Consider the following 72,089-nt stretch of genomic DNA (forward strand, 5'->3'; position numbering starts at 1 on the left):
CCTCGCAGCCTAGATTTTGGAAACTAGATCCAGGGTCTTCATTTCTACTTCCCGAAACAGTACGATTCTATCCATGCGAATGAATGTGTTGGAGTCGAACATGGTAGAAACCACTTGATTACCAGTCAATGATGTAAACTGTTAACAAGTGTGAGAGAAACCACCAGTAATGTCAATGTCTCTCGAAGTACTCAGTACAATCCATGAGATGTGAATAGATGTGTTGATGTCGAACATGTCACGGAGTCCTTTGATCGAAGGTCAATGATGCAACCTATCATCGAAGGAGAGAAACCTACCATTGAGGCATGCAGATCTCAAGGTACTAACGATTTCTAGATCATCTTTCTAGATAATGAGCTGAAGTCGATAAACAATGATCCGTCATAGGCAAGCCCACAACACGAAATCATAGATCAAGTTGAAGAAATTTAGTTGCAAGGATTGACTCAGGGATGGTCAAGATGGATGACAGATATTTTATAGATGAATGGCTTATTGGCACTGACCTCTTGAACACATAACGATACAACAGATGGTTTGGTGACAATTGACCCAAAGTTAATACCTAGAAACTGGCTGAAGACTTTCAATGTGGTTTGATCAACTGTTAGGCAAAGGATTTCCCAACCCAGGTGAATAAAAATGTGGTGTTCAAGAGTGGTTACAAAGTATGACAAACAGGCTCATTTTTCTCTCTTTTCCCCCACCATTTTTGGCAAGTACCTCTTTATTTTTGACAAGCTTGAGGAGAATAACATTTGCTTGATTATAAGCTCATCCTTCGGATGAGTCCAACTTAGTTTAAATTCGAACCCTAAGAAGGAGTGGTCCATTCCTGTTTGTAATTGAACAGGTCCTTTACTGTTAAATTTTAACATGTCCGGTATAGGAGAAACTCGGCGTTTTTCAATTTTAGAGAGTTCGAAAAAACTTAAGAAGACTCCAGGGTTGACCTTTTTCGTAAATTTGTGTCTCCCAAGCCCGAAAAAGTATAAAATAATACTTGAGAGAACCGCTTGATCTTTACGACCAAGGAGTACTTTTCATAATTAGTGCCTCTGATCCGAAAAAGTAAAAAAGTGATCAATGACACGTCGTTTTATAACCAATATCGAATTTGAAACAACAAAAATCCGGCAATCTTTTCATGTTTTTACGGTCAAAAAAAGAGCTGTAAGTGGACCGTCTTTTTATTTCCATTTTAACGAGTTTAAAAAGAAAAACTCGGTGATCTATTCATGTTTTAGGAGTCGGAAAATAGCTTAAAGGTGACTCTAAATGTTTTTTTTCGTCGAAAATGACCGATTTTGCCTGAAAAATCCGTTATCCTGAACAAAAATGCAAACATTACTCATACATGTTTGAGATGGATAAAAATGCTGCAAAAGTTACCTTTCTAAAGTGAAACATAAACAAATTTACAATTCATTTATTCAAAAAACTTATAAAAAGGGCTTTCGTCAATTCATTTTTACCGTTTGAGATTTGGGTGAGAAAATAGTGCTTTTGGTCAGAAACTTCCCGTGAAGATTGCGGAAAATCCATCCGTCGGAATCGAGCGCCGTCTCCTCCAGGTAATCCACATCATCCTACTCTTCAATTTTATCCATTTCAAATCGTTTTTTAGGGTTTTATTTCATTTTTTAGAGGGTTTTTAGGCTAGAAACCCGCGCGCGGGGGCCCGCAGGCATAACACTGGCAGCCCGCGGACCCCGACTTTTTCTCAATGGGGAAAAAGTCAGGGGTCCGCACCTTCCATGAAGGTAAGGTGCAGACCCACGCACTATCTCTAATAGAGAGGGTGTGGTCCCCGCAGCAAGGGTTTTTAACCCTAAATTTCTCAAAATTGACCCAAACAATTCAATTTTTTGCATTCTAATTCGCCTTTTTGTTGGATGTAGAGTATACATCATGCTTGATTGGTGAGAACAGGAGCATGAGGACGTAGATCTTGCCGCGTTAAATCACTAACCTTCGATCGATGCATTGAAGGCATGCAGCTTGTACAAATTCTGGGCCATACCTGGCATGAGGGCCCAGGTGGACTTTTTGCAGTGGTTGGTAGACAGGTGGAGCATACAGGACCAGTGCTTATTCATTGGTGGTCACCAGCTCGAAATTGAGCCGGAAAACATATACTTTTTGACTGGTTTGCCTAAGAGAGGTGAAGACTTGACTCTATTCGGGACTAGGCCAGGTGGCCAGTCTGCCGATAGTCTCCTGCTAGAGTTCTGCAATAACCAGGCTAGAGACAAAGGGATAGACATTAAAACCATATCCCGTCCTGAACTCATGGTGATCGCATTTACTGTTACCAGGCTTTGCGGGAGCGCCGCACTACATATTGCCACTGGATCCCAGATGCGGATGGCAGTTGACTGCTTTCGAGGCACCATCTTCAACTGGTGCGATGTTGTGTTGGCTAATGTAAAAGGCCAACTGACCAGGGCCAAGAACGGACAACTGAAGACCTTTGGATATGGTGCTTTAGTTGTGAGCTTTGGTCTGGAGAGGGTCCCAATGTTGGTCCCACAGTACCTCACTGTTGGAGCTGGACTTCCTCCAGAGCCCAAACTGATGCGATGGGTTGCAGTTATGGCCCGTCATCCTAATGAGGGGACAAAGGTCGTTCGATTCAAACCTGAGTATTTCCATTGGTTGGAAAACGAGGTTTTTGCTATTTAGGACTTCCCTTACGCTGGGGTAGATTTTCGCGGTGACCCAGACATGGCTCTTCCACCAGGAGAGCAATGGGATGACTCAAGTAAAATCATTTTCAACATTTTTCTATTTTAAAATTTTTTGCTTTTATCTCGTCCCAAAACTGATAGTAAAAGTTTCAAATGCAGATGTGGGTCCACAGCGACCAGCCGCTCTCCGGCCTTACAAGAGGAAACAACCAGCTGCAACGGCACCAGCCCCACAGGACGAATCAGCAGAGACCTTGGTCGAGTTGGAGAGTCATCTAGAGTGTTTGACAGGAGACATTCCAGAGACTGGCATAGATGACATTCCTCGTCAACTACAGCGCTATGTGATTGGGGTCCCATGACCTTTTAGGAGGTTCCTTTGTAAGGTGGCCCGTACAGTGGTTTCTTATCGAGATCATCACCAGTGATAGGATGATCGCCTATGTAGACACATATGACATTTTTTCTTTTTGTACTTATCATTTTTGCCGATCATAAGGTGTTTTTCAACCTATGATCGAGGACGATGTATATTTTGACACACTCCTATATTATATTATATCACTATTACCAGCTTATCTTGTAAAACATGTTATGGAATGCTTTTAAATTTACATGTATGATTATTGCAAATGTCTACTTAACATTCGAGAAGCAATTGCATCTGCTAATGTATTTAAATATGCTGATATTCAATATAATCAAATTCATGTTCCAAGTGACACACTCTCAAAAACAATCTCAATAACACTGGATTTCTAATGGCATATACTCTATTAAGCTGTAATACAACAAGTTCAGAATCTAACCTCACTATCAAACTCCGAATCCCAAATGAAATAGATTCAAATAATAACTCAATCACTACACTATACTTTGCAATGTTGTCCGTTGTTTGATCGAGGCTTACCCCATGCATAGATACTAACTCATCAGAGGGCGAATAGATAACCCAAGCTGCGGAAGAAATGTTCCATGTATTACGACAAGCACCATTAGCAAAACCAATGTATGTCTGGAGAGGCATCGACATCTGCAATATCAAGAGTAAAACCAAGATAAGTAGGAATAATGACGAAAAAACACTCTCTAAGCTAAGCACACTTTTTAAACTAAAACACACCAGCTAGAAAGAAAGCTAACCTAACTAAAAATCTCCACACCCATTCTTTAAGCATAATACCTCTTCAGGTAAAGACCATTTCTGGGTTTACCTAAAGAGTCCCCGTCAAAGTCTACCAATTCATAGGCCCCTTTTGCTAGCTTTCGCTTGACAACATAGGGACCATGCCACATAGGAACAAATTTTCCATCGCCTAATTTATCATTCGCTTGATCGTACAATAAGACTAGGTCTCCTTCCGAAAAATTTTGAGGGGTCACATTTCGATCATACTGAGCTTTAATACGTTTTGCATGAGTTTCGATCGCCAATGCAACATCACGTCGATTCTCATCTAGTTGAGCTAAGTATAACAAATGTTTTTCCTCTTCGGAAGTGGCTGGAAGTAACTCGATGGCCATTTGCAATGACGGGATTTCACATACAATGGGTAACACAGCTTCCAGACCATAAACTAGTTGGAAAGGAGTGAATCCTGTTGACGTTTTCACTGAGGTTCGATACGCCCAAAGTGCTGAAAATAGCATGTTATGCCAATTCGACCGATGAATCCCAATGATTCGTCGGATCATGATGACTAAAAGTTTATTGATGGATTCAACCAGACCATTAGCTTGTGGATAATAAGGAGTTGAACTATTGTGACGCAAGCCAAGCTGGCCTGTAAGTTCATTCATCATAATGTTTCGAAAATGACACCCATGATCAGTGATAATCACTTGTGGAACACCAAACCTAGCAATTATATGATTGAACACAAAAATTGCAGCTGTTTTTTCCGTCTGCCTCAAATGTAGGCATCGCCTCGGCCCACTTGGTAAAATAATCTACCACAAGGATGATATACGCACCCCCCCTGGCCGAGTGAGGGTTACATGTAATAAAATCGATACCCCATTTGGCGAAAGGACCAACGACAATTATAGGGTAGAGAGGAGCAGGTGGAGCACGCATCTTTTGATAAAAAATTTGGCAGTTGTGGCATTTTTGGACCGCGTTAATACAATCTTTAAACAAGGACGGCCAGAAGTAGCCAGCGTGCAATATCTTTTGGGTTGTGGCATACGCAGACATATGACCGCCACACGCTTTAGAGTGACAGTAATTTAGAACCCTTTCAGCTTCCTCGTGAGTTAAACAACGTCAAAAAACAGAGTCCGCCCCACGGCGATAAAGAGTATCTCCAATAATTCTGAATTGTTGGGACTGGAATCGTATTTTTCGATGTTCTGACCTTGAAATTTTTGGCCGAAAGGATTGGGTCTGGAGATAAACGATGATATACCCATACCACGGATCTAAAGTGCTGATTAGAAACAAGGATTCGTCCGCAATGGGCTCCTCCGCCACAGTTTCCGTGTCAGCACGCGGGAAGTCACACATTAACTCCGCAAAAACTAAAGATTTCTTAGACTTAGACTTTTCAAATTCCAAGTCGAACTCCTGCAGGATCACAATCCATTTGGAGTACTTGCCCCCTAGAAATTGCTTGGTCAAAATGTAGATCATAGGGTTGCAATCAGAAATTACTGTAGTTTTACGTAGTAAAATGTAGTGACGAAAACGTTGGACAGCTTGAACAACTGCCAATGCCAATTTCTCCACATGTGAGTATTTTAGCTCAGTTGGATTTAAAGTTCGACTAAGGTAATATATCACATGTTTAGTATCGAATTCATCTTCCTGAACTAACACCATTCCAATGGTGGAATGGGAGGTGGCGAGATACAAGTAGTAGTCTTGGTTGTAGTTGGGAGGATGCAATAACGGTGCATGGGTCAACCCGTGTTTTAGTGCATCAAAAGATTTCTGAGCTATATCATCCCAATAGAATGGAGTATTCTGTTTCAACAACCGGGTAAAACCCTTTGTAACTTCGGTGTAGTTAGGAATGAATCGTCGTAAAAAGTTTTCTTTCCCTTGCAAACTTTGGAGTTGGCGAAGACTCAAAGGAGGAGGCAATTTGACAATAGCTTCAACCTTTAAGGGATCGACGCGAATGCCGACTTTCGAAACAACAAACCCCAGCAACCGACCCGTTTCTATACAGAAACAAACTTGTGTGGATTCAACCTAATCCGATAATGCCTACACCTCATAAAGATTTCTCGTAAATGGATGAGATGATCAGCTCGATGTAATGAATGAAAAGGAAAATCATCGAGATAGGGTTGCACAATGTGCTTGATGTCATGAAATGCATAAGACATGGCCCTTTGAAAAGTTGCCCCGGAATTCTTGAGCCGAAAAGGTAATTTGCATTAAGAAAATGTCCCCCATGGACAAATGAAAGCCGTTTTTGGTTGATCGACAGGTAGAATATTGATTTGATTGTATCCCGAAAAACCATCCATGAAGGAGAATATTTCATTGCCGGCACAATCATCAATGATTTGATCGATATAGGGAGTTGGGTAATTGTCCTTTGGACAAGCTCGATTAATATCGCTATAATCGATACATATTCTTATTGTCCCTTGCTTTTTGTTAACCAGAAAAGTATTCGATACCCAATCCATTAATGGAATCAGATAAATGAAACCTGCTTTGAGTAATTTTTCAACTTCTGCTTTAATAGCAGCAGCTTTTCTCAGGTGAATCTGACCAAATGTTGCCGGACGGGTTTAGCATTCGGGTAAGTTTTGATTTCATGAACAACAATTGCGGGGTCGATTCTTGGCATTTCCTCATATGACCAGGCAAACACATCGCGGAATTCTTGAAATAGGGCCTTATATATTTGAATTTCATCTTCCGTACACGAGGCACCTATATGAATGTTTTCAACAATTCCATGCTTAACCAAAATATCAATAGGAATAGTTCGAGAAATGTTTCCCAAATTTAACTCGGAATCAGGATTTTTCATTGGATTCTGAGGTTCCTTGACATATTCAGTCGTAAAAATTGATAATAAATCATTTTCAAAACGATCATTCTTGGGTAAAAACGAAGATTTGTGATGAAGATCTTCCCATGGTAAATCATCGACACATAGGATTTCACGAATTTGCTCATCAGTGTGAACAAGTTCGGAAAACGTTGTTAAATCTGAGTTTGATGTGAAAAGTGATTCCTCATGGACCACATTCATTGGGTCAATTTTGGTTGAAGATGGGCCGGAAAACGATTGCACGGCCTGATACGCAATTTCAGATGGACTCAAAGGCATAACATCACCAAACAAGTCTATCTCAGATTCAGAAGGTACGATCCAAGGATCATCATAAACAATGGTGTCTGACGAAATCATATGAATGGTTGCAAAAGAAGATGATGCGTTGATAGGAGGAAAAGGAAAAGTTCCCAGTAAACCGGCATCTTTAACTAGTCCTACTCCAACATCCTTATACGGGATAGTCGTTTTGCCAACATGCTGAATACTTTCAGAAGAGGTTAGGTTGGACGAAAAGTAAGCCAGCTGCTCTATTGTTACGATCTTTCCATTATGAGGAAACTTTATAACCCGAAAGACCGATGAAACGACATCTATCATAGCGTAATACCAACTACGACCCAAGAGAAGGTTGTAATCTAGAGGGGCATCAACCACCTCCACATCTAGATTAACAATTTTGCCTTCAACCCCTATAGGTAAATCCTGTAGAATGCCAAAAGGATGAAACCCACGGTCATCAAAGGCCTTTAGAATTGTCGGGGATTGATTTATCTAAGGAGAACCAAGTGATCTCCAACACTGTATCGACATAATACACATTGAGGCTCCCTCATCAATCACAGTCCGATGAATGTGTCTGTTTTTGACTATCACTGGGATCTAGAAAGCCATTTGATGAGGTAAGCGCTGTGTACTATTTTCTAGATCGAAAATTATAAGGTTCGAGTCCTGAACGTCAATAGCTCCTATAGCCGAAAAAATTAATTTACGCTGTGCTGGACATGATTGCAACACTTCCAAAGCCAACATTGCTGAAGGTGAAACAACTAAATCTTGAACAATGTTATAGTTCTGAGCCGCTCTCGCATGTGGATTGAAAGCTGACTTTCGAAGTATACCCTTGGCGGGCGGTTTGATTACTAAGTCTGGATTAGGTTTCTCGATCTGTAGCGGATCGAAATCGGGAGCTGAGGTTGATGGGTTAGAATGAGAAGATTCTACTTCTTTACCATCAACAGGACTTTTACTTCCATAATCATGCGATCGAGTCACAATCCTAACATGGGACATCATCAGTATGGGTTCTACGTTGGCATTTGAGGAGGAACCTATCGTCTTACTGTCTTGACTTGGAAAAGGATCCTTCAAAACAACAGGCGTTTGGGAACCTTTGACAATCTTCGCAACCTCTACACGATGAGGGCAGTCTCTTGTAAAATGCTCTTCGTCACAAATGAGACAAGGATAACGAGGTTTGCATTTCTCATCATTTGATTCTGCTTTTTCTGGTTTCTCTTTCGAATTTTTATCTATTTTATTTTTCTTCTTCCCTTTCTTCTTACCACTAGATTTTGATTTGGCTGTAGATGACTCTACAACATGAATATCGGCGGAAGAATCTCTTGTTGGGGAATCTGGCAGGGTTATAATAGGAGAAGAATTCTTAGAAGACTTCTTCTTACTTTTGGTGTTAACCATACCAATCATACCGTCAGCGGCATGAGACCCTGAAGGAGCTGCAGCGATTTGATTTTTCTTAGGAAGATCGGGGATTTTCTTGTGTAACGTACCTAACTGATATAAACTAAGTCAAGGTACTGCTCTTGAGCAATTACTTGCTCCTCAGTAACGACTCTGGCCTTAGCTACATCCTCAGTGATCTTTGGCAATAAAGATTTTACAAACCATTCAGCTAGGATCTGATCTGGAATAAAGACCTTCACTAAACGCCGTCGATGTCTCCATTCATGAATGTGATCTGAAATGTAAGTGGACGTCGACTGCTTTAATGAAGTTAGTAATTCCGTGCCATTGTCATATCTGACTGGCAACTGAAAATGAGTTAAAAACGAAGTAGCTAACTGACTAAAGTTATAAAAAGTGGCTCGCGGTAACTAAATGTACCACTTGGCCGCAAGACCAATTAGAGTGCGCTGGAAAGGCCTTAAACGGATTGAATCATCTGAAATGGAGTTAGACGCACACCAGAGGTGATAAGTCATCACATGGTTCGACGGGTCCTCTCCTGATTTGCCTTCAAACTTAGGAATATCACTAGGCAACTTATTCGGCATTGGCGGCCAAAACGAAAGATAGTTAATGGGATCGTTCGTTAGGCGCGACAAGTCTGGCAAGTCCAAAGTTGTGATAAACTGTAACTGACGATTAGGGTCCCTAAAACTCTGGGTCATGAGACCAGCCCCAGGAGGAGGATATCCAGGATAACTAGGAATTGGAATTGTGTTTGGGATATTGTATCCTCCCAGAAAACAAGGATTAACTGGACCGTACTAGGGTCGTTGAGGTTGTTGATATGTATACCTAGGGTACGGTTGATACTGATAGACTGGCTGCTACACAGCAGGACCGAATTAGTAGTGTCCCTGGTACGGTTGATAAGTAAATTGTGGTTGACTTGTGACAACCGTACTTGAACCAAGTTGTCCTGCAGGCATTTGAACCGAAGTTTGAATTGTGGATCCACACTGAGGTAAAGATGTCTGAGGAGTTGATATAGGAACAGTAGAAACCGGAGCTGTCGATACTCCAGAAGTAGGTGGGGTAGATTGAACAGATGTTGCAGTAGTTGCAGCAGCTATTTGAGGCGAAGTACGAGGCGTACTAGGCCCAGGCTGAGAAACTACCGAAGGTACAAAAGTTTGAATAGTAGACTGGACAGGTTGCTGGGGTGAACCAAAAACTAAGGGTTGTCCAGTTTGAGATGACAACTGTACATTCGGTTGCAAGACCTGTTGAGTTTGCAATGGATCCCACACTAAGTTCATTCCGGGTTACGGAGCCATAACAGGTTGAGAATATTGAGGACCATAACCGGGTTGAGGGTAGGGTTGATAATTTAGAGGTACATTTCCAGTTCCGTGAACATATGATTGACCGGAGGGTGGTTGGAAACCTTGGTTCGAGTACTGACCTTGGGGTTGATAACCTTGAGGCACGTACTGATACTGGGGTTGACCTTGAGGTACATATTGATACTGAGGTTGACCCTGAGGTACATATTGAGTCTGGGGTTGACCTTGAGGAACGTACTATCCCGTAGGTATGTACTGTCCTTGAGGTTGCCCCCCAGCCGAAAATTGGGTACCTTGAGGTTGTCCCCCAGGCGATATTTGAGGATTTTGAGGTTGCCCCCTAGGCAGTAACTGGCCACCTTGAGGTTGAGGATTAGGAATAGTACCTGACATCATGAGAATATCTTCTACACTCAACAGCTTAGTACCGTTATTTCCAGTTAATAACCCTTGTTCAATGGGTTGAGGAGACGCTCCTGCAAAAGTACCAAAAAGTGACTGATACCCAGAGGGAACAGAAGGACCGCCGTACAAAAAGGATTCTGGCGATTGAGAAAACATGGACGACTGTCTTGACATATTTAACGGAGGATAGTAACCTCTAGGTGTTGGGTGATAAGGAATATGAGGTGGTGAAAAACTTAGTCCCGGGTTTTCCAAAAAGTTAGTCAATGAAAGATACCAAGCACTGCTCCTAGGTGGACTGTAAAAAATTGATTCACGCTCCCTAAGTTCAATAACAGGTTGATTTTCAGGGATAGGGATGCCTACTTCTTCTTCCGGAGTAGCAAGTTCTTCAATAGCTATAAGTCCAGAAGGAAGATTTTGGGTAATTATTCTTTCTACCCTAGGTGAACCAAGACCACTAGAAGTTGGAGAGGTAAACCCCGATGTTGGAGTAGCAGCAAATTCACTTTCAGGTTCGGATATTTTAGGTTCCTCACCTATATCACTAGTAGATGAAAAGCTACCAGTAATTTCGGAAACAGACACCGATTGTGGATTATAATCTGCTACTAAAGCTTGAAAATCAGGATGTACCACTAAATAAGACTCTCCTTCTTCAGGTGACCCAACTCTACTGTCTATAGGAGTTACGAGGGCTCTCAACCCTTCAGGTTGGCTTGGTGAAAACTCAGGAGGTTGGCCCCAAAGTCTACGGGACTTCCTCGGTAATTCAGCCACGATTAAAATTTTTTAACTACTTCACACGAAAACAAAGTAAAATATCTATGAAAGCCACCTAAAGCCTCTAAAGAACCAAACAAATTTGAATCACACGCCTAAAGAATCTAGGAGATCAAACCACACACAAACAGTAACTTTCCGTACTGAAAACACTAGTTGGTGATGAAGTCCAACGTCGCAGAGTTCAATACAGAAATGGCGGTTGGAACAGTTACCACGGAAATCTACTTAATGAATAGACTGGCACAAGTTTCTCCACTAAACCGTCTCAAGTGAAGAGAACCCCCTAGAAAATCCAAGTGAGTCTAGCTGACGTCTGCTCCAGGTACAGTGGGATCTTCCCACCACTGTCACCTTAGGAAGAATCCTATAGAATATGGTCACTAAGGTTACCAACGGAAACAAATATACCTGGGGGAACAGTCTACGATCCGATACGCACGCAAGGGCAGAGTAACAAGCTCAGTCCCCTTGAAGGCTCCTTGACATAATCCAAGGTTTACCAACAAGTGACCCCAGGCTCCTTGACAATGGTTAATCCGAGGTTTACCGTTTTTAATACGTGAATATCTGGCATCGTTCCCAATGAGGAAGGATTGATTCCCACACTGGTTCGGACACGATCTCGTGCTTCTCCTTTAAGAGGATCTTTCCCAGAGCATAAATGCAACAATTGGATTTTTCTCCTACCGCAAGATACAACTACTTGTTTGTTTTACTGTCTTGGAGAGTTAATTACTCCCTACTCCAAGACACTAGCCTAAGCTATGTTGGTGTATCAGAGCCCTAGAAACAAAAAGATTACTAGATAGATTTTACTTTAAGCATTATTTTTATTGGTTTTTGTTTAAGTCAAGAGGTGCGGAGATGAAACTCGTGGTGTGAAGACTCGACTCGAAATCACTAAAAAATGCACTTAAGATGATTAAGAAATCTTTTCCCTTCAATGAACTTCTAGCTAGGAAAGAGTTTGAGAATGCAAATACTTGTAAACACAAATCTTTCTTAACCAACAAATTAAAAGAAGAGTTTTTTGTCTTTTCCAATGCACTCAAAACAAGACAACTAGTTATTTTCATAAAAATTTCCCTTTTCTTTCAAAACACTCAAATACTACAAAAACAAACTTTTTCCAAAAGAGTTTTTTTTATTTTTTATAAAACACTCAAAACTATGGAACTAACTAATCTTGAGATCTATAAACTATAAAAAACTATTTGAAGCCAAAGCTTACAAGATTTCTTTTTCAAGGATGTTTTACTTAGCTATAAGCAAACTAAGGACTAATTTGTCCAGAATCACAAATCAGTCAAAAAAACAACCAATTTTTGTTTTCTTTTCTAAAAATGAAATCCAAACTTTTAACACAAGCTTTTTCAAAGTTTCGTAAAGAGAAAACACAAGGTGGATTCCTCAACAAAGGTAGATTTTGCAAATGGTCAGACTCATAAGAAGGCTAGTAAAAACCAAGGTGATCTAAGGCTTCTACAACTTCTAAGCTCAGAGCTACTACAAGATCAAAATGAAAACCAAACCCAACAATCAAAACTTCTAGGAATTTCACCTAAAACCCTAACACTAATGGAATTAACCTAAGAAAAGATTCTGATAGGTTACATGCAGGTTTGGGCAGGGGATTATAACATCTAAACAAAAAATAAGCTGACTAACAGAGAAAATCTTAGGTTTTCCAAAATTTTGACAGGGTCCGTGGGCCCACAGTTCACACAGGTGCGGTACCGCTCTGTGCTAAAAGCAAAAGTGCGGATAGGTCCGCACTGTGTCCCAAGCCGAGGGTGAGGTCCTCTCCCAAAGTTATGAAAAACAAAAAATAATCCTAGATCTACTAAATCTAACCAATTCCACACACAACAAGCCAAAAACAGAAACAAAAACACAGTTTCTCAGGTCAAAGTAAAAACAAGGAAAAAATTAAGTCCCCAGTGGAGTCGCCATTTTGTCACACGGAATGAGTCGATCTTGTAGACAAGATAGACCTTCCTAGAATCTAACGATATCTAGTGACAAGCAAGCCAATCAAAAACTATCTTTCTCTAAATATGCAATTATAAATAAAGGCAAACAAGTGTTTAGGCCTACCTTGGGTCCAATGCAAGTTTGTGGAAGCCTTGCTCCTTTGATCCAAATGAGCTCCCTTGTAGCGAATATGAAAACAAAAAAAAACAAACAAATTAAATAGCACCTGAAAAGCCAATATCATAAAGCATACTTAACATCATGATCAAGGAATTCATGAAACAAATGACATAAGACAATTTGTTGAGAAAAATGAATCTGATTTTATTAATTCAAATCAAAGAAGAACTTTACAACCTATGCCTTGATGCTCTATAAGCTCCTCCCAGGGTCCAACAAGAAGTCTCCTCTACTTTGACAAGTTTCAGTCTCTTCCCAATGAAGCCAAAAAGGTATGTGATCTCTCTTCTCAAGATTAACTAGGAAGTCTCAATTCCACCAGCATTTACCCTAAAAAATGTTCAACTTCTAACCTCCCTAGCAACCAGCCCAATGCATTAATTTATAGTGCAATGGATGGAAGTTACTAGATCCTCCTTCAAAGGGATAAAGCCCTCCTTCAAAGGGATAGCTCCTCTCATCAAGGGATTAGCTCCTTCTCTTTTGGGATGCATGAACCAGCTAAGAGCAACCAATCCACGTCAAAATTCCTTCTAGAATCATCTAGAATTAACCCAAAGTGAGTTTTTTAGAATAAAATTGCGCCTTTTTGACTTTCACAGGGGTCCACATCCACTCCTTTAGGGACAAAGCGGGTAGGTCTGCAGGTATTGTGAACAGGGGGTGCGGGACCGTAGGCAACAGTGAGAGAAAGTGCGGAACCAGAGCTTTGTTGATTTTTAATGTCTTTCTCTCATTTTCAAAGCTTAACTTGAAGAGCTGAGGTCTGAGACTTGCTTAGGAGGACAGTACAAGTGATGATAGACCCATACTGACTGCAAATAGTAATGGTGACGATATTTTTGTGTAACAACTAGTATAACTAAATTTAACTCAGTTAAAATGAATGAAATAATTACAACTCAATAAGAACTCAACCTGGGCCCCTAAAATTTAGGGATCATTCGACATGACTCTAGATAGACTTCCAACTCGAATTTACTAAGCCAACTAAGTCAACTTAACTTAGTTAACTGCCACAAGTTGCTATGAGAATATAATTACAATTTAATTCCCAATTTAATTTAAGGACAAATTAAATTAGGATTTTCTTGTTGCTATTTTTAACACTCAACTTATCTTCCAAGATCCTATTGACACTCTCTGTTTGTCCATTTGTTTACGGATGATAAGATGCACTGAAGGCCAACTCTATACCCAAACCTGCAAATAGCTCCTTCCAAAACTTGGAAGTAAAACTCACATCCTTGCCTGACACAATCTTCTTCAGAACACCATGTAATCTTATGATCTCCTTGATAAAAACATGTCTCACCTCACTAGCTGAATATGTAGTTTTCACTGGAATGAAGTGAGCTACCTTGCTCAATCTGTCAACCATGACCATAATAGAATCATGTTGTCTCTCTATCTTCGGAAGACCTATAGTGAAATCCATGGAAATGACCTCCCATTTGCTTTTTGGAATCAGAATAGGCTATAGTAGACCACTTGGATGCTTACATTCCACCTTTACCTGCTGAAAATCCAAACATCTAGCCATGAACCCTTCCACTTCCTTCTTCAGATTCAACCAATAGTATAATTTCTTTACTACCGTCAACGTCTTCTGATATCCTAGGTGACCCGAATATGGCTTCATGTGAAACTTCATCAAGATAAGCTTCTTGAGCTCACTGCAATTCGACACAGATCCTGTCCCTGAATCTCACCAAACCATCTACTGTGAGACGATAATCTGCATCCTGATCACCTGTACTTGTACTTATACCTATTCCTGTACCTATACCTATACCTGTTCCTATACCTATACTCTATTGTAACTTGTGCGTAATGTCCATATACCTGTCATTGCGCTGTCCTACCTGCAAGGTACTATACTGTAACTCTGTCCCATAAGAGCTCATAACTATTATATGATTCAACTATACCTTCCTGCTACGTGCATCTGCAACCTGGTTCTCCTTTCCCTTAATGTATCTAATCTAAAAGTCAAATTCACTAAGGGTAGCCAATCATCTAGCTTGCATGGCATTTAGATTCGGCTGGTCAAACAAGTATCTCAACCCACTGTGATCACTCTTCAATACAAATATCTTGCCAAGAAGACAATGCCTCCACATCTTCAAGGTGTGAATAATAGGCTATAGCTGCCAACTCAAGATCATGTGTCATGTAGTTCTGCTCGTGCTCATTCAACTTCCTAGACTCATAGCACACCACCTTTCCCTCCTGCATAAGGACTCCACCAAGTCCTCTTTTACATACATATGTACACACTACAAACTCTTTATCCAGATCTGCAATCTTAAGGACTGGAGCATTGGTCAACAACTACTTTAGCTTCTAGAAACTAGCTACAGATTCTTTTTTCCATTTGAACTTATTACCTTTCATCTGTAAGGATGTCATAGGATATGCAATGCTTGAGAAGTTCCCGATGAACCTCCTGTAGTAACCTGCCAATCCCATGAATGATCTCACCTCATCCAAATTCTTAGGATCTTCCCACTCCATGATGGCCCTTATCTTTTCTCGATCTACTACTATGCCTTCCTTGGAAACGACATGTCCTAAGTAATGCACCATTGTCTGAAATAAGTTGCACTTGCTAAGCTTGGAATAAAACTAATGCTCTCTTAGCGATATCAACACTACTGCTAAATGCTTGACAAGCTCTTCTTCATTCTTGGAGTATATCAAGATGTCACTAATGAATACAATTAAAAACTTTTCCAAATAAGGACGCAACACACTATTCATCAAACACATAAATGTAGCTGGGGCATTAATCAAACCGAATGGTACTACAACAAACTCATAATTCCCATACCTGGTCTGAACATAGTCTTGTAGATATCCTCTTCCTTGATGCATACCCGCTGGTATCCTAATCTCAAGTTGATCCTAGAGAAAACTGCAACTCCCTTCAACTGATCAAGCAAATTATCAATCCTTGGCAATGTGTACTTGTTCTTGACCGCTACCTTGTTTAACTGCCTGTAATCAATGCACAATCGGAGAATACCATCTTTCTTATTTACGAACAACACTGGTGCACCCTAAGGTGATACACTTGGCCTAATGTATCCCTTGTTAGGCATATCCTTTAACTATAATTTCAACTCTACTATCTCTAGAGTACTCATCCTAAGAGGTGCCTTTGATGCTGGAGCTACCCCTAGCACCAATTCAGTAGAGAAATCTACTTCCCTATGAGGAGGTAACTCTAGAATCTCTACTGGAAGCACATCTTGATACTGCTGTAATACAAGGTACCTTTTGAAGATTTTTGCATCATCAACATCCTTACCCTTGTCACTAGATATGTGCACTACAAACATCACACAACCTTTCCTGCAACTATGCTTAGCCTGCATAATGGTAACCATCCTCATTGATGTAGGTTTCTTCTTTCCTTGCAAAATTCTCTTTTCCACATTATCATCCACGCACTCAATGGCCTTGTCGAATCAATCCACTTTGGTCTTGTGAAGGTACAACCAGTCCATACCCAAAAGCATGCTATACGATCCCAATGGTAGTACATTCAAATGTGCTACTGTAGGCATACCATTTAACTCAAATTAAAAAGCTCTTACCCAATGGCGAACTCTCTTCTTTGTACTTGTAGCCAACTGTACCAACCAAGATTCTACATGTACTTATTTTCTCAAACCACACTTATCCACCAGGTCAGGATTAATATAATTATAATTAGATCCAGGATCAATCAAAATAGAAACAACTTGATCACAAAGCTTACTGTCCATCTCAATGATAGATACCTGATGATCCTCTCGCGTGTTGTCCAAAACTGCATAACTTTGAGGAAGGCTATTATCAACATCACCAACTGTATGCACCTCCTGAGAACTATAGATTTGGGGTCTACCACCCTGATACTGCAGACAATCCCTCTTACGATGATCCTTACCACATATCCAACACTGCAATGGTGCTCTACCATCGCCTCTAGTCTGTTGCTCTCCATGTCCCTTCTCAACTGTATTGAACTTCTTGTAAGGGACTACATTTTCTTTTCACTTGCATCTTGAGGTCTTCCCTGCTTTGGTGGCCATTTTCCTTTAACTTTCTCATTTTCCTTCAAGTCATGCTAATGCTAACTTTGCGCTTCGGCTGCTCATTACAATGTTTAAGCTTTTAGATGGCCTCCTCCAATGATTTAGGCTCATCGAACTCAATCTGGTCTTTGTATGCTATTGGAAGTCCACTGATGAATCTATGAACCTTGGTCTTCTCCTCCTTGAGGTAAGGCACATATCTCAATAGCTCCAAGAACCTACTAGTATACTCATCATCTTTCATGGAACCCATTTGCAACTCATAAAATTCCTTAGTACCTTTCCGAAAAATACTTCTTCTTGAAGAGCCTCTCAAACTCGTTCCAAGTCAAGTTGTCTTCCCGAATACCTTTAACATTCTTTACATATTCCCACCAAATATCTACTTTACCTTTGAGATTGAAAGTGGCTATCTTTACTTTCATGTTTTCTAAATAATCATGCAATCATAAGAACTTCCTCATACCAAGCAACCACGCCTTTGCATCTTGTTATTTCTTCATCTCTCCATCGAATGTAGGTGAATTTTCTTTCTTAAACTCATCCATAAAATATCCCTTGTCACTCCTCCTATAAGGATGATAATGATGACAATCATAATTCCTATTGACACCAAAACTAGAATAATACTTGTGTCTATCACCCCTCTTATACGGAGTATCCAAGGACCTGCCATCTCTAATCGTGTCCTCTCCATCCAACATATACACACCATGAGACTTGCTATCATATGCCCCATTATTTTTTTCCTCCTTCTCATGGCTAATCTGAAGTGGTTCTTGTCGCTGCAATTATGACAAAATTTGAAGTATCACCGCATTTACCTTTGATTGTTTCTCCTATGCCTGTATGATTCTATCGTGGTCTGCCTTACAACTCCTTATTTCTGCCCTTAAGCTTCTCAGTGTCTCTACCAAATCAGAAGAGTGCCCAACATTACACTACTCATTTGATCCATATGGAGAGTCTTGGGAAATGTAGTCTACCATATTGCTAGTCATCTTTAATATTCTTCCTGCAAGGTATATCATGTCAGCTAAACTAACTCACAATAAACCAACGTACCTTAGCGTAATTCAAAGAGGATACCTTGTCTGTAAGATCAATCAACGTGATACATATATAACATAATCATGACAACTTATAGAAATATAACACATAAGCATAGAATCATATATCCATCATTCGAACTATAGTCCAGTCATCAATGCATGCCCATATCACCTACACATAACGTGACCTCATGCATGATGACCACCACCACATCACTATACACTCGACCACATGTGAACTCTAACGTGCATGAACAACATGTAACCAATCATACACTTGTGACGACACACTTCACAACAACAACATCCTCCTTCACATGATGACATCACTACAACCATGACCAACAACATGCATATGCAACAAGCATATAGACCACAAGGATGATTAACATACATGCAACCAACATGAATGTATGACCAACAAACGACCCATCTAGTCCAAGGGGTGAACCATGCATTGCTACCACTCTATAATGCCCTCCTCCCACATCTACCCAAGTAACTAGCGAACCGGGGTAAACATGTGACAGGAAGTTACTATGATATGATTCGACCTCCTAAGTCACCTTAAGGAAGTGGAACCAACATAAACAAACCATACAGACCTTCCACATCAACAACATGACTCCTAAGAACCATCCCAACCACTCAGGTAACTAACCCTTGGGTCCCACTAAGTTTTTAGACCATTAAACCATCATACACTCCCTTGATATGGACAATCATGTGTCCATAAGGCTCCAGATGCTCCCACAATATGGGCATGCGCACGTATAGGGACTTTTCTGCCTAGTGTTGTGCTTGCGTCTCCGATATTTGAGCCACCTTTTCAGGCCCATAGATCAGGTCACTACCCAAAACTCAATGACACTTTCATAATTCATAAATTACATGACCAAAGAATTACAAATAAAAAACTGACTCCAGGACTAGGAATGACCATCCCCAACCGAGATTGACATTATATCAAACACTTGGCATCAATCCAATCTACAGGAAATGAATACAGGATAGAGCATAAAAGACTGATAACTCATATGAGACTTGACAATAAGGAAAACCACCCTCTTCCCTTAATTATTTTGACATGAATTAGGTCTTGCATCCATTATCCTTTCAGTTACAAGTAAATGTTAAAAATGACAACAAGAAATTCCAATTTAATTTGTCCTTGAATTAAATTTTGAATTAAAATTGTAATTCTATTCTCATATCAACTTGTAATAGTTAATTAAGCTAAATTGACTTAATTTACTTATGAAATTCGAGTTAGAAGTCTATATAGAGTCATGTAGAGTGATCCCTAAATTTTAGGGGCCCAGGTTGAGTTCTTTGGATTTGTAATTAGATAACTCAGTCTAACTGAGTTATAGTTAGTTAAACTAGTTCTAACTGTTGGAGGAACTAGTAGAGGTATATTAGTGGAGTAGTGCACTAGTGCATCCCCTGTACCACACCAACTAACTCAAGATTCACTCATAAATAACTCATGCATGTTAGTTCAGAGGAAGACCCATTTGAGACTAGAGTGCAGGCATAATGTACTATCAGTTGTATAATTTTACGAGTTGTACAGATGGTGCATGCAATCAGTTGAGGACCTATGTTTGGATTGCGTAGTTATGTATGAAGGATTTCCTAATTAAATATGGGCTAATTCTCTCACGAATTGCACAAGGAAGTAGGGGCTTGGCAGGCAACAAAATTGGCTAAGTGTTAGCTTGAGTTGGCTTGTGAGGCAGAGAGTTAGATTATACTTGTGTAGGGATTATTGTAGTGTGAACAAGCATTGTATTTTCTTCCTAGTTCTTCTGGTTAATGCAATATAGGTAGTTGGGGTCTTGCGCAGTGGCTTTCCCCAAATAAATATTGTGTTATGTGCGATTGATATTCTTCCTCTTTCTACTTATTGTTTTCATCAACCATTTTTGGTTTCTGCTAAGAAGAGTAGAGTAGATTCTTGTCTTATGTTTTAGTATATCACATGAGCTGTTGAATCTATAGAAAAATCTACATGGTATTGGAGCTGAAGACAATATAGAAGAGGATATTTTGAGTTTGTTGTGTAGGTGAAAATCGATTTTGCAGTCCATACTTCAAAGTCAATAATATGGGTTTCTACAGTTTGAGACTTGAGTATGCCTTGGAAGGAAACTCGAATTACATATCCTGGAAGGACAGGATGGAAGCAGTGCTGGAAGAGAATGGCCTCAAGGAATTCATTGATCAAGACATTCCTAAGCCTCCAACATCAGATGCTAAATATTTGGTTGAATGGAGAAAGTATGTGGCAAAGGTAAGGTAGATTATCCTTGAGGGAGTTCGAGATCACATTGTCTTGAGTCTCCACGGCAAGGAAACTCCATAATAAATGTGGAAGGCATTGACGAACCTGTTTTAGAATATCAGTGACCATAGGAAATTGGAACTAAAGGACAAACTCAGAAAGATCAATATGGAGAAGAGAGACTCTATTTCAAAATACTTGACCAAGTTTACTCATTGTTGTAATGAGATTGGAAGTGTTGGGATTACTGTTGCTGAGGAATATATGGTGAACCTAGCTCTTTTAGGACTTCCCAAGAATTGGCACTGTTATCAAGACTCTATCAATGGGAGGGAGAAGCTTCCAGATTGGGAGTGACAATGGTCGGATTTGGTGCAAGAAGAGATTCAGAAAAACACCAGTGACAAATCCTCATCAAAGACTGATGATGAGGAAAATTGTGCCTTAGTAGGTAAGGAAAAGAAAGGGAAGGGGGAGGCATCCCATTCCAAATCAGATTCTTGTCATGGAGGCAAGAAGAAAGACATGTCGAAATTCAAGTGCTTTCATTGTCATGAGTTGGGACATTTTGCTACAAATTGTTCGCTCAAGAAGTCCAAGAAGAAGCCCTTAGGAGAAGTGGCAGGCGAGGCTATTGCCTTAGAATTCAAATTGGACTTTACCCTCATTGCATGTATGGTGTCATCGATGATGGGTAGTGTATGGTACCTAGAAAATGGAGTTTCATTCCACATGACTGGTAACAAGGATATCTTTAGTAACTTGAAGGAGAAGGATCTCCAGATGCATATCGATATGGGTGATGATGAGAGGTATAATGCTACCGGGCTTGGTACAGTTACCTTTTAGAGGGAGTCAGGTGCTACCCTCACTTTATGATATGTTATGCATGTTATTGGTTTGAATAACTTGGTATCTGTTGCCATGTTGGAGGATAGAGGCTACAATTTGATATTTAGTAAGGGAAAGGTGTTCCTTCATCACATAACCATAGGATAGGTAAAGAGGATAGGGATTTGGGTGAAGAATCTCTACAAGTTGGAGGTATAATATTGTGCTTCCTTGAGCACAAAAGCAAAGAAGGTGCAAATCCAAGACATTGGTGAGTTGTGGCACATACGGTTGGGTCACTTGCGTCATGGTGCTTTGAAAATCATGCAGCAAATTTCTACCGGTCTTCCTAAAGGTACACTAAAGCAATTTGACTCATGCAAAGGGTGTACTTTGGAAAATTTTCCAAAGATTCCTTTCACAACAAAGACAATCGAGCATAAGAGATCCTCGATCTAGTCCATTCATATGTGTGTGGACCATTCTCGATAACATCCATGACCAAGACCAAGTATTATGTTATATTTGTTCATGATTTCTCAAGTAAATGCTAGATCTTTTTCATGCAGAAGAAAGATCAAACTTTTTCAATGTTTTGTGAATTTAAAGCATTGGTCGAGAAAGATACTAGCAAGAAGGTTAAAGCTATCAAGAGTGATAACAGTGGAGAGTATATGTCAAATGAGTTTAAAAACTTTTGTGTGACAGAAGGTATTCAACGAGAGTTGGAAAAACCTCATAACCCACTATAGAATGGGGTGGCTGAAAGGAAGAATAGAAGAATTGTAGGGGTAGCATGGGCGATGTTGCATGCTTAGAGCTACCACTACACTTGTGGGTCGAGGAATGCAACACAACTGTTTATTTGTGGAACATAATCTCTCATTGAATTATTGGGATGAGTACACCAGAGGAGGATTTCTCAGGGAAGAGACCAGATGTGGGTCACTTCAGGATTTTTGGGTCATCAATATATTTCCATATGACAAAATATGCATGGAAGAATCTTGAGCTGATAATAGAGTTGGGGATATTTGTGGGGTACACTGATACACCTCACAACTATCGGGTGTACCTACCGACCAGTAGGATGATAGTGGTTCGCAAGGATTGAAAATTCGAGGAAGAGAAGGCCATGAGATGTTCCCTTGAGATGGAGCTTCAACTACATGTGGTTGAGGAGCTTTTATATCCTAAGGAGGAACCTAAGATTGATGTGGAGTAGCCACATGTAGAGGATCAAGGAGTGGAGATATCCACTCAGGGATAGTCTTCCAAAGATGCGAGAAAGCACACCAGAGAGGCTAGCATGTTATTGCATTATGCGAGAGAGAATGTGGGAGCACCCACATCACAACACAGGCAGAGGAGGTCACTAGAGAGGTACACTGGATACATGGCTCTTATAAATGGATGTGTTGAGACATAGACATCTTATTTTGAGGAGGCAGTGTAGAAATTGGTTTGGGTTGATGCCATGGTTAAGGAGTATGACTCCATTGTTAGGAAGAGTGTTTGGGATGTGGTCCCAAGACCAACGGAAAAGTCAGTGGTGAGTTCCTAATGGATTGACAAGGTAAAGCAAGTAGTGGATGGTAGCGTGGAGAAACATAAGGCCAGGTTCATGGCCCAAGGATTTTATTAGGTGGAGGGGATTGATTACAATGATAACTTTTCTCTTGTTGCAAGGTACTCATCAATCATATTCATTTTGGCACTGCCAGTGCAGATGTGTTGGAAGATACATCATATGAATGTAAAGACAAACTTCCTTAATGTCATGATTGAGGAAGAGGTGTATATTGAGCAACCTGAAGGTTTTGAGACCTTTGAGCGAGAGTCGCATGTGTGTCGACTCAAGTGAGTGTTGTATGGGTTGAAGCAAGCACCCCATGCTTGGTACACTAGGATAGATATCTACTTCATTGGGTTGGACTTCACCAAAAGTGAAGCAAATGCAAACCTTTACCATATTGTGGTTGAAGGTAAATTGTTGATTATTGTTTTATATAACGACGATTTGATTATGACAGTTGATGATAAGCTGATCAAGTCTTGTAAAGAGGATCTCGAAAGAGAGTTTGAAATGAAGGGCTTAGGGCTCATGCACTACTTTCTGGGAATGGAAGTATGGAAAGGTGTTGGGGAAATTTTTGTCTTTCAGGGCAAGTATGCCAACGAGATACTGAAAAGGTTCCACATCGAGATCGTTAAACCCATGGAGACTCCTCTAGTAGGTAACTAGAGGAAGGAGGATGCAACTTCCGGTGAAGTAGTGGAAGCTACTATTTAAAGGAAGCTTGTGGGTTCACTCATGTATTTGGTGAACACATGAATGGACATGTGCTATGCAGTTAACCAACTTATTCAAGCGATGGTTAGGCCAACCAAGTTGTATTGGAAGGAACTAAGCATGTGTTGAGATACCTCAGAGGCACTACTCAGTATGGTTTATGGTACATACAAACATAGGGAGTGAAGCTTCAAGGCTTCACCGATGTAGATTAGGTAGGGAGTCCATTTGACAGGAATAGCACATTAGGAGGGATCTTTAGTATTGGGTTAGCAGTTGTTCCTTGGTACAACAAGAAATAGAGATCAGTTGCACTTAGTTCAGCAGAGGCAGAGTACATGGCTGCTAGTCAAGTAGCTTGTGAGGCCATATGGATAAGGAAGATTCTGGCTGGCTTATTTGATCAATAGATGGATCCAACTGTGATTTACTATGACAATAAGAGTTGTATCAAACTCTTCAAAAATCAAGTTTTTCATGATTAGTCCAAGCATATTGATATCCAATATCATCATCTTCGAGATTGTGTGCAGAGGAGGATTATGTTGTCGGAGTACATTCCCATAGAGGAGAAGGATGCAAATATCTTGAAAAAGGCATTGTCGAGATGTAAATTCAAGTTTCACAAAGACAGGATCAGGGTAGCTGACAATCCCTTTCTTTTTGAAAGGGAGTGTTAAAAATAGCAACAAAAAATTCCAATTTAATTTGTCCTTGAATTAAATTGTGAATTAAAATTGTAATTCTATTCTCATAGCAACTTGTAATAGTTAATTAAGTTAAATTGACTTAATTGACTTAGGAAATTTGAGTTGGAGGTCTATCTAGAGTCATGTAGAGTGATCTCTAAATTGTAGGGGCCCAGGTTGAGTTCTTTGGAGTTGTAATTAGATAAATCAGTCTAACTGAGTTATAGGCAGTTAAACTGGTTCTAATTGTTGGAGGAACTAGTATAGGTCTAGTAGTGGAGTAATGCACCAGTGCATCCCTAGTACCACACCAACTAATGAAGATTCACTCATAAATAAATCATGCATGTCAGTACAGAGGAAGACCCATTTGAGACTAGAGTGCAGGGACAAGGTACTATCAGTTGTATAATTTTCTGAGTTGAAGAGATGGTGCATGCGATCAATTGAGGACCTATGTTTGGATTGCACAGTTATGGAGTAAGGATTTCCCAATTAAATATGGGATGATTCTCTGATCCAAGTGGCTTTAGACACATGCATAAGTCCAAGAGGACTTAGAAAGGGTCAAAATTCAAAGTGGTTAGATTGCTCCCAAAAAAAAACACCAGATCGAAGTGCTTGTCGCCCTGATTCCAATGGTGTGAACGACACTCAAATCCAAGCACGTATGGAGGAGATAGAGCTAGTCTAAGTTGCGATCAAAGCTAGGTTGTGGGCCAGGTTTAAGTGTCCTACAAATTCATCGTCAATTGGCAAGGAAAATTAGCTATCGAGAGCAGGTGAAATTTTTGCCTCTTTAATTTACCTAATATCCCTTATATTAGACAAAATCGAAAAAAGTGACCTATATTTAATAAAAGTGAAAAAACAAATATTAAAACAGGTGGCCGGCCATGACCCCCGCCACCTCTATCGGACCTCCCACAATACGTTAATTTTTTTTTTAAATTAAATATGGGCCGACAGGGCATGTGCCCCCCAACCACCATACATTATATATATTAACGTTTGAATGGGGTGCGGGCCACCCTCGGTGGACCCGCCACCCACAGTGGAACCACCACCCATATATGAATGCGATGTATTAATGCCACCAAAACAACAACATAAAATACGGAGGTCGGTGAGTATTGAACCCACGCTGGCCATGTGGGCCGGCTCGCCACCATGCGATGGCCCCATTTAATACAACCACAAACGACGCACCGCGTTTAACACAACCATTACCAAAAGCCATATTTAAATGTGACGTTTCCATAACCGTGCACCATTTCACACCAGCGCGCCCAAAATGGTTATAACAATGTGCACATAAAAACAAGTTCGTGGGGATTCGACCTCGAAACCAACTCTGACCGAGTGCCAAATTTTACCATTGGCCCAACAACCTTTTCATTGATATCTCTGCCCAAGAAAACTACATAAAGCCATCCTTTTTCATTTGCACGGGGAGATAAAACGAAACGGGGAACGAAGAGTGGAATGAAGAATGGAGTTCTGAGCAGTGGAACCATGACACAGTCCACAAAGGTGGAACCATGATGGCATGCTTTTTGAGACATAATTTTTGCAGAGAATCTTAAGACGCTGAAAAGATTCCTTGGGAGGTAAAAATTCATTTTGTCAGAATGTAATCAAGTTTACAATCATTTTTCTCCTATTTTCATAGGGAACACAATGGCGAGGTCAAATTCGACTTTTTAGCAGCAGATTTGCAGATTCCCAGTAGAGGAGAATCTTTGAAAATCTTGAGGGAATATTCTAGATTCCTTGGAGGCCAATATTTCTCAGATCTAGAATGCAGCCAACTTTATACTCATTATTCTCAGAATTTCACAAGGATCTCAATGGAAATATCAATTTTCTGATTTGAATTGCAGATCTCCAATCAACCCAGAGGAAGGAACCTTTGGAGAATCGCGAGGGAATCTAAAAGATTCCTACAGGCCCAGATTTTTCCGGTTTCAGAATTCGACAAATGGATAGTCGATTTTACACCTCTTGATGACACAAATTTAGTGGTGTAGTCAGTGCTTCTATCTGAGCCTTTTATTTTTTGGCATTTTTTCCAGATTGGAGTGACGGTGTCGGATTTCAGAGTGTGGACAGTCGATTCTATACCATTCGACACCACAATTTCGATGGTGCATTCAGATCCACCAGTCAAGTATTCTATTCTTAAACCAACATCAGAGTTGAGTTATATGAAGTGTTGTTTTCATGTACTTCTTTGATCATTTTCTATGAGGTGTATTGTGTTGTTTTGATTCCTGCTTGATATACGATATAGAATCTTTGTGTCTATTTCATGTGAGATGTATTTAGCATGGATTGTTATGTATGTTTGATTGAGATCCCTTTGTTTCCATGATGGCGGGATACTCATTGTCATCATGGGTGTTTTATTTGAGATCCCTTTGATGCCATGATGCTAGGATACTCATTGTCACCATGTGTAAGTTTATGTCATGCTGATAGGGGGTCTATTGTGAGTGATCGTTCCTATAGTGGAATGTCTTGTGGAGAGAATTTGCCACTCATGTAGAGGGCACATGTCCTTGTATGATAGGAAACATAGTCCATGTACACATTCACCATTTCGAGCACTGAATGAAGTGACCAACACCATCTTGACACTGGGCTCAGAGACGTAGTCCACACTCGACGAACTCCATTATCAATGTCTCTTGTTTATGATTTGTTGATCGTCACTATGTTTCCATTTGATTAAGCATGCATATATGTTCATTTATGCTTTGTTAAAATGAAATTATAACCACACCGTGGAAGCAAAAGATCTTGGTTAAATTCAGAAGTTGAGTCAACTCGGATAAAGTTTGGTATCAGAGCGGTCTTCGTGTGGATGTGAATTGCGAGCGTGAACAATAGAACGTGCATCGATAGAGGATGACAAAGCGATGTATGAGACCATGCTCAGAGTGTTAAAAAAGATGGACATAATGTATGAAGCTCTACAAGAAGAGATAGAGGAAAAGAAGCGACTGCGACTTTAGTTGTGAACCACGGAAGAGGCCTTGGAAGAACTGAAGCACAAAAACCAGAGTCTTCAAGCAGATAACACTGAATTGAAGATACTTGTACAAGAAGAGAAAGAGGAGAAATAGAGTTTGCTATGATAGCTGCAAGCTAAGGACGAGATCTTGGAAAATATGCAGTTGACCCCTATGAGGTAAAAAGTAATTCGTTGTCTTCATGTATGTTTCCTGATGATGATTTCACTGTTTTTGAAAATCATACCACAGGAATTGGCTCCAAACTGTTGAAGAAAATGGGGTATGAAGGAAAAGGATTGGGCATTAATGGCCAAGGCATTGTCAACCCCATCAAAGTAGAGGAATTACCAGTAAGGTAGGACTTGGGTATGTTGGGAAGGAAGTTGGGGAATGCACCAAGACAGACAATGAAGCACCTACAATAGATGATGAGAATCCCTCATCAGTTATTTCCAGCTCGACAATGGAGGTAAAAGATGTTGATTTCCCTTCAGTTTCATCTTCACATAGTATGATTTATATTCGGAATGTGGAGATACTAATTACAGGGAAAAACATGAGGCTCCTTACTAAGATGAGCTACAAGGAAGGAGAATAATTTTGTGTTAATAACCAAGGCATAACTCAGCCATTGGAGGTCATGCAAAGACATTGATTTGGAGGCTTGGGATACACCGAAGGAGAATGCTCGGAGGTGTCAGATTCTTCCGAGACATTGTTGAAATCATCAAGGAAAGTGAATGATGGGAACACGTCACCATCATCCCATGGAAGTGCCCATTGCAGGGAAAGAGCTGAGGTGAGCTCTCATTGCCATACTTACACTAGAGACAACAATGAAAGGTATACCAAATCTCAATATTCGAATGTTCATTTTGATTACAGTCATGTTGTTAATGATGAACGTAAATCATGGTGCCGAAAAATATGTACCTTTTGTGGTTTACATAACCATGTATTTGATGAGTACTGGAAGAGAATGACAACATGAAAAAGTATGAGGCGTGAAAGATCCTCTCAACAACAGGAAAAGAAGAAGGTAAATCAGATCCGGAGGAAGAAGACTTATTGTAGTCATTGCAACATAGGTGGCCATCAAAGAGCCACATGTTGGAGGCTCCATCTAGAGCAGCACCTTAAAGAAAAAGCATCGGTGCATGAACCAGTTGAAAAAGTCGTTCGACAAGAAAAACCACCATAGGGGGATGACCAATTCACATTGATAAGTGAAAAATGGTTTCTAGATATGTTAGCTTGTCATGGCCGTGTTTTTGTGAATCATTCGTTGCAATTTAAAATGTAAAATTGATGATGTGTTTTCCATCACTTGTTAAGAAACAATGATGTCTGGTCTTATTTTGTGATGCATTGTAAACTGTGAAAGTGATGTTATGTTTCCATCACTTGTTAAAGAAACAATAGTTTCTGGCCTTATCTTTTTAAATCATGTGTTGTAGTGATGATGTGTTTTCCATCACTTGTTAAGTAACAATGATATTTTGGGCCTTGTTTTCATAGTTGGGGTATTTGTTTCCATTTTGACGTAAACTTGACCACCGAGTATGTGTTATAAACTCGTGGTAGGTATGGGATGCTTGGGTCATTAGTTGGTCATGTTGATGAGCATGTAATTTGTAGAACAATGTAATACATGTTTGTAGAGGATGTAGATGTCGGCTCATCGCTTATGGCTCTGAAGGACAAAGGTGAAGGAGAAAGAAGGGTGACTTATCAGACACTTGTAGATGCAGACAATGTACAAAGAAGTTGCAGATTATTTTTCATGCTTTTGGAGGACCAAAAGCTCCTCAGTGGGGAGGATTGATCTAGGTGGCTCTAAGCACATGTAGAAGTCCAAAAGGAATCAGAAAGGATCAAAATTCAAAGTGGTCAGATTGCTCCCAAACTAGCACTAGATCGAAGTACTCTTCGCCCTGATTCAAACGATGCAAACCAAACTCAAATCCAAGCTCGTATGGAGGAGATATAGCCAATCAAAGTTGCGGTCAAAGTTGGGTTGTGGCCAGGTTTAAGTGTGCTACAAATTCACCGTCAACCGGCGAGGAAACTTAGTTCCCGAGAGCAGGTGAAATTGTTGCCTCTTTAATTTGTCTAATATCCTTTATATGAGACAAAATCGAAAAAAGTGACCTATATTTAATAAAAGTAAAAAAATAAATATTAAAATAGGTGGCGGGTCATGACCCCCACCACCTCTACCGGACCTCCCACAATATGTTAAAAACAAATTTTAAATTAAATATGGGCCGACGGTCCATGACCCCCGCCGACCCCCCCAACTACCATACACTATATATATTAACGTTTGAATGGGGTGCGGGACACCCCAGGAAGACCTGCGACCCACGTGGAACCACCACCCATATATGAATGCGATGTATTAATGCCACCAAAAAAACGACATAATATACAGAGGCTGGCTGGTATCGAAACCGCACTGGCCACGTGGGTTGGCCTGCCACCATGTGTGGACCCCATTTAACACAACCACAAACAACGCACTGCATTTAACACAACTGTTACCAAAAGCCATATTTAAATGTGACGGTTCCATAACCGTGCACCATTTCACACCAACACGCCCAAAATGGTTATAACAATGCGTGCATAAATATAGTTCCATGGGGATTCGACCCCGAAACCAACTTTGACTGAGCGTCAAATTTTACCATTGGTCCAACAACCTTTTCATTGATATCTTCGCCTTGGAAAACTACATAAAGCCATCCTTTTTTATTTGCACGGGGAGGTAGAACGGAACGGGGAACAAAGAACGAAGTTCAGAGCAGTGGAACCATGACATAGTCCACAGAGGCAGAACCATGATGGCATGCTTTTCAAGACAAAAATTTTGCAGAGAATCTTAAGATGCTGAAAAGATTCCTTGGGAGGTAAAAAATCATTTTGTCAGAATGTAATCAAGTTTATAGTCATTTTTCTCAGATTTTCACAGGGAATGCAATGGCAAGGTCAGATTTTCCTTTTGAGCAACAAATTTCCAGATTCTCAGCGGAGGAGAATCTTCTAGAATCTTGAGGGAATCTTCCAGATTCCTTGGAGGCCGAAATTTCTTAGTTCTAGAATGCAACCAACTTTATACTCATTCTTCTCAGAATTTTGCAAGGATCTTAATGGCGAGATAAATTTTCTAATTTGAATTGCAGATCTCCAGTCAACCCAAAGGAGGGAATATTTGGAGAATCACGAGGCCTAAAAGATTCCTACAAGCCCAAATTTTACCGGCGTAAGAATTCGACAAATGGATGATTTATTTTACACCTCTTAACGACACAAATTCAGTAGTGCAGTCATTTTTTGCAGCTGAGCCTTTTATTTTCGGCCTTTTTTCCAGATTGGAGTGACAGTGTCAGATTTCAGAGTGTGGATAGTCGATTCTATACCATTTGAGGCCACGATTTCAATGGTGCATTCAGATCCAGCAACTGAGTATTCTATTCTTGAACTAGCATCAAATTTGATGTATATCAAGTGTTGTTTTCATGTACTTATTTGATCATTGGTTGTGAGGTGTATTATGTTGTTTCGATTCCTGCTTGATGTATGATGTAGAATCTTTGTGTCTATTTCAAGTGAAATGTATTTATCATGGATTTTTATGTATGTTTTGATTGAGATCCCTTTGTTTCCATGATGGTGGGATACTCATTGTCACCATGTGTGTTTTGTTGAGATCCCTTTGATGCCATGATGCCAGGATACTCATTGTCACCATGTGTAAGTTTATGTCATGCTAATAGGAGGTCTGTTGTGAGTGATCGTTCCTGTAGTGAAATGTCTCGTGGAGAGACTTTTCCACTCATGTAGAGGGCACATGTCCTTGTATGACATAAAACATAGTCCATGTAAATCTTCACCATTTCCAGTACTAAATGAAGCAACCAACACCATCTTGACACTGGGCTTGTAGACGTAGTCCACACTGGACAAACTCTGTTATCAATGTCTCTTGTTTATGATTTTCTGATCATCACTATGTTTCCATTTGATTAAGCATGCATATTTGTTCATTTAAGGAAGCAAAAGATCTTGGTTAAATCCGGAAGTTGAGTCAACTCGGATCATTCTCTCAGGAATTGCCTAAGGAAGTAGGGGCTTGGTAGGCAACAAAATTGGCTAAGTGTTGGCTTGAGTTGGTTTGTGAGGCAGAGAGTTAGATTATTCTTGTGCAGGGATTATTCTAGTGTGAACAAGAATTGTGTTTTCTTCTCAGATCTTCTGGTTAATGCAATATAGATAGTCAAGGTTTTGAATAATGGCTTTCCCCAGAGAAATATTTTGTTATGTGCGATTCATATTCTTTCTCTTTCTACTTATTGTTTTCATCGATCATTTTTGGTTTCCATTGAGAAGAGTGGATTAGATTCTTGTCTTATGTTTTAGTATATCAGATGAATTGTTGAATCTACAAAAAAATCTATAGTAAATACATGAAATAACCATGACAATAACCAGTCTTATAACCAAGCTTATAACCAACATCAAACCATGAAATTAACAATGTCATAAAAACCATTAAAGCTACATATTAAAAAGTACAAAATCAAGAGAACTTAGCTTTTATTAAACATAAGCAAAACCGACCATGTTCGAGACTTCCACATACCACCCGACCGTAGACATGGCTAAACCAAATCTTTCTTTCAGCTAGTCACCCTCGTGCCATATTCCGAGCATGAGTGTGGGATCTCATGGATAAGCCAATCCAAAAACAAACAAGGGAATCCAGAGTTTAAACCACCTCCACCCTCACCAAACCGTGATATCACCAAAACTGACACCAAGATCACAAAACCAAACCGAGCTAGGAATTCCTCCGGACTCCATCACTATCCTTGAGGAATTTTTTGTCTCCTTATCTCTTAGGATTTACCGCAATCCACACTAGTTCACTAGGTCCTAAACTGAGACACAAGTCTCTAAGGATTTACAACAATCCACACCAGATTACTAGGCCCTAAACCAAGACTCCACCCTCAGGCTTTACTGTGTATCCCGCCAAAACCGATCAAGGGATTCCTAGGCCTTTGGGAATTTTCCTGAGACCACCTCCACCTCGAATTATGAAACCATCCGGAAATTCCAAAGCTCAAAACTGAGAAAACAATCCCATCACACAATGGCTATATGGAAAAAGGCAAGGCTAGGATAAAAACCACTGTCATAACCTGACAAAACCATGCCACCAATAACAAGAGAACCATATACCAACATGCAGAGCCATGCATGTCAAAACCATCTAGGAAATCAAACATGTAATAAGTTACCTTCAAATATTCTTGATAAAGTTGCTTTATCCTGCACTTCCTTACTTAATCTTTGCTTTCCTTCCTTTCCTTTTCTTTTTTTTTCCTTCCTTTCTCCAAAGCTAAAATGATGCAAGAAAATTCCGTGTCCAAGAGTGAGAGAGAGAGAGAGAGAGAGAGAGAGAGAGAGAGAGAGAGAGTAATGAGAGAGCTCCAAAACTAAACTTACAAAAGGTTACAAACTGATCCTTAGAAGCCTTTTATCAACGAGGCCTCTATTTTCTTCAATTTCCATTATTTTCCTTCACTTTGGTCAACATTCAACTTGGAATAAGTGTCCCTTAACCATGGTATTATTTTTCCTTTATTAACTTTTATTACATGAACTTTTAACGAGGGATGTTGCAAAACACATGTTTAATCCCCATCAATTTTAAACCATTGCACTTTTTATTTAGGATCTATTTCCTATGTGCCAAGTTAGAACAATTTTATTTATTTTTTGGAATTAGCAACTAGCACTACATTTAGATTTAGTTTAATGTTTCCTTATGTAGGAGTACGCATTTGGTGACCTAGGTAAGCCCTTTTTTCATCCCATTTAAAAGATTGGCTCTTTCATGCATGCTATGAGAAGGATAGTTTGTTCTTTTGCTTGTTAATACCAACAATCAATATCATACAAAAACAGGTAAAAGTTAGAGTCAAAGTTTGATTTTTGCATTTAGATTAGTTTTATATTAGGTTAGACATTTAGTTTTAGGTTAAGGCAACCTGACTTACAATCAGTCAAAATCACCATCCCAAATGGATAAGGGTCTAATATGGGCCCTGGCATTGTGATTTCCTTAATGTTGATCATGGTCAATTTTGGCCATCAATATTTTTGGTTTTAGAAGGAGGCTCACCGACAAGTTGGCCCCTAGGAGTTTTATATTTTAAAGTTTTTATTTATTTTCAACGGATCCTTCAAAAATGCCTATTTGTAGTTGCATCTCTGGGCGCGCATCTTCCATTACTCCAATGAAAATAGTAAGACCCCTATCGAAGATAAAGTTTGATGTTTTTTTTTTAATAATGATGTTTCTACATTTGATCATATTATTCAATTTATTAAAATTGTAATGATTATGATATTGATGAAGGCGTGTTATGCAGGATCTTTCACAAACCAAGCCAAAGATGGTGTGTTATGCAAGATCTTACTTTCATAGACCAAGCAAAATAATGGTGTAAATCACTTCCCATTGCCTTCGTACATTGCGTTGAGAAATATAAAAGGGAAATGATTAATATGGTTTCTCTTTTTATGATAACTGCTTGTGATGTATTTTTACCTTTTCTTACTTATTAACTTCTTCACTTATTATTATGTTCGGATATCATCAAACAACTACCAAAATAAGAATAACACTAGTATACAAGAACACATAATATAAGCTGCAAGCTAGGGCTAAAATCTCTCCACTTGAGAGGAAAACCTAAAAAATATATTCTCTTCTTATAGATTCTTCAATTGACAAATTCTAAGACCTCTAAACAAAGACCAATACCCTCCAAGACCAAGTCCAACCTTTCTGAATGATGTGCTTCCCTTGTACAAGTAAAACCTAGTCAAATTTATTCCAACAACACAAATTTGACCCCCAACTTTCGAATTTTGACCTCTACTACAGGTCTGAAAGTTTTCCTCCCTGCAACTGCAACATCATCCACACTAGTGAGTGACATAGCTTTCCAAGGCTTCCCAACAACTTCGTTTGTCTTTCTTCCTTATATATGGATAGTACGAGGCCTAGTAGACCCTTCTTCTAGCAGATTTGATCCTCTTCCAGAAGATAGAGAATTTTGACCTTGAAGCTACAAACCCTAGCTTCTCTTCTTTGAACGTATGAGAGAGAATTAACCCAAAAACAATCTTTCTTTGTCGTATTCCTTCTTCGCTTGCCTTCTTGCTTTTCTCCTTCGCTTAAATGAGTGAGTGATGTATGTGTCTCAAGGAGATCGAGTTCCCTCCTTTCTATAGGCTCTTCAAGGTGGATGTAGCTCCTCAAAATAGGCCGACTTCCCAATTGCTAGGCCAACTTGGCCTTGAAGGGTATTTTGAAACTTTTAATGAAAAAAATAATTTTCTTTACAATTTACAATGTGCCCGATGGGGTCTTCAACTTATGACAATGCTCTTTTGACTTCTTGACCTAGGACAAACCCTATGAGCACTCAATGGGTTCTCAATTTATAAAATAAAAGACCTAGAGCATGAAACCCATACTCCAAAAATAATAATAATAATTTCTTTCATTTTACAATATACAAGAATCAAAAGTACATTTTATATTTATGAAGATCGAACCAAGTTACACATTTTTCAACACATTGTTGGGATCAATTTATAAGAATGTTCCTTCATGCTTTTAAGGACTATAATTATGATAAGATAGGTTTTGAACTCAAGAATATACATAGATTTGAAGGTGAAACTTTAGAATATTTTCTCATTCAATTTAAATTAATTTGTTTTAAATTTCAATCCCAATATTTACCTTATGAACTTGAGTTAATAGGATGGTTTATACACATTGTTTCTCTTCCTTGTATTTCAAGTAATTGTAATGAACCAAAAAATATAACTTTTATAAGTGTATTTTCTATTGTTGAAGAGCGTGTTGCTTCTAATGGCATGGCTGATATTTCTCAAATAGACAATGCATAAATTGTTAATGAACAATTTCAGGAAGAAATAAATAGATCCAATAAAATTAATATTGATCCTGAAATTGTTCCAAATCATGTTGTTGTTGATGAATCAATTATTCCAAATCATAATAAATATGATGATTTTATTGAAGAGGAAAATCAACAATTCAAATTGAAAACATCAACAATGAGGATCATTTTAACAAACCGCTTCCTATGATGGATTTTATTGAGTTTTCCAATGACTTTCAGCCACACAATTCAAAGTATTTATATATTCATTCTCAAGAGTATGTATTCATCCAAACTCATATCATTCCTAAAATTATTTCAAATAATGATGAATTCAATTTTTGCGAATATGTATTCATCCAAACTCATGTCATTCCTGAATTTATTTCAAATAATGATGAAGTTGATTTCTGCGCTAAGGAAAATTATGAAGAATAAATTTAGAAACTCAGGAATCAATTTGAAATTTAGATGATCATTCTAAAAGAAGGGAATCATTCTATATCATTTGTTCGAACAACCATTTTGCCTTATATCTCGATCTTTTTATTGATTATAATTCGTTTGACAATAATTTAGAATTTCCTCTACTTAAAAATGTTTATTTTCTTTAGAAAACATGGGAGCTATCATAAATCTAACAAATGATGAATTATCTATCAATTTTCATCAGAATAGAGAATTATTGAATGATCATTCTTTTAATGGTTCTGATAAATGTTTATACATGTTCATATGGTTATGCTTTAGGTTCTAATTTATCATCTGTAATGAAGAGAGTGCTAATAAGAATTTTGAAGTCATTTATGATGATGATTCAGGGATTGATGATATAGCGATATTTCACCCTTTTTTGAATATTGTAGATTCTCATATTCTCAATCCTCAAGTTGAATTTATAATTCAAGATGAAAACTTTCCTCATAATGTTAACATTGCTATAAATCTTCATCTTGAATTTTCGAAAATCATAATGACTCAATTTTCAAGAAGAAGAACCCATTCCTATTTACGATTCTAAGATCATTAATCAAGGGGTTTTGAGTAGTTTCTTTCCCCTAGATAAATATCAGTGTATGTTTTTTAAATATTGATGCATGTTAATGATTTTTGTTCTCAATCGCGAATTTTCTTCCGCAGATCAATAGAGTAGCTTCTAGTCTTGTGATTTAGTAAATTTCATGAGCAGTTTAGAATATAACCATTAATTTCTATAAGGCATCAAAGCTAGATTTGCAATAGAGAAGAGAATTTGAAGTTGTCATTGTAGGAGGTTTAATTTTGAATATCAATGTTACAAGTTTTCTCCAGGATTGAGAAGATGGATTTCAATGGACTCAGGCTCGAGTATGCTTTGGAAGGAACCACAAATTTTGTGGCATGGAAGATCCAAATGGAGGCAATATTGGATGATAATGGGTTGCTAGAATACATCAAGATAGATGTAGCAAAACCTCAACATATTATGCCTAGGATCTTGCTTAGTGGAAGAAGGATGTCGCTAAGCGAGGAGGATCATATTGGAGGGAGTCGAGGATCATGTTGTCTCAAATATCCACAAGAAAGCGACTTCATTTGCGATGTGGAAAACATTGAAAAAGTTGTTTTAGAACAATAGTGACCACAAGAAGTTGACACTCAAGGACAAGCTTCGAAGTATTAAGATGCAAAAGAATGTAACAATTCTGCAGTACCTGAGCAGGTTTACACAATATCATGATGAACCTAGCAAGGTCGGTATTACTATCCCTGAAGAAGATCTGGTAGCTCTATCCCCTCTTGGCCTTCCCAAGAGATGGCATAATTATCAAGATTTGGTAAATGGTGGAGAGAAACTACTAATATGGGAGCGGTTATGGTTCGATCTAGTACAAGAAGAAATAAGGCAGAGCAACAAAGATGAGACTTCATCCAAGGTCAAGGATGAAAAGAACTATGCCTTGGTTGGAAATTCAAAGAAAGGGAAAGGGAATAAATCCCAATCCAAAGCAAAATATGGTCAAGGGGGCAAGAAGAAACACTTTTCCAAAATCAAGTGCTTTCACTGTCATGAACTGGGACACTATGCCACAAAATGTCCACACAAGAAAACAAGCAAGAAGATCGTAGGATGAGTAGCGGGTGAAGCCTTGGATTCATAGTTCGAACTTGATTTTACCCTCATTACATGCATGAAAAGCACATTGATGGGTAGTGTGTGGTATATCGACAATAGTGCCTCATTCCACATGTCTGGAAACAAATAATTTTTCAGTGACTTGGAGGAGAAGGATCTCCAGATGCATATCGAGATGGGATATGATGGAAGGTATATGATGACTGACATTGGTACAATTAATTTTTAGAGGGAGTTAGGTTCCCCTCTCAGGTTCAAGTATGTGATGTATGTACCGGGTTCGAAGAAGAATCTAGTTTCCATCACAGTGTTGGAAGACCATGGCTATGATGTGATATTCAGAAAAAGAATGCTTTTTTGAGACACATCACCACGGGACAAGTGAAGCAAATCAAAGATTGAGTGAAGAACCTTTACAAATTAGATGTGGAATATTGTGCAACATTGAAAACAAAAGAAGAGAATGTGCAGAGCCGACATGTTGACGAATAATGGAATAGAATACTGGGCCATTTGCTTCATGGCGCTTTGAAGATCATGCAATAGATTTCTACAGGCCTCCCCAATGGAGCACTAGAGAAGTGAGATACATTCAAAGGGTGTACATTGGGGAAGTACAAAAAATCCATGTTCAATGATCGGAACAACAATGCACATGCAATCCTTGAAAGGATCCACTTTGATGTATGTGGACCTTTCTCTACAGCCTCCATTGCCAAGCACATGTATTAATAATGTTATATTTGTGGATGATTTCTCACAAAAGTGTTAGATCTACTTCATGCAGAAGAAAGATAAGAAATTCTCCAAATTTGTTGAGTTTAAAGCACTTGTTGGCAAAGAGACTAGCTGGAGAGTGAAGGCTCTCAGGAGTGATAACGATGGTGAGTACGTGTTGAATGAGTTTAAAAAATTTTGTGCAAAAGAAGGAATTCGAAAAGAGTTGAAAACACCTCATAACCCACAACAAAATGGGGTGGATGAGGAAGAAAAGAAGTATTGTGGGAGCAACACATGCGATATTGCATGAACACAACCTACCTCTACACTTGTGGGTTGAAGCATGCAACGCAACAGTCTATTTGTAGAACATGAGTCCTCACACGATTCTTGGCATGAGTGCATAGGAAGAAGCTTTTTCAGGGAAGAAACAAGATGTGTCACACTTCAGGATATTTAGATCATCAGTTTACCATCATGTTTCCAAGGAAGCAAGGAAAACGATAGAGCTGACAACGAAGTTGGGCATATTTGTGGGGTACACTGATACACCTCATAACTATCATGTGTTCTTTCCATCTTGCAAGTTGACAATGGTCAGAAGAGATGTGGAATTCGATGAGGAGAAGGCAATGAGGTGTTCTCTTAAGAGGGAGCTTCAGTTGTATCATGATCATGATATTTTGACTCCAAAGGAAGAACCTCAGAAGTTGTGGAGAAACCACAAGCATAGGAGGAGAGAGTGGAGACATCCAGAGAAGGAAGGAATCAGACCAGGGAAGTTGGCAGATTATTGCAGGATGATAAAGAGAATATATGAGCACCCACATCATAATGCAGGAAAAGGAGGTCACTGGATTGTTACACTGGGTACATGGCTCTAATGAATGAGCTAGTTGAGACAAAACCATCCTCATTCGAGGAAGCTGTAGAGAAACTAGTATGGGTTGATGTTGTTGATTTATGGTAACATCGAATGTGATATAAGCCTCAAAATCCACAGAGAGGCTTGGACACATGTATTCCACAATACCCATAAATCGTTTTTGGAAATTACACCAGGAGACAGTTTTATTAAAATAATTAATTATTTTTAATGGGTGCCTAAGTCTAAACTTAGGAAATTAAAATAATTAAAGGGTATTAAATAAATTGAGGATGAAACTTCTAGAAGAAGACGAGGATCAAGTAAATATGATCTAAGCCATTGATTATAATATAATCTGGGCCATTGATTACTCAACTGAAGTATTATAAGGAGGACCTTGATGGGAATTTGGAAACCACAATGGGCAGATACTCAGTTACCCAAGAAAGATCGATTTCATCACTAGTCGAAGTTTGGCAAGAGGAAATTGAATCAGAGGGAGAGTTGCAGGTGAGAATAAGAGAGGGCATCAACATCAATTGGGAGTGCAGCATCAGAAAGAAGACATAGAGAAGAGGAGGGATAACACTGAGGTTGTGATGCATTGATTAACATTGGGACTGCATAGTCCATATGCAAAAGATGACACAGTGATATGTAGAGGGGGAAACAGGTCCTCTCTAGAGTCATAATCTTGCTGAGAAGAGTGAGAATATTGTTTGTAAAATTTCTCACAAAAATTACTCTTCTATTCTACTGGTTGTATCTTGTACATGAGATTTTTGCTGAAGATCAATAAAGAAACCCTCATCTGTTGCACTAGTTTTCCCACATTGGGTTTTTTGGGGAAATTGTCCAAAAATAACTATGTCATTGTGATTATACCCGTGTTAGTATTTTTCCTTGCATTTACTTTCTGCAGTAGTTTAATTGTGAAGGTTGCAATAGAATTTATTTCAATATTTGTTGTAGAAACACTGTGAATAACTTATTTATGAAATAATAAGTAGAAGAAATAATATCAGTCACTGCAGTTGGATTTCTATTTAGAAATTTTCAAATGGTATCAAAGCTGAGTTAAGCAAGAGTGTAGATCGGAAGAGACAATGTTGAAGAGAAGAAGGGAAGTCGAAGTACTGCGAAGGAAGCAAATCGAATCCCTAGAAGGATTGTGCAGTCCAAGCCAAAAGGAAAAGATTTTCGTGGAATATGTTAGTGCCTAAATCTACCTCAGGCTGAGAAAGGTAGGATCTAGGATAACATCAAACCACGCTTAACCTAGTAGCTAGCCCTACCAAGTCGGGAGAGGGCTCTCTCCTTGTCAATCTCAGCAAAATATAATCAATGAGGGCTTGAGATGACTGAAGTGAATACTGATATTAGGCTAGGTATGTGTGCAAAAGAGTTTGATTGAATTTGATGATGTTTTTTTGGCTCAAATGGAAAGGAAGATTTGGGTCTAGGGAATGAGGCTCAGTTTTGTAGAGATCTCTAGGGGGCAAGGTAGGCAAATGATTTGGTACTTAAAATTGAATGAAATGGAGAGCTTTAGATAGGTGAGAATTTGAAGAGGGCAAGAAAGTCTCAGGGTCCTCTTCAAACAACTGAAAACAAAAATAACTAAACAAACCCTAGGTAGAGCACTGCAATTTCAATGGATTCTACCTTTATCCTTGTTTGATTTAGTTAAGATGAATCAAAGAAGATGATGGCATACATAAAACACATGTAAACTTAAAATTACATAAGGAAACACAATACCAAAGCAAGATGCCACATGAATCCCATAAAGTGTTGCAAACCCTGGTCTATTCCTTAGCCAAACTGCTGAAATGTGTATACAATGAAGCTCCAAGCTTTCCCAAAAGTCCAACCTTTGCTAATGACTGAAAAATTACAAGATATAGGCAACCAAAAACTCATCCTAGCCTCTAGGGGTTGAGCTCATAAGTTTAGGAGCTGTTCCAACAAATTCTAAACTGAGAACTAAAAAATAGGCAGTGGAACAGCTTGCCTCTAAAAACTAGGGAACTGATTCATTCAGTTGCAAACTACCTTTTCATGGATGAATCTACCTCTATGAGTGAAAATTTAGCATAATTACATCAAAATACATCAATTCACATTAAATTACATCATGAGTTTGACAATTAGAAGGATAAAAGTCAAATTGTCAAGAAACTAGGTGAAAAACAGAGTATTTTGGCTAAAATGAGCAAAATTCCTCCAATGCGCCGCGCTGATTTCCTTATGCGTAGTGCCTTTTTTCAGCTGCTTTTGGAGGCCTTCCTGTTGTCCAAATTTATTCCAAGTGTACTTGCTGGAAAGGTTTGTCTATCTACTTTCCAGAACAAGTGGATATTTTGAATTTTGCCTCCATTTGCCCCTCCAAAACTAAGTTCTCCCAACACTATTTCCTGTGCGTCCAAAAAGGGGCAGAAAGGCCATTTTTGAGGTGTTTTTGACCTTTTTGGAAGCTCAAAACCTGTCAAAATTTCTTGGCCATTTGTGAGAATGCATATTTTTCCATGAAAAATCCAAAACTTTTGAGTTTTCCTCAAAAAGAGGTCCCCATCAAAAGCGAGCGCCAGGTGGCGCGACGCATTGGGCAGAAAAACCTATTTTTAAGCCAAAAATTTCAAAATTGCAAAAAGTGTCCCAATTTTTTGAAATTTGGGCTGAGTGTCCTCCATTAAGTGTTGTGTTGGGCCAAGGAAGCCTCAGCCAAGATCTGAAGTCTATATTTCTCTTTTCGCTTCCTTGAGTCTTTCTTCAACTTGGCCTTCAAGTTCCTAATTCTTGCATTGCAAATTTTGTTTCTCGCCAAGTAATGGTAGGCCATGTGCCTCAACATAGTTTTCTCCCTGTTGTCCTTCTCAAGAAACTTTTCCAAGTGGATATTTGCCCTCTTAAGCCAAGACTCACGATCAGCTTGAATTTCCTTTCAAGTGTTGTCAATTTTCTTTTCCTCCTCTTGGTAGCTTGCCGGTTTTCTCGTATGTTTTGTAGCTCCATAATGGTTTGCTGATCCTCTAGTTGTTTGTTTCTTTGTCCCAGATATTTGATTATCCACTTGGTTCTTTCTAGGTTGAGAGACAAATCATTAATGTTCACTTTTTGCTCTTGAATGATCTCCTTGAGCTTTGAGCTCTGTGAGCCCAAATCGGTGTCATCATCCTGAATAAGAATGAAATCCGTCTCCTGCCTGCCTGAAGGCCCCTCATCATGTAATGGATGCTTGCCCTTGTCCTGTACCTGCTCTGCTGATGGAGGAAGTGAGACCCCTTCCACCCCGGGTGGAGATAATACTCGCTTTGCTGTTGCAAACAACCTTCTAGTGCCCTTTCGGTAGGTGACAAACATTGGCACACTAGCGGTTTGTGTCTCATGAATCTCTTGTTGATGTGAAGGTCCACCTGTCTCATGGAAAGTTGCTGGAGGTACTTGAGGACCTGTGAAGACCTCATGTGAATTGAAATCCTCCCATGAAATGTTCTGTAAACCAAGCTGATGCAAGACCAAAATTTTGATTAGTGCAAAATGATATATGCTGTTATACTGCTGTTGAGGAGGCTTCCTTTGCACTAAGGTGGTCATCTTCTTAATGTTCCGGTAAATAAAGTAGGGGAGATTCATCATTCTCACCCTAGTAAAGTGCATCAACAATCTGATGTGATAGGCATACAGGCGAGAAAACCGGCCCTCACAACTGAAATGCTTAATTATAAGTTTCATCAAGGGAGCATATGTGTCCTTCAGATACCGGAAGGGAAAAACTCTGCTGAGATGTCTCTGATAACCAGCCTTGATGTAAGGTTCATAATGTTCTCTGTCAATCTGCTGCCTCTTATTCCACTGCTCACCGACATTTGGAATGCCAGTTGCTAGAGAAATAGACTCCGATGTCAAGGTGAATGTCACACCTGCTAGAGTGACTTGGCCATTATGAAGATGGAGCACAAACAACTTGGCCAACTCATGATGGTACTGGACTCTCTCTACCATCTCACAGAACTGATAACAGGATTGGTGTTGAAAGCATGTGACAGCAAGAGGGCAGGCCTGCAGCTCGGCAAGTGAAGTAGGCTCCTCTCGTATATGTTTACCACCCTTGTGAGGTCTCCTTAGTGCATGCATTTCTCTAGAAGAATCACTATGTGTCTCCTCATCTTAGTCATAGGAAGGATTAGACTCCATGTTTGCCAATGTTTGAGTTTTCTTAGATGAGTATGAAGATATTTATGGTGTCTTTAGGTTTTGCTGCCAAATGTATGAGGGACTGTGGAGAGAATGTATATGAGGGATTTTGGGAATGTTGTTGACAGGATTTTGGGCAATAGAAGGGTTTTAGGGACAGTAATCAGGCTTTGGGACAAAAATTAGGGTTTGGGATAGTGGGAGTTTAGGGATATGGGGATAGTAAATTTAGGGATATGGGGATTGGGGAATGGATTGATGAAACTGGAAAATGAATGAGGGAATCAAAGAGTGAGGGAGTGATGGAGTGGAATTGGCAACAAAAAAAAAATTGTAAACCCTATGCAACTATTTTTTGGCAAAAATTGCAAGGAGGTAGGGTTTCAATTTTTTCTCATTAAATCACCATAAACATCAAGGGAAACTCATTCACTAATCATGGAGGAATGTTTGACTTACTTGGACACCTAAAGATTGAGAAAATTTTGCAAATTTGGGAGAGTTTGTGGGTGAAATTGGCTTGAATCCCTATGCGCTGCGCCACAAACCCAGTGCACTGTGCCCTCTCAATGCGTTGCGCCTGTTCAAAATTTACACTGCAGAGCGCTGCCCAATGCGTCGTGCCCTTTCAATGCGTCGCGCTCCAAACCCAATGCATTGTGATTTTTTAAGGAGAATTTTGGAGGCCTTCCTGGTGTCCAAATTGGGCGCAGGATATCTCGTTGGAAAGCTTATTGAGTCTACTTTCCAACCCAACTATAATTTTTCAATTTGGAGTTCATTTTCCCTGCCAAAAATCAAATCTCCCAAGACTGGTCAAAATGTGCAAAATGAGGCTGCCTAAAGGCAGAGTGCTATTGCAGTCAACTTTTGAAGGTCTTCCTCAACCCCAAATTGATCTCATGATAGCTCATTGGAAATATCTTTGTGTCTAGTTATCATTTGACTCATCAAGAAAGTCATTTTTCCAACCAAGCTAGGAGAAATCTTGATTTTCCCAATGTCACTTCAGAGGTGCATCAATTCTCCTGAGGCAACTGTATTTTTTCATTTCTCTAAAACCATGACACCTGTGTAAAAAGTGAAGGAGGTTTTTCTTCCTTGGCCTATTTTGGACAAAAAAATCTCTCACTTTCTCCAAATTCATCTTATATTTCTCAAAAACATCATTTGATTAAAACCTATCCCGATGTGTGGAATAGGGGATTTGTCGAAATGAAGTGAAATGAAGGGGATAAGGGGCTTCTAAATTCTTGAGAAAATTTTTGGAAGTAGGGAGGGATGTTAGGAAGTAGGCGAAAGTTGAATTTCAAATATTGAGTGAGGGGAAGGGGTCCAAAAGGGTAAAACACAGGCCTAGCCTAGAAAATTGTCAAGTTGTAGCAAGAAACTAGAGTTTGTGCGAAAATGACGAATTTGGAGGATCTCAGTGATGGGAAGTGTTTAATAAGGTACATTAAGGATAGGGGAAGGTGTATGAACATAAGGATACAAGTTTTGATGATGATTTGATCATCAAAGAGAAATTACCCTCAAAACCCTAGGAGAGGGAAATGAACCTTACCTAGGCGCAACTGAAGCATGAACAAGGTGTGAAATGACCCATTGGAACTTGACATGATGATGACAACCCTTTGAATAATGGTACACTCAGCTGAATGGTGACATGGACTAACATTTGGACAAATTTGAAAGGAGTAAAAGAAAACCCTAGACCTAATACCTAGTGACCAAATTTTACTTGAAGACTCACTGAAATGACAAAATTTGACCTTGACACCTTAAAATCACTTTGTAAGAGCATGTTTGATCACTGGAGGAAGGCTGCAAATACTGACACTAACAGAATGTATCTCTCTGAGTGAGTCGAAAAAGAGTAAGATTTCTAGATCGAGATTTGTGAGTGGTAGATGGAGTAGCGCAGCAAAAACCTCAGTGCATAGTAGTCTTCAGGAAAAGACAATTTTTTCTGCAGCAGTTGCTCGGGTAGAAAAGAGTCAGAAATCAATAGGAAAAATTGCACAAAGAAGGATGGAAAATCAAGATGTCTCTGAATTATCTTTGAGATTGGAAGAAGAATTCACATGCTTTTTAAGTTCAGTGTTAGAAAATGTTTGTTATATTGATAGCGGGGCTTCAGCCCATATGACTGGAGTACAAGAATATTTCTCAAGCTGTCTTGGAAAGAAAATGGACTTCTAGATTACTATGGGAAACAAAATGAAGTGTACTCTAGTAGGGAGAGGCACCATAGCATTTTAGACGGAAGAACGAACCAACATCTGAGCCAATAATGTTTTGCATGTGCCCGGGTTAGGAATGAATCTGATTTCAGTGTCCCAGTTACAAGACAAGGTGTTATGAAACCAGCTCAAGAAAAGATAGAAAAGATAGATCAATGCCTTAGAATTCAGCCTCTTCGAGGGGGCAACCTCCTTTACATTACATAAATGAACAATTCTTGGATGCTCAAATGAAAAGACCTCCTTCCTATATATAGGAGTCTAAGGGGTTATAACATAATCAGAGCCGACATAACAATAATAATGTAAGGGCACAATAATAACAATAGTGGGCTTCTATGTGGCACAATAGTAACAATATGGGCACTACATGGGTACATCAATATAATAAGTGGGTTATACTAACAACAATAGGGGGTTACACTAGTAGTATAGGGGCCTAACATGCCCCTCTCCTTCAAAAAGCGTTGTCCTCAACGCTTGAGTAGTTCTTGATGCTTCTGTATAAAATTCTTGTCCTCCCATGTGGAATATTCAGCGGGTAAGTTCTTCCACTTGATGAAATACTCTGAAATTGATCGATTTCGTAGCTGTCGGGTTCTTGTTTCTGTGACTGCTCTAGGTTCCAATATGATTTTTCCTTCCTCTTCAATTTCTGACAATATTGCTTGAATTGGGATCGTTTGCAACTTTTGAATAAGTGGCCATACTTCTTCGTCCTTCTTCCATTCATCCCTTGCTTCGTTTATCCAATTTGGTTGGATAATATAAATAGCAAAAAACAATGCTTCCACATCCTCATCCTTGAAGAGTATTCTCATTCGGTAAGGTCACCATTTTTTAAGTGCATGTAGTATTGCCAACATTTCCTTCTCATAAATAGCTTGCTTGAGATGTAGCAGTAAAAATACCCAATCACCTACATCAAAACATTTTTCACTACGATGTTGATCTACCTGTTGTTTCGTTTGATTTTGCACCGAAGTGGCGTTATCCTTTAAAAGTTGGAGAACTTGCTGTTGATGCTCGATGTGATCTTTCTCTGCTTGAACATTTTTCTTCTTGATATGTCCTTCTATCTTTTGAGGAGTGGTAATTTCTTCCCGTCCTTTACAAGATATGGTCGGATTCATTTCTTGATGCTCAATGTGATGTTTCACTTCTTGAACATTTTTCTTCTTGATGTGTCCTTCTATCTTGATAGTTTGAGGAGTGGTAATTTCGTCCATTGAATTACAAGATATGGTTGGATTCATTTCTTCTTTCTCGATGTGATCTTTCACTACTTGCACCTTTTTCTTCTTGATATGTCCTTCTATATTGAGAGTTTGAGGAGTGGTAATTCTTTCCAATGCTTTACAAGATATGGTCTGATTCATTTCTTCTTTCTCTGGGGTGGTGTCCTGGCGTATATCCTCTTCTTTTGATGTTTCTTGATCCTTTTCTTCCTCCTCTTCATATTCTATATAAAATAATTTCTTCTCAGCACACCTATGACCTTTAGTGCATTTGCTATCACAATTATAACAAAGCCCTTTTTCTCTTTTTTCTTCCAATTGTTGTGGTGTAATCCTTGTAGGTTGTGGAAGGCTGGGAGAGAAAACACTTCCATCTTTATAGTTGTGAGGGGTATGCTTCCTGGTTTCCATAATTTTTCTTTCCATTATGTCACAAAGCCCTTTTACTCTTTCCAATTTTTGTGGTGTTGCTCTAAAGAAGGTGTTGCTCTTTGTATCCTCATAATGTGCTATCATTTCCTCCGTGAAAATTGACCACGTAACAAGTTTTTTACGAGAACAAAACCCTTCATACCATAAAAATTGATTTGGTTCTAAATATGAAGATGCAATACATACCTTTTGTAACAGTTGTACACCATGTATATCAAAATATTGCTCCATTTGAAGTATCCATTTTACCGGATCCTTGCCATCAAACTTCCTCATCTTGCTTTTTCTTGATTTTAGGAGCTCGAACTTGAAACGACTGTAACTCTATACTTTTCAATCACCTAGTTCTGAATTTGTGACCTGAAGTAGCCCTTTGTGTCCTCTTTCCAATGCCGCAAGTCTGACCCAAATTGGATTCTCCAAGGAAGAGTTATGTGAAATCTCCTAAAGTGACTTGATTATAGACTAGTTCAGTAGAGCGAACTTGTACGACGTGCCACGAGTCACTGTTTCGACCTTTGGATCTGAAAAACAACCACAAGAAACTACAGTCCGTCCTCTTTCTGTACCTTCTTACGAAAATTCAATCCGATCCCCAGAGAGAAAGTTATGACGATTTTCCCCAGGTCACCTGTTTTGAGTGTAATTCAGGAGTCTGCAAAAAGGCCAACTTCCTCAGATCATATCTCCGAAAATATCGCGTAAAAAGTTCTGAAATTTGGACCCAAGTTTCAGCACCAATTCGTCTCAAATGGGTTTTTTTTGCGACTTCTGAAACATCACAGAAAAAACGTTATAGCAAAATTCCACGATGACCTGTTTGGAGCAGCGAAACCCTAGAATCAAAGCTCTGATACCAAATGTTATGAAACCAGCTCAAGAAAAGATAGAAAAGATAGATCAACGCCTTAGAATTCAGCCTCTTCGAGGGGGCAACCTCCTTTACATTACATAAATTAACAATTCTTGGATGCTCAAATGAAAAGACCTCCTTTCTATTTATAGGAGTCTAAGGGGTTATAACATAATCAGAGCCGACATAACAATAATAATGTAAGGGCACAATAATAACAATAGTGGGCTTCTATGTGGCACAATAGTAACAATATGGGCACTACATGGGTACATCAATATAATAAGTGGGTTATACTAACAACAATAGGGGGTTACACTAGTAGTATAGGGGCCTAACACAAGGGATACGATGTATACTTCATTAGAAGGAAAGTATACGTCAAACATTCAAGATGGAAGAAGAAAAGACAAATTGGAGCTCAAAGAAACAGACTGTATAGATTGCAGCTTGAATCTCCAATGGCATTGATAGGCAACAATCATAATGGTGAAAAGGAACTGAATGAATTGTGGCACAGGTGAGTGAGGCACTTACACCATTGAGCACTGAGGATGCTCATAGAAACTGTTACAGGAGTTCCAATCCTTTGTATTGAGCATGATGATGTATGCAGAGGCTGCATATAAGGGAAGTACGCTAAAGAAACTTTTTCCAGAAGTAAAAATAGAGCAAAAGGCATATTGGGATTTATACACTCAAATATTTGTGGCCTAATGTCCGCAAGAGCTCTTAGTGGTGGTGAATACTTTGTCACCTTTATTGATGATCACTTTAGAAAATCCTATATCTATTTATTAAAGACCAAGGATGAGGTCTTTAATCGGTTCAGAGAGTTTAAGGCTCTTTTAATGAACATGACAGGGAAGAAGATAAAGGTATTGCATTTAGATAATGGTTGAGAGTATATGGACAAAGACTTCATGGATTTCTACTCAAAGGAGGGCATCAAAAGAGAGTGAATAGCTTCGTATAATCCAGAATAGAATGGAGTAGCAGAGCGAAAGAATAGAACTATTGTTGGGGCGAAAAAGGCTATGTTGTATGACCAGGACCTGCCTAGATTCTTATGGGCAGAGGCTTGAAAAACATTGGTGTATATCCAGAATAGAACTCCTCATGAGCATTGGGGAAGAAAACGCCTGAAGGTGTCTTCACAGGGAAGAAGCCAAAGGTGAGCCATCTTAAGATATTTAGAAGTGTGGCATATTGTCACATTCCAGACAAGAAGTGTGGTAAAATGGATTAGATTGCAGAAAAGGGGTACCTCGTAGGATATAGAGCGACCTCGAAGGCATACAATATCTACATTCCTAGCAATAGGAAGATTGTAGTAAAACATGATGTAAAGTTCATGGAGGATAGATATTTCAGGAAATCTCGAGAGATGCCAGCAGAAGGTCAGTTAGTAGATGTTCCATTAGTCCAACAATAACAGGGGAAATAAGGAGGACAAGTAAGAGGATAAACACCTAGATCCAACACTGTGATCAACACTAGTATTGCCTCAGAAGCAGGGAATCTAGGAAGTTCTCAACAGATGGAACAATAGGAACAGGAGGGAGATTTGATTGAGCCTCCCACCACTACTGGTAGAACTAGTAGGGAAGTATGACAGACATTGAGGGACACAGAGGAGTTTTTTTGAGCTCCTAGAACTGAGAAGAGGTAGCGTAGATAGCCTGACAAGTACCAAGCCTTGTGTTTTAGTGGCTACAACCACCCTCCAAAAATTTTCCTTAGCTTCGTTTTGGAGCCTCCCTACCAACCATCCTTAGCAGTATGCCTTGCACTGCCCAAGTACTTATGCTTTTAGTTGTGTTTCTTTGGCTTAACAACTTGTGTTCACTAACGTGTTTTTCTTTCGCCCGCAAGCTGACCTCCCATGACTTGGTATCAAACCGATTCTTGTGCTAATTTGGAAAACTACGTAGAACTGGAGGGAAACTAGCCTTGCTCTCCAGAATTGTGCAGTGCATCATGGTAGCCAACACTGCTCTCCAGAATTGTGTGGAATAGGTAGGCTGCCTTCCCCAAGAAAATTGTACAAAGCAACCCATCACTGGGCTTGCTCTTAGAATTTGTGTAGTTCTGACTGCAACCATGGATTTATTCTAGAGACTACATAGAAGTCATCCCATGGATTTCTGACCATTGCATGTGCTCACAGGTTAACTGGTTCCCTCCAAGACTGTGCGATCTTGCCTTGCATGTATGGGTAGTTTTGCTTGAAAAAGAAAAAAGAAAAAAGCAAAAAGAATCTCTAGATTTTAGGGATATATTTTTAGTAGCTAATGGTTACATGAAAAATCAGTTTTAGAAACCTCCCACCAAGTGTCACTTTTTCCTAGATTTGGGGCATGCATGTCATAAACCTCGATCTTGTCAAAACTATTTATCCGATGCCTCAGATCTCATTCTTCACTTTTGATCTTGGAGCTCTGGCATTCCCAACACATCTAGGAACTTTCGGCACACTCATCACAACTTTTTCGGGGTAAGTTCGCTTTTCATGTCTTTTGCTGCTTTTCTTTCGCTTTTTACATTTCGGTATGTGTGAATGTTAGTTAATTGTTTTTTTTGAATGATTTCTGTCATTTCAATGCATGTTAGCTTGTAGAAGCGTTGTTTCGAGTTTTTCATTGAATTTCCTTGTTGTTGCATGCATGACACTGTTTCTGCATTAATGGTCATCGTTGCGGCGACTTGCTTCACACACTTCATTGTTTCCCCTTTTTACTGAATTCTACACTGATTTTAATCACATGCATGTCCATTCACTCATGTATGCACCAAATTTTCACATGCTTTCAGTCCTTACTGATTTTTAGTCACCCATCGACAGGTCTGAGATGCCTTGCCCCAGACCATGCCTTTCCTAGCTTGCACTGTGCATTTATTGGATGGAAGGCCTTACCTTGCTCCCAAGAATTTCACAGATCCTACCTCACACTGGCCTCCCAGGTTGTTCTCTGCCCAATTTTGAGAGACAATGCCTCAATTGGCCCCCAGGATTGCGCAATGCAATTTCCTGGGTAGAAGTCATGCTGACTAGAACTATGCATTGTGTAGTTTCAGTCCTTAGCAGGCCAAGATGGACTGTGCTCTGTGCATTTTCATTAGTCAGTCAACTCGCTAGCAGCCTGGACTGTGCTTTGCGCAGCTTCAGTAGTCAATCTCCTAGCCTCTCCCAGAGAAAACTACATAATTTTCCTAGTCAGTCAATCAGGTGTGTTGCATGTCTGTCCTCAAGTTTCTTTTGATTTTCAACTAACATTTTGCTTTCCATGATTGTTTCTCTGTCTCCAGGTATCACAGGTGTTCATCAGTCTCTCAGTAGTACAGGTACAATGGATTCCAAGAGAACATGGTCAAAGGACACCATTGAGAGCACACTGGAGATGTGGTCGAGCAAGTGTTTGTGAGCTTGCCCATCTACAAAGACACTAAAATGTTCATAGACAAGGAGATCAAGATCACATGGCAGGACATTAATGACATATTTTCAATCACCTTTGAGGAGAATATAGAGGACCACAAACTCAATGTCAACATACAAAAGTCTGGCTTATACCGGGTTTCATGTAGGTATCCCACATTTCCATGTGCAGACATGATGCATTGGATTGTCTCGCATACTGATCCAGAGACAATGGTAGTGAGTAGTGTCAGTGGAACATAACTTGCTACCTTTAGGGTAGAGAACTTTCAGGAGATGTATCACTTTCCACAACCAGTGAACAAAATGGATGCACTCTTCACCAACCCTAGCAGCAGTGCGAACTAAAGAGACATCTTGAGGAGCTGGGTGAGAGTTGTCTAAGTTCAGGATGACACCCAATCAGGTATACAAGAAAAATACACTACGGAAGTATTATCAGTTCTTGGTAATCTTCACATTCTGCTTATATGGCCAAGAGAGTACAAAGACCTTCCCGTAGAGTTGGGTGATTGTATTGGATCAATTGTTAAATGAAGGAAGGCCTTTCAATTGGTCCAACATATTGGCTCTCCAGATGAAGGGGAAAGTAACAAATGGCCAACATCCACACAAGGTTCAACAAGCAAAGCTCTTCATTTCCACCTACATTCTTGATGCAGTCTATGCTTGTTAACAATTCCCTGACTTGGGTTTGGCATGGAAACCTTTAGAAACCTATGTGCACATCTATTGCAGGTTGTTCTCCAATTGCAACGTCCGTGGAGTTATACTACAACTATCAGACCACTTTGTCACCTTGGCGTACAGGATGATATTTGAGCTGGATCCGCCTTACATGTCACAAGAAATGATGGAGTTATTGGTTAACACAACAGATTGATATGCCTCACCCCTTGGCACTTCCATCTATATGTACATTGCGGAGAAGGCTACTCATGTGTTACCGAAGTTTTCCATGGACAAGATGGTCATGCAAGAGGTTGCATAGCACATCTCGACAGGGTTGTCAACGAGACTGCACAAAAGAAGAAGGCACCATGGCCCGCTCTTCCTTTGTGGAATGGGTTGTATGAGTTCCAGAGTCTCAAGCATGCCGAGGCCGAGATGGAGGAATTCAAGAGATTCACCTTCGACACCAGAAGATTCAATCCATATGACCTGCATTTCTTAGTGAAGGACCACTGTGTGAGAGTGTATCATCCTTGGATCCATGGGGCATGTCATTAGCTTGAGGAAGACCCATGGAGGTAATGCTATAACTCCTCAAGGCTCAATGAACCCGTTAGAGTGGTTGTAGAATGGTTAGTAGTGCACAAGGCAATAACAATTGACAGGCCAGCAAAATTAGTAGCAACAAAGGGAAACAAACCTGCACATGACAAAGGCAAGAGGAATATTTTTGAAAATGGAGAGGAAGATAAAAGATACAAGTTCAAGGAATTTCCACTTGTAGTAAGAGAAAATTTGGAGGTTGAGGCAAAGAAGTGACAACGCAACAGAAGGATTGTGCAAAGATAGAGGGAGAAGCAGAAGCTGGAGGACGCAGAGAAGAAGTTGTAGGAGATGAAGCAACAACTAAGGTAAGAACAAGATATGTGCAAAAGGGAGAAGGAAGCACAACAAGAACAAGAACAATAGGAAGCACATTGTGCACACATTGATGAAACTACGAAAATACAGGTTATTGAATCATAACAACTGGTAGATAAAAAATCGGGTGAGCAGTTGTAGGAGAAGGACTTTTTTCAGGAGATTGAACAGATGTTGGGGTAAATGGATACAAATGTGGTTCAACTGGAGTAGGATTAGGATACATACCTCATGCCTAAGGACCCAAAGGTCACTCCATAGGTTTCACCCGATCAAGGAGACATTGAAATCCTTGAGGAAAATCTAGAAGCATATGTGCACAACATATCCTTTGACGAGTCACAAGTGATCAAGGAGACACTGGAATCCTTGAGGAAAATCCAAAAGCATATGTGCACAACATATCCTTTGACGAGTCATAACACAGAGTTGTGCAGTCATGCAGATTTCCCACTCCAGATGTCCATGCACCTCCTATGCATTTCAAGAACAAGTGATCGTGTCCAATGTGTGTAGACATCCAGTTGCATTTGACGATGCTACAAAGGCATATGCCAAAGCCACCAGCTCAACTGTGAGATTTGTGATAGCTAAGAACGAGTGTATGGCTAAGGAATTGCAAGTTTCCAAGCAAAGAGAAGAACATGCTACAACATCCACCAGAGCAGAGTGGAGGAAAGCGATACTTGACTAAGTATCATCTCTCGAGACAGTCATGCGGAAGCTATACTTCAGGTTCGTCACCGTGCATAAGTCAATAGTCCATCTTAATGGTTAGCAACAATGCTGTGCTAGGAGAGCACACATGTTGACAGACATACACACTACTATCAATCACATGCAGATATGGACAATGAGGTACAAGGGAGCCCTGTTTTACTTGCCAAAGATGATGAAGCCAAAGGTAGTGGAGTTGAAGCCACACACCCAGAGTCAGATATGAAACTATGAGGAACTCGTCTAGCTTATCAGTAGCTTACAGACTTCACATGCACAAGTGTTCAAGAGCATGGATGTCATTGTGCACACAGATGTGATCCCATCCATTGGCACACTCACAAATGTGAAAGAAAAGAACCAATTTTGACTGGATCTGGACATGTACTTCGAGCAATTGATGCACACAACCACCAACGTAGAATTGCAAATGAGCGCAGATACTAGGCACAAGTATATCACTGGTCCGACTGCACTCAAGACCATGATGCACATGATACATGACGAGTTGGACAAAGGTGCCAAATCAATGTACCTAGATGCAACAGAGGAAAAAGTTCGCTTTCAAAAGGATGTCACCATGAAGCATGCAGACACCATAGCAGACTACCAAGCTTGGCACCAGTTCGCCACCAACGGTCACCAAGAGGATGTAAACGAGTCGGTCTTCCCACAATTATTCGAGTCTCAATGATGCCTTGTATGGATTAATCAAGACCATTTTTGTCTCACATGGGTACATGTGTAGATTGTATTGTAAACATGTTGTAAAGTGAAAGACCAAGTGTCAATAGTAGAATGTAAACGATCATGTGTAAGTTGAAGAGTCATGAGGGTAGGTCAAGAGTCACAAAGGGGAATGTCAAGGGTCACCCCACACTTTTCTATATAGAAAGCCTCATAACTCATTGTATGGGATTTTCAGAGCCAAGCTTCTGATAGGTATAACTTAGAGAAATCTTGGAGTGTATTGTAACAAGCCTTAGCGTCTCCACAATGAAGAGCGAGTACATCTCTTTGGAGGAGCAAGCGGAAGTGACTATAACATTCCACTATTGGGGTAGTGGCTGTCATGGTTGTATGTATGATTAGATCTTTCACTCTTTTAATATAATAGAGCCAACACATTTCATGCATGTATTATTATTGTAGTTTGACTATTTTGGTTACTCTAACAATGTATGTAGTTGTAACTTACGCATGTATGTATGGACTATTCCGTATGTGTTTTTATGAATCTTATCGAAGAGTGTTGTTGGTTTAACTCATCACTTTTGATTTTCAACTATTTTCTTTCCATCTTGTGATGTCTTTCATCTCATGTGTTCCCTTTCAATTTGTGTACTAGTACAGGCTTCTAACGTGTGCACTCCTCTCCCCTTCTGTGTGCTAGAGATTTTCCATGCACCTTCCCTGAATTGCTGCAAGGTCACACCCTTACTTCAAACATGGAAATCTTACTTACCTCTACGTGCAATCGAAGTCAAGGAAATACCATACTACCCACTGCTGGGACTCATACTCTAAACAATATGAGGTCTAGTTGGGACTTCTTACCGGGGAGATCCCCTGACATGTTGGCGGGTCTGACACCATCAACACCTTGGTAGCATAGGTTGAAGAACCCTCTGACTTTTAGGAAGTCATATAACACCAATTTTGGGTGGATGACATGGTAGAAGAGTATAGTTCTTTCATGACGAACGATGTCTGGGAAGTGGTACCTAGACTAGTGGATAGATCAATTGTAGGATCAAGGTAGATTTATAAGATTAAATATGCTACAAATGACAACATAGAGAAGTAAAAGGCTAGGTTCATGGAAAAGGTGTACACAAAAAGAAAGGAATATAATATGAGGAGACCTTCACCCCAGTATCCATATATACCTCTATCAGATCCGTTATATCCATAACAACTCAAATTGGATGGGAGATTCACCAGATGGATGTCAAGACAAAATTCTTGAGCGAGGTGATAGAAGAAGAGGTGTATATAGAACAACCCAAAGGCTTTGAAACTCATGAAAAGAGAACTCATTTTTGTAGGTTAAAGAAAGCCCTGTATGGGATCAAACATGCATCCATAGAATTGTATGGTCAGATTGATAGTTACTTACAACAATTGGGATTCGTCAAGAGTGATGATGATCCCAACCTGTAATATTTAATGGTGGAGAATGGACCACTTATTCTGGTATTATATGCGGATGACCTGTTTCTAATAGGGTCATCTAGGTTCATGAAGGACTGTAAGAAGAATCTTGAAGCAAAATTCGACATGAACGATATAGTGTTGATGCATTATTTTCTAGGATTGGAGGTTTGGTAGAAGAATGGGGAGATCTTCCTTGGGAAAGGAAGATATGATACAAAGATTCTGAAGAGTTTCATAATGTAGGGTTATCAACCCATGGGTACGCCCATGATCACCAGCAGGAAGAAAATAGATGCATTAGGATACAAGGAGTTGGATCCCACCTTGTACAGAAAACTCATTGGGTCACTCATGTATCTAGTCAACACTAAGCCAAACATATGCTTCATTGTCAACACCCTTAGTCAGTTCATGGTGGAATTGAAAAGACCGCATTGTATAAAAACTGGGAACATTCTTAGATATGTGTGTAGAATAGTCGGATATGGGTTGAAATACATCTGAGGAGATGGCGTGAGATTGAATGGATTCATAGATGTAGATTGGGCAGGTAGTTCAGTAGACCGAAAAAGTACCTTTGGGTATTGATTCAACGTTGGATCAGGAATGATCTCTTGGTGCAGCAGGAAGTAGAAATCAATGGATTTGATCTCAACAGAAATCGAATATATGGCAGCCAACATAGCTACGTGCGAAGCTATATGGCTTAGAAAACTGCTTGTGAATTTTTTCATGAAGAGGATGGAAGTGACCAATATTTTTTGTGATAATCTGAGATGTATTAAACTCTTTGAGAATCTAGTATTTTGTGATCGGTTGAAACACATTGATATCAAATGTCACTTTATCAGAGACCGTGTTCAGTGTGGGGCAGTACAGTTGCAATATGTATCCACAGGAAATCAGGTAGCAGGTGTACTCACAAAACCTATAGGAAGAGCTAAGTTCATCCATTTCAGGGAGTAGATGGGTATGATAGAGAATCCGTTTCAGTAGCAGAAATAGGTGGTTTCTCACTTGCAGTAGCGAGAAATGAGAGGGATTTGCAATACAAATGTAGTGTTGGAAGTGGCAGGGTCAACAACAATACATATGCATCATTTGGCCAGTAGTTGGTGGGTAGTGATGTTAGACATCAACAACACAAAGGGAGATGTTACAAAGAAGGGTGATGCTTCAACATGTTACATTACTAGAGCACATTCCTCCCTAAGAGGGAGTGTTTATTTATGGTAGCATCATATGTGATCGATGCCTCAAAATTTGCAGGGAGGCTTGGACACATGTATTCCACAATACCCAGAAATCATTTTGGGAAATTTCACCCGGAGACAGTTTTATTTAAATTATTAATTATTTTTAATGGGTGCCTAAGTCTAAACCTAAGAAATTAAAATAATTAAATGGTATTAATTAAAATGAGGATGAAACTTCTAGAAGAAGATGAGGACCAAGTCAATATGATTTGAGTCATTGATTATAATCTAATCTGGGCTGTTGAATACTCAATTGAAGGATTATAAGAAGGAATTCGATGGGCATTTGGAAAAAACACCAGGCAAATACTCAGTTACCCAAGAAAGAACGATTTTCTCACTGGTCGAAGTTTGGCAAGAGGAAATCGAATCTGAGGGAGAGTTGTAGGTGAGAAGAAGAGAGGGCATCAACATCAGTCGGGAGTGTAGGAGCAGAAAGAAGATGTAAATCAAAGGAGGGAAAATGTTGAGGTTGTGATGATAGGATTAATGTTAGGATGACACAGTCCCTACGCAGAAGTTGACACATTGAGAGGGGGCTGCAGATCCTTTCTAGAGTTAGAATCTTGCTGAGAAGCGTGAGAATATCTTTTGTAAAATTTCAAACATAAATTCCTCTTCTATTCTGCTGGTTGTATCTTATACATGATATTTTTGTTGAAGATAAATAAAGAAACCCTCATCTACTGCACCGGTTTTCCCACATTGGGTTTTTCCGGGGATAATTGTCTAAAAATAATTGTATCATTGTGATTATACTTATGTTAGTATTTTTCCTTGCGTTTACTTTCCACATTATTTTAATTGGGAAGGTTGCAGTAGAATTTATTTCAATATTTGTTGTAGAAACACTGTGAATAACTTATTTATGAAATAATAAGTAGAAGAAATAATATGAGTCACTACAGTTGGATTTCTGTTTAGAAATTTTCACAGATGCTATGGTAGAGGAATATGATTCCATTGTCAGAAACAATGTTTAGGAAGTGGTCCCAAAACCAATAGACAAATCAGTGGTTGGTTCAATATGGATTTACAAGGTAAATCATGTAGCAGATAGGAGCATAGAGAAACACAAGGCTAGATTTGTGGCCAAGGGGTTCTCTCAGGTGGAGGGAATTGAACATGAGGAGAGATTTCCTCTAGTAGCAAGGTACTCATCCATTAGGTCAATTCTAGCATTGTCAGTGCAGATGGGGTGGAAGTTCCACTAGATGGATGTGAAGACATCATTCTTCAATGTAATTATTAAGGAAGAGGTGTATATTAATCAACCAGAGGGGTTTGAGAGTTTTGAAAGAGAGTCGCATGTGTGTAGATTCAAGCGAGCATTGTATGGACTCAAGCAAGCACCCCGTGCTTGGTATACAGGATCAAAATCTATCTCACTGGTTTTGGCTTCACGAAAAGTGAAGCAGATGAAAACCTTTATCACTTTGTGGTAGAAGGTAAATTATTAACTATTGTGTTATATTTCGGTGACTTGATCCATATTGGTGATGCACAGTTAATCAAATCTTACAAGGAGGAGCTTGCAAGAGAGTTCGAGATGCCAATCAGATATTGAATAAGTTCCACATGGAGAGTAGCAAACCCATGGACACTCCTCTAGCAGGTAACTGGAGGAAAGAGTATGCCACTTCAGGGGAGGAAGTGGAGGTTGCCATTTACACGAAGCTTGTGGGTTCACTCATGTATTTGGTGTACACACGACTAGACATGTGTTATGTAGTTAACCAACTTAGTCAAGCCATGGTTAAGCCAACCAAACTACATTGAAAGGAAACAAATAATTTGTTGAGATACCTTAGAGGCACTACTCAGTTTGGTCTTTGGTACAAACAGATAGAGGGAGTGAAGCTATAAGGATTCACAGATGCAGATTGGGCAGGGAGTGCATTAGACAAGAAGAGAAATTCAGGAGGAATTTTCAATTTTGGGTCAACAACAATTTCTTGGTACAATAATAAGCAAATATATGTGGAACTCAGTTCAACATAAGAAAAGTACATTGATGCAAGTCAAGCAACATGTGAGGCTATCTGAATGAGAAATATTATTTTTGGATTATTTTGTCAGAAGATGGATCCTACAATGATTTACTGTGACAATTAGAGTTGTATCAAACTCTATGAGAATCCAGTACTTCATGATCAATCCAAGCATATTGACCTCCGGTATCACCATCTATGAGATTGTGTGCAAAGGCAAATTATGTTGTTGCAATACATTTTGAAAGAAGAACAAGATGCAAATATTTTGTCAAAGGAATTTTCAAGAGGCAATTTTGAGTTCCATAGAAGCAGGATTGGGGTATCTGATAATCCATTTCTTGCTGAGAGGGAGTGTTGAAAATGCATCAAGAAATTCCTAATTTAATTTTCCTTTGATTAATTTAGGAGAAATTCGATCTTCAATTTTAGCAGAATACTTGTAGGTAGTTAGCTGAGGTTACATGGCTCTTGTCACTCAGTTAACTTAGTAAATTCAAGTTGGAGACACTTGAGTTCAGTTATACATGATTGATTGCTAATTTGTAGCAATCTATTTCAGTTAATTTGAGTTATTGTCAATGTAACTAGTTCTCACTGTTAGTAGAACTAGTGGAGGTTCAATTAAGGGCATGTAACTTTTTTCACACTAAGTGATCATCCAGTTAATTGATCAATCAACCTAAATTAAATCATTCATGTAGATAATTTGAGTTACCCAGTTAATATTGGAGTTCAAGGGCAGTGTACTATCAGTTGTAAACTATTCCAAGTTGTATAGGTCATGCATGCAGTCAGAGAAGGACCTATAGGAATTGCACAATCCAAATTGAGGAATTTCATAAATAATAGGTGGATAATTTATTAAGGAACAACACAATGAAATAGGGGCTTGAAGGCTCAAAATTTTGGCTAATTATTGGCCAAGGTCAATCAGTCAGGTAGAGGGTAGAAGATACATGTGCAGGTTGAGCTTAAGCTTGAGTAGAGCATATTATATTCATCTAGATTCTTTGATTAATGCAATATAGATAGTACGAGGTTTTGAGTAGTTTCTTTCCCCTAGATAAATATATGTGTATGTGTGTTAAATATTGATGCATATTAATGATTTGTGTTCTCGATCATGAATTTTCTTCCTCAGATTAATAGAGTAACTTCTAGTCTTGTTATTTAGTAAATTTCATGAGCAGTTTAGAATCTACACATTAATTTCTACAAATTCCACAAGCTTCAAAACTTGAGAGTGCAACATTTCAATTTTTCCAGATATTTTATCTATCTTAAAATTTCCTGAGATATTAATTATATTTCCATTCAAACTTTGAAGATGCATTTGATTTTTTTTGGAAAAATCAATTAGAAAGAAGATTTCTGATAATGCTATTCATTTTGTACATAATACTAACATTTTTCTATAGGCTACAACATTTAAAGATACTTCATTTGAGTCTAGCCTATTATCCTCTCCTTTGGATCTTCTCCAATCTTTAATTGATGTTCATACTATTTTTTATGATCCAACTGAAATGTGGTTGGAGAAAATGTTTTAAGCTAGGATTCCTATGAATAAATTTATTTTACAATATTTATAAGAAATAGATGTACATAATATTCTAAAGTTTTCTTTGAATAATTTAGTAATAATTATATTTCTACTATTAATTTCAGATGCAAGAATAAAAGAACATGAATGGCTCCGCTGGAAATATGATTTCACTTAGTTTTAATCTACTAGATTAGAATAGAGTAGGAGTATGAGTAGTTTAGTTTAATTAGCTTTATTCTCTTTTACTGTTTAGAATAATGCATGTATGAAATAAGCACGTGATGAGCCCATAACATTTCTTGATATTCACTCTGATTCATGGCAAAATCATATAAACTAAATCAATCAATCAGTCCATTCATCGAACATGTTTAGGGAAGTTTTCATTCACTCATCATAATTTTGATTTTAACAAGTTGTGCTTTGGTTAATGACGAACAAATAATCTATACATGCTTTACTCTCATTTGTTTTGCTTTGAAAATTTATGAGATTTTTTATAATGGTTTAATGATTTTTCTGTTCATGATTTAATATTCTCTGATATCCATCATATGAGGAAAATAACTTTAATTAGGATTTGCAAAGAGGATATTCATAGCTTTGAATAATTGTAACCCAAATAAATGCACATTCATTGTTGGTTGGGAATATTGTTATGTTGTCACTTCATTGGAAACATCCTTATCAAAGCACAAACATGTAATTTAATCTTATATTTTGATGATGATTCAAATTTCGACATTCATTTCAAGATTATAACAATATTCATTATTTATACTTGAAAGGATGTTTGTTATGGTTATAATCCTTGTAGAACCATACCTTTTCTAGGTTTTATTCTTCCTTAGCTCGACACTTGCCTTAGTTTAGATTGAATAAATCAGATGAACTTCAATGTATGTAAATTTTGAGGAAATGGACTTGTTCTTTTTTATTTTGTACTTTGCAATTTTCGCATGAGAAGAAGTTATTTCTTTAAAGCATTAACTTTGGACACTGTCGGCTTGAGGGGGCTTGACCCAGGTTCAACGTTAATTAGCTAAACAAATCCCTACACTACTATCCCTTTCGGCATCAGCCCACGGAGAGCAGATCGAAGTCTCACCCGAAGCAGTATGGGGGATTTTGGAACCAAGTTTCCACACCTTGAGATGGTTGTGATGTCATTTGATTCCCTCTATCCTTGCCTTCACGTAGGTAGTTTCACTCTAGGGCTTGCAAGACGAGCTCTTTATTCTGTCCTTCAATACCTCCGCGAAAGGGTATGACCAACCTTCGCGCATCCCTAGCCTGTTGCTCAGGTACTTTTGCACTGCTATGGCAGCGTGCCGTGCAGATTCCCCAATTAATCTAAGTGACTTTCTTATCTTATCAAAAAATTGTAGTTAACGCTGTGTAAACAAATATTCGTAAATGCGTTCAATTATTCAATGTAATTGCATTCATTTGCGCATCACATAAGCATAATAAAGGAAATTCATACATAAAATATCAAGATGCATCAACAGAACAAAGACATAGGAATTTCTGAATATTTCTCTTTATTAATATCTTCCAAGTGATTACAAACTCTATCCATCCTATGCACATAGCTGCAGGGGTCCGCACACTCAGCTGCAGACTTCTACCCTAGGCCTCTGTGCACTCAGCTACAGAGCCTCTACCTATGCTACAACCCAAGACTTAGACTTCTTACTTCAGAGCTATGACTCTCTTACATTGTGTGTCTCTAACTACTTAGAGATTAGCTCTTTTTACACAATCCCATGGTTCGTGGACCATGGGTAGATCTCTTACAACCGAATTTACAAAAGTAAGGGCGGACTACCCTTTATGACACATGACACCTTCGTGCTCTGCGACCATAAAATGAAGAGAATTTACAATTTTAGTACAAAATTTGACTCAAACATGGGCTTTTAGCCCCAAAAATGCCCTTGGGGGATCCTGCTCCCAACAAGCCCCCAACACAAACATCATGACTCGTCCTCGAGTCACTCGGTAGGTGCGGAGATCTTTACACGAAGCCCATCCAACTCGACCCGTATGACCGCAACCTCAGTTGTGCACTGAGCTGCCACCTGTTTTGCGTCTTCCACTGTCTACTCGGTCACTTCTCCTATGTTTTCAATCTGAAGCTTTTGTTGCATCACTTGTAGAGTCGCAAGCTTGCCTTCAATATTTCCTGTGACTGCATAAGCTTCCTCCAGCCAGGGCTTTAGTCTTTCCTTCAACGCTGCTTCCTTGTGCAGTCTAGATGTTCCTTCAGCTGCTTGGCATCCTATAGCTTGGCTAGCCTTTGTGTCAGTGCAACAGTTTGTGCTGTTCCCTTAATCGCATCATAGTGCTACTGTAGCTCGCACACTTCCATTTCTAGCCTTTGTATATTGGGGTCCTCTTGCAAGCTTTTCGGGACCTCAAATGATTATTCAAACAACTACGTGCAGTCTGCTACTGCACTATCCATCGCCACTACTGCTTCTATGATAGTGGTTGCCCGTTGTTCCTTTACTTCTGGCAGTGTTGAAGGTTGGGCCCTCAAATGTAGCTTGGTAATTTAAAGGTTCAACTCCAACTGAACTTGTACCATCTCAGTTCGAGTGTCATGCACCCCTATGGCCAACTTTCGGATGCATACCTCAACTAGCTCCTCCGCTGGAATGGCCAATTCTGGGGCCATTCGACACGCCTCCTCAACGACCTGCATAATCCTCTTACTTTGATTGGTTGCCTTGGTCTCAGTGGCGATGGCAACATTTCTCTGTAGGGTCATCTGCTCATTGTTGATCCGTTGTTCGCTGGTTATCTGGAGGGCACGGTGGTCACGGGCCCTCAGCACTGCAATTACTCCATCCTGTAAGAGGTGGAGTGCTTCACACGGAAGCATTTCCAGGTTCAGCCCAACTCCCTTTAGGTCGTTGACAGTGGGCCTGTCAACCTCATTTCCAATGGTTAGTGCTCCATCCAACAGCATTGTCACACTAGAAGCCTTTGTGTGCAACATATCGACAGCCTCTGAAGTGCTGATAGCCAAGCTAGTAGACACCATGTTAGCCTGCGACGCGCGGGTCTGCAACTCCTACAACTTGGTCTGGATAGCCCCTAGGATGATATACTGCTGTTGTTCAAAATCTGCAGGGCCTTCGCGGTGACATCCTTGACTATGTCATTGATCTCATGTAAGTCGCCCTCTGTCAATGTGATAGGGTCTAGCGAGGCTTTGGTCGCCTTTGATTTCTTCCTGGACCCTCCCTTCCTCCAGCTCTCTTGGGTGCTTAATGCGGGTGGATCTCTCTTGAGGGTCTACGTCGTGCTATTTTGTTTCTTCCGCTTCAGTCTCAGGCGAAGGTGACCTCGCGCCTTTGTTAGAGCCACTCTCTATTCCACCTGTTTGCTTTCCTGCCTGCTCCACCTAGGCCTTATCGGTGGCCTCCTTTTTCCTTTTCTCGACCATCTGTGCCATCTTCAGCTTGGCCTCCTCCTTCTTCTTCTGCGCGGTGGACTTGCTCTCGCCAACCGCCAAGTTCATGGTAGGGTGCCACTTCGCCGGCCATTGGTCAAGCACTGCATCAATGGCGTCATCCGTGGCCAGATACAGTAAGTCGTACCACTTCTGCACAAGGTCCTTTCGTACCCTAATGGATATTCAATGAAAATTGGATTTAAACTTGGCATAACCCTGTAGGTTGGCATACACCATGGGCGACAATCGCGGCTTGTGATTGATGGCCATCCTGTTGTTCATCTCCATCAAGATCCAGAAGATCTCGCTGTTCCGGACTCGTTGCACGTCCTTGGTCGCCCGCAGCGAAGCATAGTTCGCTGCTTCAGGGAGGTCTAGTGCTACCGAAGGGAACTGGCTATCCTCTGGTAGCTCCCATTCTACCAGCACAATCAATAGCAAGAGCCACGTGTAGTGGAACGTCTTGCTGAGCTCTTGTGCTTTGCGGAAGTTCGTCAGGAACTATCCACGAAGGTAGTTCGACCAGTTAAATTGGAATCCTTCAACGCACTACTATGCGAGCGCAACAACAGGCGCCGACACCTCATTGGCGTGACACTTCCTCATTACCTTCTCTTCAAGGATCTGCGTGGCTACCTTCACAGCGGGGTCACAGATGCTGGAGATATCGTACCCGTGCAGATTCTTGACCAGCTTGAATTTTTCCTTCATTGACTCTACGAGAGCCTGCTCACCACCCTTTTCGCTAAAGATCATGGCTGGATTCTCACTTGTATACGACAGGCATGTTATTTGGTGAATCAACCTATCTGTCATGGGTATCGACTCCTCCAGCCACAAACACCCATCATGCACCAAGCACAACAGTTTCTTAATGACCAAAAATGTCACTCGGGTGTGGTTATAGTGTGACACCCAGAGCAGGTTGAGCAACCCTGCCTTTTCTACTCCCTTGATCCACGTCCATGGCTCTAATGCGGTCATTCCCATATTCATCTATGATGCGGTGCATCATCTGCTCGGTCGCTAGGTGTGGGAACTTCTTGTGGTTTGCCATGTCCCAGTCTTCAAGCTTTAGTAAGGGCACTCATGCCAAGCGCAGATCATCGAAAACAATTTCATCCGGCAGTAGAGGGGTTTGCAGGGGAGTCTTACTCTCATCAATGTCCTTTGGGACCTTGGACTTAGGCTTGCATGGAGGGACATACTCCAGCAACTGCGTAATAGGGTCCACACCCTGGGCTTCAACCTCTTCCACTTCTGTTCCACATCCTGATTGTCCATTGGGATGTCTTCGATATCTTCCTCCTCTGGTTCTAGGTTGATAGCCTTTCCTTTCTCCTTTGCAGTGGGCTTTGGTGGGTTTCTCCTTGGCGATGCGCACACCAGTATGGTAGGCTGCTTCCCCTTCTTGTCCTTCATAGTATCCTTAGTTGGGGTTGGATTTGGCCTTAGCATTCTCTGTGATTTAGCGACCTCTACCAATACTTCGGCCACTTCCAGAGCAACTACTTCTGCCTCTCTTTCCATTCACTGTGCTAGATCCTCTACTACTTGTCAGGCGGAAAGAGTCAATTTTGCGGAAAAAACCAACCTCCCTAGAAGCTTAAGGCTTTCTAGTGACAAACAAGACAATTAAGAGCAATCCTTATCTAAATATGCATTTACCATATAAGAAATCAAGTGTTTATATCCTACCTGTAGTCCAACGCTGTTGTAGTAGTCTAGCCTCGTCGATCCGGATGAGCTCCTCCTTCTCTTCGAAACCTACATTCACTAACAATCAAACGATTAAAATGCACCTGAATATCTTATAAAATAAAACATATTTAACATACAGACCAAGGAGTATATGAAACAACTCATAAATAACAAATTGTTGAGAAGAATGGACTTATTTGCATTAATAGGAAACAAAAGGAACCATTACAACCTGAGCCTTGGTGTTGTGCAGGTCCCTCCCAGGGTCCATCAAGAGTTCTCCTTTACTTTGATAAGCTCACCCACTTCCAAATGAAACAAGAAAGGATGGGAATCTCTCCTCAAAAGCTTCTACAAGGAAGTCCTAATTCCAGCAGCATCTACCCTTAGAAATATTCAGCTTTTAACCTCCCTCCCTTCTGGCCCAATACCTGTATTTATAGTGCTCTAGAGGAAGTTAATCAGGTCCACCATCAATGGGATAAGCCCCTCTTTGGATGGGATAGCTCCCCTCTTGATGGGATAAGTTCCTCTTTCATAGGGATACATGAACCATCTGGAGGCGCTCAATACACGTCGAACAAGCTTCTAGAATGCTCTAGAAATGACCACAAGTAACTTTTTTAAGATGAAACTCGCGCCTTTTGACCTTTACAGGGGTACGCACCCACCCCTTTACATACAGAGCGTACAAGTACGCAGGTATTGTGAACTTGGGTTGCGTACACGCAGGTAAGGCTGAGAGAAACTGCGTACCCAGAGATAAATAGATTTTTAAAGACTTTCTCTCTTTCTTGGAGTTTGACATGGAGAGCAGAGGTATGAGACTTGCCAAGGAGGATAGTATGACAGTTGATGGAGCCATACTAACTGCAAATAGTCATGGTGACAAATTTTAGTGTAACAGATTGCCCCCTAAAGTGCGAAGCCTGTAGTAGATTAGGGTTTTATATCATCTAGGAAGGGTGAAGCGCTTTATCATTTCAAGGATTATCTCGTGGAGAGCCCGGTCAGAACCTGCAATTTTCAACACAAAATACATGTATAAGATGATATCATCGTTGAGGTAGGCATTCCCATACTCAGATCAAAAACTTTAACTAACAGACTAACTACTGCTCTGATACATGAATGATTTCACAGTACATCATAATCATAGACTCATGTAGACACAGTATGGACGCAGCCATCTGTTTATAATTGGTCTACTATATAATGAATACAAAACTCCTCGCAGCCTGGATGGTGGAAACTAGATCTAGGGTCTTCATTTCTACTTCCCGAAATGGTACGATTCTAGCCATGCGAATAAATGAGTTGATGTCGAACATGGTAGAAACCACTTGATTACCAGGCAATGATGTAAACTGTTAACAAGTGTGAGAGAGACCACCAGTGATGTCAATGGTTCTCAAAGTACCCAGTACAATCCATGAGATGTGAATGAATGAGTTGATGTCGAACATTTCACGGAGTCCTTCGATCGAAAGTCAATGATGTAAACTGACGTCAAAGGCGAGAAACCTGCCATTGATGCATGCAGACTTCAAGGTACTGAAAATTTCTAAGTCATCTCTCTAGATAATATGCTGATGTCGATAGAAAGCGACCCGTTGCAGGCAAGCCCACAACACGAAATCATAGTTCAAGTTGAAGAAATGTTGCTGTAAGGACTGACTCAGGGATGGTCGAGATGGATGACAAGGTATTTTGCAGTTGAATGTTTTGTTTGCAGACCTCTTGAACACATAACAACACAACAGATGGCTTGGTGACGAATGACTCAAAGTTAATACCCGGAACCCGGCTGAAGACTTTCAATGTGGTTTGATCAACTGTGAGGCAAAGGATTTCCCAACCCAGGTGAATGAAAAGTGTCGTGTTCAAGAGTGGTAATAAGGTTTCTTCTGAGACAAAGGATAACAAATAGGCTCATTCTTCTCTCTTTTCCCCCACCATTTCTGGCAAGTACCTCTTTATTTTTTACAAGCTTAAGGAGGATAACATATGCTTGATTATAAGCTCATCCTTCGGATGAGTCCAACTTAGTTTAGATTCGAACCCTAAGAAGGAGTGGTTCGTTCCTGTTTGTAATTGAACAGGTCCTTTACTGTGAAATTTTAATGAGTCCAGTATAGGAGAAACTCGGCGTTTTTCAATTTTAGAGAGTCTGAAAAACTTAAGAAGACTCCAGGTTGAACTTTTTCGTAAATTTGTGTCCCCCAAGCCCGAAAAAGTATAAAATAATACCTGGGAGAACCGCTTGATCTTGCGACCAAGGAGTACTTTCATGATTAGTGTCTTTGACCTGAAAAGTAAAAAGCGATCAAGGACACGTCGTTTTATTTCCAGTATCGAGTTTGAAACGACAAAAACCCGGCAATCTTTTCCTGTTTTTACGGTCAGAAAAGGGCTATAAGGGGACCGTCTTTTAATTCCGTTTTAACGAGTGTAAAAGAAACGCTCGGCAATCTTTTCATATTTTAGGAGTCAGAAAAGGGCTTAAAAGATGACTCTGATGTTTTGGTTCGTGAAAAATGACAATTTTCCCTGAAAATCCTTTTGTCCTGCACAAAAACAACACATTACTCATACCTATTTAAGATAGGCAAAAATACATTGAAAAATATCCTTCCATGGTGAAAAATAAACAAACTTAGCATTCATTTATCCAAAAAACCTATAAAAAGACTTTTTACCATGTCATTTTTACCATTTTACTGTTGAGGGAGAGAAAAGGGCTTTTGGCAAGAAACTTCCCGTGGACTTTGCGGAGAATCCGACCGTCGGAATCGAGTGCCGTCTCTTTCAGGTATTTCACAACATCCTCCTCTTTGTTTTCATCCATTTAGAATTTCATTTTAAGCCCTAGTTTGATTTTTTGGGGGCTTTGGGGTTTTAAGATCCGCTTTTCGGGGTACGCAGGTACCCCATGGGTGACCTGCGTACCCCGACATTTTCGTGAATGGGAAAATGGTAGGAGTACGCAACCTACCTTCAGAACAGCTGCGTACCCACGCTCTGTTTTCTGAACGCGGGGTGCGTACTCCGCGCAAAGCATTTTTAAACCCCCAAATCTCAAATTTGAACCATTAATTTTTGATTTAGTGAATTCTAATGAATGTTCCCTGGTGTGTAGATTGCCCACCATGCTTGATTGGCGTGAAAGAGAACACAAAGATGTCGATTTGGCCACAATAAATCATCAACCTTCCATTGATGCTTTGAAGGCATGCGGTCTCTACAAATATTGGGCCATACCTGGCATGAGGGCCCAGGTGCGATTCTTAGAGTGGCTGGTCGAAAGTTGGAACGTTCAGGATCAATGCTTTTACATCAGAGGGCACCAGCTCGAGATAGAGCCCTCAGACATATATTTTCTCACTGGTTTGCCTAATAGGGGCGAGCAACTGTCTCTGTTCGGGACTAGGCCGGGTGGCCAATCCCTTGCTAGTCTCCGGCTAGAGTGGTGCAATAATCAAAACCAGGATAAGGGGATAGAAATCAAATACATATCCCGACCTGAACTTATGGTAATTGCCTTTACAGTTACCAGACTCTGCGGCGCAGCCGCTTTACACATTGCCACCGGGTCCCAAATGCGGATGGCGGTTGATTGCTTCCGAGGCACCATTTTCAACTGGTGCGATGCTGTGTTGGCCAATATGAAGGGCCAACTGACTAGGGCAAAGAACGGGCAATTAAAGACCTTTGGGTATGGGCCTTTAGTTGTGAGCTTTGCCCTAGAGAGAGTTCTGATGCTAATCCTGCAGCATCTCACTGTTGAGGTTGGGCCTCCTCGGGAGCCAAAGTTGACACGATGGGTTGCGGTGATGGCCCGTCATCCTGACGAGGGAGCAGCAGTTGTCCGATTTCCTGCGGGTTACTTTCACTGGTTGGAGGACCAGGTCTTTGCGATCCAGGATTTTCCTTATGCGGGAGTGGATTTTCGTGGAGATTCGGACATGGTTCTTCCACAGGGAGAACAATGGGACGACGGAGGTACTTCATTTTTCACAAGTTTTTAAATTATCTAATTTTTTTTGTTTTTATATATCGTCTCAAAACTGACAGTAAAAATTTTCAAAATGCAGATGTAGGTCCACAGCATCTAGCCAATCTCCGACCTTTCGAGAGGAGACAACCAGTTGCACCGGCACCGGTCCCACAGGATGCGGCTGCAGAGACCTTAGCTGAGTTGGAGCAGGATCTAGAGCGTCTGACGGCGGATATACCTGAGACTACTATAGATGACATTCCTATCAGACTTCAGCGCTATGTAGTCGCAGTCCCAGGAACTTTTAGAAGGTTCTTGTGTAGGGTAGCCCGTGCAGTGGTGTCATATAGGGAGCACCACCAGTGATTGGATGGTCACTTTTGTAGACACATGTGACATTTTGGTTTTTTGTACTTATCATTTTTGCCGATCATAAGGTGTTTTTCAACCTATGATCGAAGACGATGTATATTTTTTGACACACTCCTATCTATATATATCATTATTACCGGCTTATCTTGTTAAACATGTGTGATGAAATGTTTTTAAATTTACATGTATGATTATCGCAAATGTCTGTCTAACATTCGAGAAGCAATTGCATCTGCTAATGTATTTAAAGACCTTGGAATATGCTGATATTCAATGTAATCAAATTCACGTTCCAAGAGACGCACTCTCAAAAATAACCTTAATAACACAGGATTTCTAATGGCATATACTCTATTAAGCTGTAATACAACGAGTTCAGAATCTAACCTCACTATCAAACGTCGAATCCCAAATGAAATAGATTCAGACAATAACTCAATCACTGCACTGTATTCTGCAATGTTATTTGTTGTTTGACCGAGGCTCACCCCATGCATAGAAACTAACTCGTCAGAGGGCAAATAGATAACCCAAGCTGCGGAAGAGATATTCTGTGTACTACGACAAGCACCATCAGCAAATCCTACGTACGTTTGGAGAGGCATCGACATCTGCAATATCAAGAGTAAAACCAAGATAAGCCAGAATAACGACGAAAACACACTTTCTAAGCTAAGCACACTGTCTAAACTAACAAACACACCAGCTAGAAAGAAAACCTAACCTAACTAAAAATTCTCCATACCCATCATTTAAGCATAATACCTCTTTAGGTAAAGTCCATTTCTGGGTTTACCCAAAGAGTCCCCGTCAAAGTCAACCAGCTCATAGGCCCCTTTTGCTAGCTTTCGCTTGACAATGTAGGGCCCATGCCACATAGGAACGAATTTTCCAGCACCTAGTTTATCGTTAGCTTGATCATATAATAGTACTAGGTCTCCTTCCGAAAAACTTCGAGGGGTCACATTTCTATCATACTGAGCTTTCATTCGTTTCGCGTGAGTCTCGATTGCCAATGCAGCATCACGTCGAGTCTCATCTAATTGAGCTAAGTATAATAAATGCTTCTCCTCTTCGGAAGTAGCTGGAAGTAATTCGACAGCCATTTGAAGTGATGGGATTTCGCATTCAATGGGTAACACAACTTCCAAGCCATAAACTAGCTGGAAAGGAGTGAACCCTGTTGATGTTTTCACTGAGGTTCGGTATGCCCATAGCGCTGAAAATAACATGTTGTGCCAATTCGACCGATGAATATGAATGATTCGTTGGATCATGATAACCAGAACCTTTTTGATAGAATCAACCAGACCGTTGGCTTGTGGATAATAAGGAGTAGAGCTATCATGGCGCAAACCAAGCTGGCCTGTAAGTTCGGTCATCATGATGTTTCGAAAATGGCGCCCATGGTCAGTGATGATCGCTTGTGGGACACCAAACCTAGCAATAATGTGATTGAATACGAAAATTGCTGCTGTCTTGCCGTCTGCCTCGAATGTAGGCATCGCCTCGGCCCATTTAGTAAAATAATCAACCGCGAGGATGATATACGCATGCCCCCCGACCGAGTGAGGGTTACAAGTAATAAAATCGATACCCCATTTGGCGAAAGGACCAACGACAATTATAGGGTGGAGAGGAGCAGGTGGTGCGCGCATCTTTCGATCAAACACCTGACAGTTGTGGCATTTTCGGACCGCAATAATACAATCTTTGAATAAAGACGGCCAGAAGTAGCCAGCGCGCAATATCTTTTGGGCTGTGGCATACCCAGACATATGACCGCCACACGCTCCAGAGTGACAGTCATTCAAAACCCTCTCAGCCTCTTCGTGAGTTAAGCA

This window comes from Pinus tabuliformis, chromosome 3_2, assembly GCF_031772625.1.
Source record: "Pinus tabuliformis cultivar Carrire ecotype Pingquan chromosome 3_2, CPIR1, whole genome shotgun sequence".
NCBI lineage: Eukaryota > Viridiplantae > Streptophyta > Pinopsida > Pinales > Pinaceae > Pinus > Pinus tabuliformis.